At 41.6% G+C, this 54,791-nt stretch overlaps 1 protein-coding gene across 7 annotated transcripts; it reads right to left on the bottom strand.

Annotated features, from left to right (window-relative positions):
* Positions 1 to 14,574: 14,574 nt before the first annotated feature.
* On the bottom strand, positions 14,575 to 54,367 carry LOC105921476 (transducin-like enhancer protein 1). Of its 7 annotated transcripts, none has more exons than XM_036143835.1 (20): positions 53,566 to 54,366; positions 50,968 to 51,068; positions 49,688 to 49,751; positions 47,351 to 47,395; positions 38,711 to 38,773; positions 38,493 to 38,567; positions 30,513 to 30,732; positions 29,616 to 29,632; positions 27,220 to 27,333; positions 27,075 to 27,128; positions 26,065 to 26,214; positions 25,827 to 25,965; positions 25,342 to 25,541; positions 23,364 to 23,440; positions 22,205 to 22,454; positions 19,728 to 19,975; positions 18,469 to 18,616; positions 18,145 to 18,295; positions 17,972 to 18,048; positions 14,575 to 16,291 (listed from the first exon to the last, which is right to left on the bottom strand). In XM_036143835.1, exons 1-20 carry the CDS (start codon positions 53,587 to 53,589, stop codon positions 16,184 to 16,186), a joined length of 2,325 nt encoding a protein of 774 aa, XP_035999728.1. In that variant the 5' UTR covers positions 53,590 to 54,366; the 3' UTR covers positions 14,575 to 16,183. The 7 variants fall into 7 exon arrangements, with proteins under 7 accessions (XP_035999728.1, XP_012712689.3, XP_035999725.1 ...); XM_012857235.3 differs by having other exon boundaries at positions 38,463 to 38,567; XM_036143832.1 differs by having other exon boundaries at positions 25,827 to 26,214; positions 30,513 to 30,729; positions 53,566 to 54,367.
* Positions 54,368 to 54,791: the final 424 nt, after the last annotated feature.

Here is a 54,791-nt window from a genome sequence, read left to right on the forward strand (position 1 = left end):
TATGCAGTTCCTATATTGTCCACGAGGGGCGCTGTGTTTTAATTAGCAGATTAAGCTTCAGGTGTGGAAAAATTCAAATAATTTCTTAATTTTTATCTGTTTGATGTATTTTGTCATGCAGGACAGTGTTTTTAAGTTCCAAAAAATGTGAATAAATGTTTTTCAACATTGTATAATCACTGTGATCAGTTCTTATACATAATGCACAAGTAAATGTTTAACTGAGTAAAAGTATTGTTGAAATTGCACATACTTTTCTTAAAAACACTGAGGTTATTCATAATATATTGTGTAAAAGTGAAATTAACTTAATATAAAAATCAATAACAAGTCCACTTTTATTAGTTCTATTTAATCTTGCAATTAATTGACTCGTGTGGTCCTCTTGAGATCAGATTAAGCTGAATGCGGCCCCTCAACCAAAATGAGTTTGACACCCCTGCTTTAGATGTTTGTCAGTGCTCCAGGATTCCTTTAAATCCAGCTGTAAAACTCCACTGACACACTAACAACAGTGACAGTTTTCACGCAATCCAAGGAAGCAATGATCAATACCTCTCACAGTGGAAAAAGAACCCAGATTTAGTAAAAAGATTTTAAAAAAAATAAATAAATAAAGTGAGAAAATCTGGGAAACACTAACAGACAAAGACAAGAGGAAAGCCAGGGAGAGACAGAGTGACACATGAAGCCGGGGAGACGGTGTGATGGAGTAATATGGCACACAGCAGAGATGGAGTGTGAAACAGATGCCGCTCAGTGGAGAGCGAGAGGCCAATGGAGCTTGTAGAACGCTTAGAAAGGGCAGAGGCTGAATCGATTCGCACACAAACACACACACACACACACACACACACACATTAATCTCTACTACATGCGCCTGTGTGTGTGTGTGTGTGTGTTGGCTGTGCGAAGTGGGAGGAACGGGTGCAAGGGAGAGTGAAAAATGGAGGAGAGAGGGGCAGTGGGGAGAGATACGGCAGGGAAGGAATAAAGGAGGAGATGGATCAGGAGAGAGATAGAGACTGATTATCGCTGAGCATTGACAGAGTAAAAGCCCTGTGGGGGTTTTACAGACACACACACACACACACACACACACACACACACACACAACTAGCCTTTCAAGTAAACTTACACATTCACCCACAAAGCGATGGAGATGGAGCTGCCAGGCTGTAATACAGTTAGATCCTTTTTTCAACCAGCATCATAACCGAACGCCCTGCTCCCATCCCAGTTGATCTCCTCCATCTTTCTCCTCCTAAAAGCTTTTCTGCTGTCCACCACCACACCCAACTCTCCATCTGTATTCTTCACCCCCCCCCCCTGAAGTCACCTCACCTCCTCACACTCCCACCCACACCTCTCCCCTTTTTTTTCCCCCCCCGCCGTGTCCTGTCCCTCCTTATCCTCCACCTCCTTTGCTTACTTTATTCCTTACACATGAGGGGATGCTCTGGACCCTCGGAGCAGAAAATGGAGCCTAGTGGAGGGAGACTCCGAGAGATAAAGGAGAAAATCACACTGCCAAATGTGTTGCGAACACAAACACACACTCACATGTACACAGAGACACAAACCTCCCAGCTAACTGTGAAAACTGTCACCCGTCAGCCGTTAATGTCTGATATCTCCGAGTTTAGCCTGACATTAGCTAATAGCCCTTAGCATCTGATTTAACTGTTCGAGTCAAAGAAAGAGAGACAGCAGTCACTTTGCAGAATGAGGCAAATTACTGTGAGATTGCACGAATGCATCAGGCGAACATTCCCCGAAGATTTTAAAGAATGTGCAATCAGTCATTGGTAAAAGTTGAGATGTTCAGGTTAAGTTTAGTAACTTTCTTTGAGTTCTTTGCATATGTGAATCATTTTCTGTGCTTGAAAATAAGAAATATCTAAATCCTGCACAAGTTTACACTTAGAAACATTGAATTTATGTCAACTTTTCTTCTGCTGGCTGGACTATTTCACACTGGACCAAAGAAATCAATTTACTTTTTTACAGCTATTTTTTGGGTTCGATTACTTTCAAACAAATTGCTATGTATTGCAGACACGCAGTGGGGGATTTAAAAATTTTTTTAGTTAAACGGCAAGGATAAACCGACATCTTTTCATAAGGCCTTTTTTTTTCTGTGTATTACTGCTCATGGAAAAGTGATTAAAAGAGCGGGAAGAGATTACAATCCCGTTTTTAATATCCATTATGATTACAATTACGATAAACTGTCCACCAAGAAATAACGTTTTTAAAAATGTTGCCCCCTTTTTTTTTTTTTAATCTTAACTTTGAAAACAGAAAACATGGAGCTCCAAAGTCAAATATGTTTAGATAAAACAGAAATTTGCTGAAATAAATACTGGATGTTTCACAGTCTAACAAAAGGGACGAGCTGGGGGACAAACAGAGTTTTTTTTATCAGAAGAGGAGGATTATGGAAATCAGGATGTGATCTGTGATGCAGTAATCCTTGCAGCAGCAAGCAATCCCATAAAAAGTGTTAGTGAGATTAACCGGCAGATTAGACACGTAGCAACGCACATATTTAACTGATTAAAATCCTTGAAAATCCAGACTCTTGGGAGGACCTACACTATTTAGGGTCCGTGTTCCCTGTTAGCGCTCCCCTGTAGTGTAATTATGGAAAGCGTTGTCTGCTCTGGAGCTAGAAGCTTAAAAAAAAAAAAAAAAAAAAAAAAGATGCAGGATTAGTATGACCTGGAGGGCGACGAGAGGCTTTAATTTCCTTTGTGTCTTGACGAGTGATGGGAAAGTTTTTCTTGTTCCTTTTTGCAGTTCATTGTCATCTATAAATGTTAGACATAAAACCGAGCGAGTAGAGGAGACCAGGAAAAACAAAAGGTGCCGCAAAGAGAAGGCGATCAATCCCGCTGCTCCACAGACCTGCTTCATAACTATCGACTGGATGATCAATACGCGATGAGCTTCTAGTCCCCGGGGAAGTGTGGGAGCTGTGGGAGCCAGAAAGGAGCTCTGCAAATTTTCAAACCAATTCCCCTAAAACTGGTAGAGACGGGAGTCGGTGTTGTGAGCGGTTGTTCTCCCAAAACAACAGCTTTGAAAGAGCCCTGAGCTGCTAGACCGTCAGGGACCGTGGTCGGCTTCCGCCATCAGAGTGGCACCAAGCTGCTTACAGCAGAACCCATCAGGTTCTAGGAGGAACCTCTGCAGATCCAACTCATCTGTTGAGCCCAACCAACAACTGGAGGCTTAGTCAATGCTTAGACTTGTTTAGTGTCTTGTTTAACTTGCATAGGGCACTTTATTTGACACAAGCAGGCTGCTGTCATATGGGAATGGTGGCGTACTTGTTCAGCGACAGTGTTATAAGACTGAACTTATGTTTTAAAGGAACCTTCATATATTTTTATTATTTTATTTTATATATCTGTATAATCTGACCCAATCTGTATAATATGATTGAACTTGACTTTGTAACGTGCCTTGAAATGACATGTTTCATGATTTGGCGCAATATAAATAAAATTGAATTGAATTGAATTGAATTATATAAATGACAAGACTAAGGCTTTCCGAGCAGACTGCGACACAAATTGTCACAGACCTCCTGCTGCCTTGCTTTTTCCTCCAAGTGATAACCAGGTAAGTGCTTTTTGTGGGGCGATGCCTTTTAAAAAGCTAAAATTAAAAAAAAAAAAATTATTGGGCTAGGCTACTTTCCTTTACTGCAGCGTGGTCCAGTTTTGATGTTCACTTCTCACTTTCAGTGATGGATGTGGATCTACAAGGACACCTCCTTCATACGACGAGCTGCACATATAAGATCACGCCCACCAGGAAGCCCTAGGTTTCTCAGATAAAAACTAACTGGATGGGTTTGATTATATTCAACCATCCATTATCTGTACCTGCTTATCCTTGCAGGGTCGTGGGGAGCGGGCATTGGGCGAGGGGGGGGGGGGCACACCCTGGACATGTCTCCCGTCCTCTCACAGGCCAACAGATGTTATTCAATTCAATTCAGTTTCGTTTAGTTCTTATCAATTTAGTTTAGCTTTTTTAGGTTTGAATTAATTTGCCTGCATTTGGCTCAGATCAATTAATTCCAGTTCATTTTCATTCCGCATAGCTTATCCAAATAAGCCAAAACCTGAATAAAAGCCATCTTAAGGCTCTTTCCAAGGCAAACAAGATTTGAATCAGGCTGCATTAAAATCCTGCTCAAATAAAGTACATTTCAAACAATTAATTAATTGTAGCACTACTCAAATCAAACTTTTTTCACGACAAACCCTTGTAGTATTATAGCTGAATGCCTCTTTTACAAAGAGCACGGACTTCCTGGATAGAAATTTCTTGAAGCTGCATTTGATTCGTCATACTTTCCCTTAAATAACGATGCTCTATTTAAGGTAAGTAATACATAGCCAACATTAGTAAGGCACCGTCCAACATCTCAACCTTTCCTAACTCTTCACCTGCATGTAGGGAATGCTGTAGATGTTTTTTTTTATTTCCCTAGTGGCTTTAGGCAGTCTCATCTTGGAATCCCTCACTAGTTTTATGATGGAGATTAGCATCTAAATGTGGCAGATAGTTGTTTAGGACTCTGATTTCCCAATCTACTGTTTGTTATATACTATATAAGTAGCTGGTTATACAAACTGTTTCTCACTCAGTGCAGAGTAGGGTTTCCATGATACAAGGAAAACCTGTAATATGCGATAATATTAGTTTATGTTTATGAATTGCAATGAATAAACAACTAATTAAAACATGTTAATGTCTCTCTATTTTGGTTTCATGGCAAACATATACCCCAGACAATAAATCTTCAGCTACTGGAAGAAAAGAAAAACAAAAAGCATTCTTTTGATAACAACAAAAAGATTTTTATTGCGAAACCTCTGCTATTTTCCCACAAAAATCGTAATAACTTTGCCACCTCACCACTAATTTTCTTTGTAATTTATTTATTTATTTTTGTCAGGTGTCACCATTTATGCTAAATGCATAAAGGACCTGAATGCATTGTAATTAATTGTGTATGGTGGTGAAAAAGAACTTTAAGGGGGGAGGGGGGGGACACATTAAAGGTTGGTGTTTACAGCATAACAGGAAACTTTACTTGAAAATAAATCCATCCAGAGTCTCAGAATATTTAAGTTTGGTCAGTCAGGTCTAAATTCCTTTTTCCACTTTTTTCCCTCAACTCAAAGCCGTGTGAATTTATACATGACATGTAAATGTAATGTATTTACATTTAAAATGTAAATATATTACATTTTAAATGTTATTTCCCTCCACTATTGTCTCCTGTCTTGGGGTTATTGTTGTCTGACTCTTCCGTTTCCATTTGTGTGTTTGAGCGACATTTGCGCGCCCACAGCTTAGCTGCCAAGGATGCGACTTTGACTGCGATATATCATGAATTAATCTGACTGGATGAAGAACGGCACAAAAAGGGCTGATTGGCCACGGGTACAGAGAGCCGCGCCCTGAGGAGAATCTTCAAAGTAACCTATTAGAGACCAGCATGAAATCACATGGGCGCCAAAAGGTTACAAACCTGCATACACACTCACCTCTATGGCATCCCACGAAATTAAAATTTTTTACTTATACAAAAAAATTTACCCCAAAATGCTGAAAACTCAAAAGTCAGGTGCATTTTATGAGATCAGATGTGATAGTAACTTTTATTTAGTAATTCAGGTTTACTGCGTCTACACTGTGGGCGGCGGGCGCTGGTTGTAATTAAAGGCTGGACTATTGTAATTCTTTACTATCAGGAATTCCACAAAATGCAGTTCAAAGCCTTCAGCTGATCCAAAATGCTGCAGCAAGAGTTCTGATGAAAATCAACAAGAGGGATCATATTTCTCCAATTTTAGCTTCCCTTCATTGGCTTCCTGTTAAATCAAGAATAGAATTTAAAATTCTTCTTCTAACGTATAAAGCCCTTAATAATCAGACTCCATCATATATCAGAGCTCTGATTACCCCGTATGTTCCTAACAGAGCACTTTGCTCTCAGACTGCAGGTCTGCTGGTGGTTCCTAGAGTCTCTAAAAGTAGAATGGGAGGCAGATCCTTTAGCTATCAGGCTCCTCTCCTGTGGAACCAACTCCCAGTTTTGGTCCGTGAGGCAGACACCCTGTCTACTTTTAAGACTAGGCTTAAAACTTTTCTTTTTGACAAAAATTATAACTAGTGACTCATGTTACTCTCAGCTACCTTTATAGTTTTACTGCTATAGGCTTAGGTTACTGGAGTATATCAGGATCTAATTTTCTCACTATATTGAGTTCTACTGTTCTTCAATTATGCATTATGTGTTGTCATTTCTGCTTTAACTTTCTGTTCTCTCTCTTTTCTCTTCATAGTAGGTACACCTGGTCTGGCGTTCTGTTAACTGTGACATCATCCAGAGAAGACGGCTCACCCGCTACTACCATCTAATGTAGAACAGATTACTAGATCAATGTGTGCTTCTGTGCTTTTTTTGTTTCTCTTGTTGTGTCTCTGTTCTGTCTTCTGTAACCCCAGTCGGTCGAGGCAGATGACCGTTCATACTGAGCCCGGTTCTGCCGGAGTTTTTTTTTCCCGTTAATGGGTGGTTTTTCTTCCCACCGTCGCTTCATGCTTGCTCAGTATGAGGGATTGCAGCAAAGCCATGGACAATGCAGACGATTCTCCCTGTGGCTCTACGCTTCTCCAGGAGTGAATGCTGCTTGTCGGGACTTTGATGCAATCAACTGGTTTCCTTATATAGGAACATTTTTGACCAATCTGTATAATCTGACCCAATCTGTATAATATGATTGAACTTGACTTTGTAAAGTGCCTTGAGATGACATGTTTCATGATTTGGCGCTATATAAATAAAATTGAATTGAATTGAAATAATGAGCTAACACTTATTGCAGTTCTCCGAGATGTGCATGTCACGTACACTGATATTGTGATAATAATTTTTGCAATACATTGTGCAGCCCTAGGGAAGAGCATCTTTCATATTCTTTCAGATACTCGGCAGCGTGTTGCGAGTCATGTCGCTTTCCTAGGAAAAAACAAAGACAGCTTTCTTCTCACCCCGTCTTCTCTTTGAACAGAGAGTTTAGGCCCAAACACCTTGCATCGCTCACCAAGCACCGCAAGTCCACTTTTAATCAGCGCTTCATGAATATTGACATGCTGTAAGAAACAATTGTTCTTTGAGCCTTTCGACAAATGAAAGTCTGATCTTTAACTGTCTTACACGGGAGTCGGATTGTAAAGCTGCTAAAAAACATGAGCTGAAGTTTACCACTCCGGGGAGGGGAGGGGGGGGGGGGGGGGGGGATGCAAGGCAGAGCTGCGTCGGTGCTCTTTTGATTAAATGAGGCTTGTTCAGGATGTAGCTCTTAATTAAGACGCTCCGTCTCCTCCAGCAGGGAACATCATTTCAGCAGCTGGGGACAGAGTTGTGCTGATAGCTGCTGGCGTACATGCATACGTGAGCGATTTTTTTTCTCCCCCCCTTTCTTTTCAATTACCCCAACTGACAGCCAGTTTCAGGTGAAGATGCATAGTGAAGATGGAAAAGCCCCCCCCCCCACACACACACACACACACACACACACACACACACACACATACACCTTTATCTCTGTCCTGTTGAATAACTCTCTGATGCTTTCCATATTCCAATGCGAGGGATTATTACAGCTTACCCACAATCCCCAGCAGCTGATTATCCCGCGTGTTGACAGGAAAGAGTTGTGCTATCGGCCCCGTGCAGCGGTGAGCCGTATTTGTGTCTGCGGACAAAAAGAAGGGAAAACACACACCGAATATAAGACGCGTGCATTTGTAAACTGTGCGTAAGACAGAAATGGGAAAAACCTTATTTATATTTGTTAGGGGGGAGGGAGAAGGGAATTATTTATTTCTGTTGAATGTGTGCGAAGGAAAGGAAATCACCTTTATATATGTGTGTGTGCATGTGTGTGTGTGTGAAAGGGGGAGGGTGCAGGGAGCACATGTGTGTGCAGCGGTGCTCAGCCAGGCAGGTGTTTGTGGTTGATACCTGCAGCTCCAGCAGTGTTGATCACCTCAGCATGATACCTCACCTTGGGAGGGAGACAGCTCTAAGCTCATTAGCACGCTCACTTGCTCGCTCACACACACACACACACACACACACACACACACACACACACACACACACACACACCAACACATGCACAGTGAGCAACCTGAGTAGTGTTGTGTCAGAAAAAGAAAAAAAAAAAAGAAAAAAGTAGAAGAAAGGTTGGGGAGGGAGGGGGAAAAAAAGGTAATAAGCTCAGGGGAAATAGAGAAGTGGAAGGCGGCGTGGATTTCTGAGAGGAGAGAAAATCGGTTTACCACTAAAACACAATGAGAGACTTGTGGAAAGCGCAGAGAAAGGCGCGAGTGAGAGTGGGAAGCAAAGGACCACCAGGGATTAAAAGAAAAAAAAAAAAAAAAAAAAGGAAATGAGATTACATACAAAGGCTTTGGAAGGAAGGAAGGGGAGCAGGAGGAGGAAAGCTTCAATGAGACAGAGGAGGCAAAGAGAAAGGGAAATAGATGGAGGCAACAGCCTGAAAAGAGCGTAACTGGGTGTAATGGTTTTAAAGGCTTGATTTTATTCACTCTGCCAACAGCTGCGCGCTTGTTACCCTCTGCTGAGGTTTGTGGGGAATCAGTGTGATTTAGGTGTGTCGCAGCTTGTCTTTCTACAGCTGCTCTGCTGTGGATTGCTTTTTCCGCCCCCCAAAGATGGATAAAAATGATAAAACTTCTTGATTGTTTTGATTTTGCAGAGATATACAGTCATTACATAGCTCATGTTAAAAGAAATGTCCACACATTGAAATATAATCTGTGATTTAATGACATTTTCACCGCGCCTCGTCTTTCCAGCTGACATTAGAAGTCCAGATTTACTAGAGATTTCAGCCAGGCGATAACAAATATACAATCTGATCATTATTTACAGACACGTTTACAGAAGCGGCTTGAACACAGATGCTACATTAGCACTGAAACGCACTCTTACACTGCAAAAACGGATCTAAAAATAAGTAAAATGTTCTTAAAGTTAGAGTATTTATCCTTGATTTGAGTTGGTAAATAAGATTATCTGCCAACGGAATAAGCATTTTAACCCCTAAAATAAGATATATAGATATCCTGCACTTGAAATAAGATAACGGAGATGAGTTGTTCCTATTTTAAGTGCAGAAGTCTTATTCCATTGGCAAATCATCTCATTTACCTGCTCAAATCAAGGACAAATACATTAATTTTAAAGAACATATTACTTATTTCTAGTTCCGTTTTTGCAGTGTAAGTGCCAAACCAAAGCATGTCCAATGAGCACAGATTAAAATATCACTTTAAACAAGCTATGAAATATATAGAAATGAATTTAGACACACTTTACACCCATACTGTACACATAAGCTGAGCAGTAGGCAGCACCTTTGTGTGTGTGTGTGTGTGTGTGTGTGTGTGTGTGTGTGTGTGTGTGTGTGTGTGTGTGTGTGGCGTCGAGATAAATAGGATTAGGGATTTGGGAGATTTAGGCGGAATAATCCATCTGCGTATCGGAGAGAGGCCGCAGCCGCGATGATCAAAAGAGGAGGCTGGGATTCAGAGCTCAGAAATCTCTGGATGGACCGAGAATCGGAGCGACATTTCTGCCATTTCCTCCCCCCCTACCAAGGATCAGTTTTCATTTTGTCAAAGTGTCTGCTGTAATTGCCACATAATCACCTCGTTTTGTACAACAGCGTGTGTGTGTGTGTGTGCGCATGATGTATCCGTTTGTGTTTTTGTGCGTACGAGCGCCGGGGATAGACAGATTTATATATTTACAGTAATTAATCTGATTTACAGTTTACATGAGGGGAAAGACACTGAGCTAGTCTGTTTGTTGTCGGAGTTAGTATTAAGCGGGGGATTGGATTCACTTATTTAACACACAGTTGATTTGAACAGCTGCTCTGCTTCACAGCCAACTACACAATACCTCCATAAAAATAAAAAAAAAACACAACAACTCTCCACAGTGCTAACTTCTCTTCCCAGCTGCAAGCTGATGAGCCGAGTAGGCTAACTAAACTTTTCATTTATACAAGCATATTCGATGCACAGCGAAGACTTGAGCTGTTTTTTTAGTGTTTTGGGGCCTGGAGACCCATCTTGAGACCATATTTATAAAGTTTTCCTCTTGTTCAGTCCAGACTTTTTGCTGCTTTTTTTTTTACTCAGTCTTGGATGTGCTGGACACTGTTTTTTTTCCTCAAGACCAAAGCTGTAACATCCCCCTTTACTTGAAATGCCGACTTGCATTTAACGGAACTGGAGAAGTCTTTTACTTTGACGTGGCCCCTACCTGCCAGGGTTGAGAAAACGACACGTTTTGTAGTTCCACCTGTTACCTCCTGTCCCTCTGCCTGCTACTGATTTATTATTTGTTAAAACAGGATGTATGGGCTCTTTAGGGTCAGCTATTCAACTTGTTATTGCCTTGACAGATTTTTTGTTTTGGACAAGTGGCATGTAGCTGAGAGTCTAGTTTAGATAAAAGTTCGGGTTCGCCTAAATGTTGTGGCAGTGCATCTAAGGTGAAGTTAGGTGCTGCAGGCAGCTTTTTTTTTTTTTTTTCCCCAGTGTCCTGTCTAGCAATATGGCAATAGGAATTGATATCTCAATGCCAGATAGAGCTCGACAGATTTTGCTTTTACAAGTGGAGCAAACAGCTTTCGCCATAGTGCTCCACACTTGATTTATGCTTGTAAATAGCTTTATTATGATTCCTGCAAGGAGAATTTCAAATTATATGGACATGACAATGGGAGAGTAAAGGAAGAACAAAAAGTGAAAGAAAAGAAAAAAAAAAGAGTAGAGGTGAAAGAGGAGATAAAAGGAAGAGAATGATAAAACGTCCTCTGTCTGCTCCGTCACCTGGAAAGAGACACAAAAAGAACAGCACAACCAACATACATAAAGCAACAGATACAATCGTGTAACACCTTGATACCATTGCTAAATCATATGTATTATTATTTAAGCTGACATGTGTAATGTGATATTTGAAAAAAGAAAGTGAAAAAACATAAATAAATAAATAAATAAATAAATTATAAGATTACTGTATATAAGTGAACACTTAATACCTGGGACCCAGCACCTGTGGGAGATGTGAAAGTGCACTAGTTTAGGTGAAGATTATCCAGAAATAGCTTGATAGTGATTGTGGAGAACCGAAGACCCACCTTCCCCGAGCACAGAGGCAGGCGTCAGGGGACCCGTAACCCCGGACTCCCAAGGGGGCCCCTAAAGCAGGTCGCGCAGGAGGGGCCGACACAGGATATCTGCACCCCCCCCCCCCCCCCCAAGGAAGGAGCAGAGACGACCCCGAGGAAATCCCCCAGCCACCGCAATGCCGACGCCCTCAAGAGCCGCGGAGACGAGCCCGTGGGCTCCGCCGGCAGCTAGCCCCGCTGAAGTGGTCCCGGCCATGGGCCCTGAGGGCCAGAGGCCCCAGGGGCGCCCCGCCCCCGCGACGAGGGCCCCGGCCGCCCCCCGGGGGGCCAGGCCCCGCGAAGAGGCCGCCGGGAGTGGGCCGGCGCACGCCCGGAAACCCGCCCCAAACCCGAAGCCAACCAATGCGCCAGGGGGCCAAGGCGCCCGCCAACGAAGTGGAGGAGGGCAGGACGTGGGGGGATGGGCTCCGCACCTATCGGAGACTTGAGATGTTCTTGGGAGAGGGAGCGGACCACACCCATACCTGGAAAAAAAAAAAAACTCATTCACCCCATCCCTCCCTTGTGCCCCACTCACCACACACAGAGAAAAAAAAAAAAAGACGCTACACATTCCCACATAACACTCACATCCAACACTGACCAAAGGGGGGGGGGTCACCCCAAATCGACTATACGACTGCTTGTGCCCGACCCCCGGCCCCGGCCCCAGACCAGACGCCCCCCGGACCGGGCCCCCCCAAGAGGGCGGGCCAACACGACCCGCACGAGCCACCCGGCCAGAGCCCCCCCCTCCCCCTAAATACCTAATAAACCCCCTCCCTCCCCCCACCTTACCCTTGCCATCCCTGCCCCCCGCCCCCTGGGGGGAGCGGAGGCATCAGCCCCAGACCTGGCAAGCCGCTGACTGCACACCGCAGCCCCCCGCCAAGACCCCGGACTAAGTCAGTCTTCTTGACTACAACACTTCCTGGGAAGAATGGGGCGTTTTTTGTTACTAGGTGGAAAAATATAACTATTGAAATCCTCAGGAAGTCCCTTTGAAACCAGAACTCTTTGTTTTGGGATGTTTTCAAACCTATAGTTAATTTACTTTGCTGCGAAACATATGAAGGGGTCGTTAATGTGCGACCTTTAAGGTGGTTCGGCCTCTTTTCACAGAGAAAGCTGCAAGTGAAGCAAAACATGTTACTACAAACGGCATTAAAAAGGTTTTTTTTGTGTTTATCAAATGTCAAAAATGCAAATACAGGAAGCAGATGTGTAGCTAGTAGAGAAGTTTTTTTCCACAGTACTATTTCATGCATAATTATCTAAGTACTCAGAATGATATCAAGATGATGGATTGAACGTTGCATAGGACTTTATGTTTTATTAAAAAGACATTATTTGTTATTTCTTAGTTTGTTTCCTCTACCGCATCCCACAATGCAACATAAACCTGGCTCAGCGAGGGGTTTGGCTGAAGCTGAAAATGTATGAATTCACACCATAATTGTTGTTTGGTCCGCACTCTAGTGTGACTGCTGAGCTCATATCGACACAAACAAGCCAGAGTTTGCTTTAAAAGCCTAATTCTGAGTTTTGACACTTGAAAAAACCTTTTAAAATACGATCAGAGCACAAATCCTGTGGTTGAATAACAAAGGACACGAAACCGAAATACTAAAAAATCATATTGCTCACCAATAGCTCTATTTTTTTTTGTCGAGATTTTGCCATTGATGTCTTTACAAATACAAGTATGAATGAAAACAACTGGAAGCACATAAAAATTTAAATCTGAGTCTTCGTGCAGTTTAAACAAACATCTAAACAACCAAAAAGCCAATGTTTCCAGCAAGCCCATAAAAAAAGCTGAAACTGGAATACAGATTCATTACACAGTTATATTTCCCAACTGTTTATTTTTGTTTAATCATGGCTTAAAGCTAATAAAAAAAAACTAGTTACCTGCGTGCTTCTGTGGCGCAGTGGTTAGCGCACACGACCCATGTACGGAGGCCGACCTGGGTTCGACTCTGACCTGACCTTTGGGTAAAAAAAACAAAACAAAAAAACTACTTACCATTGCAGAAAAGTTTGACTCATGGTGACACATCCTAATCTATTGGGTCAAAACGGCCTTTGAACGGTCTCAGTCTGTCAGAAAGCTACACAATCATGCGAAAGACTACAGACAGAGTTAACTAGCAGAGTAAAATACAGCTGCACAAGGAGGGTAAGCCATCAAAGGGTAGTGCTAAAGAAGATGGTTGTTCCCAGACTGCTGTATACAAGCATATTATCGGAAAATTGAGTGGAAGAACAAGAAGTGTCTTACCTGGACTAAGGTAAAACGCGGTGTCAAAAGTCCTGTTTTCAGATGAAGGTAAATTTTGCATCTCATCTGGAAATCAAAGTCCCAGAGGAAAAGTGGAGAGGCACAGAATCCATGTTCACTGAGACCCAGTGTGAAGATTATGGGACCCAGTTCAGGTGCTGGGGTTGGCCCACTTGTGTTTTATCATGTCCAAAGCCAGCAGAGCCGTCAACAAAGAAATCCTAAGAGCAATTTATGCTTCACCCGGCTGATGAGCTTTATTAAGTTGCTGTTTTAATTTTCCAGCAGAACTTGGCTCCTACTTTCTACTCTCACTGCCTAAAGTACCAATACCTGCAGTGACTGGCCAGAAAAGAGGCTGATCACCTCCATGCCACAAAACATTGATGCAGTAATTTATCGAAAAAAGGAGGCCTGAAAATACCAATTATAGAAACAGTATATGGAACAGTGAACCAGATTTGTATCCTCATGTTTTTCTGTGGCATAGAAGGCTTATGACAGTGTCTGTGAGCCATTTTCTGGAGGTTCCCTGGTTTATGGGAGGCTTTTAGGCATCATTTGGTCCTTGTCCACATTTTCAGCTCAAGCTTTCCTCCAATGCAGGTTGGACTCACCCTGTGAATGATCCTGTTTGATTGGTGCGTTTACAGGATCTGAACCATGGTTCTCTGGAAAAAGTTAGATGGCACTCTCCGGGTCGGGGATCAGTCCTGGTTTCTTGTTCACGAGTGGCAGGATGGAGCAGGAGATGGACACACCGATGGATTAAAACCACTGAGGTTGCTTAAGGAGATGTCTCTGATCAACGTACACACTTTCAAATAATTTACACACCGGAAGACAATATATATAAATCTCCACTTTTTAAATAAGTATCCCATTTGCAATCCTGGGAAGCCACCTTGACTTATGTGTATTTATATAAAAGCTCCTTGTGTTTTTGACTAGATCTGAAAGTTAAATACTCAATACACAGACTGTTTAAAAAAACACATTTATTGAGACGAGTCGATCATTTGGCTACTTTTAAGACCATTTAGAGTTATTCCTGATTAAAATGTAAAACATGTACAAAAAACAGTTTGTCCTTTCTACAGCATGTCAGGTAGGAAAAAAAAAAAAAAAAAAAAGGATATATACATTTTTACAGAAAAAAGAAAGAGCAACAGGTAATGAGTTCTGTGTAAATGACAAATTCCTCCTTGAACTGAAGTATGACTTCAATAATTTAATCTTCTAGTGTTAAAATATGTTTTGAAACAAGAAAAAAAAAAAAAAACAGCACGGTAGTAATTTATCTCAATATGTTAAAATAAGGGACACCATCTGACCGACGTCGCGTCATTTATTTAACTGTCATGGTCCTTTATTATTATTATTTTTTTAAACCAGAAATTCCCACTAACACAGAAAGATTAACCCAGCTGACTGAATAATCATAGTCGGCTCCAGTTTACAAAGCGTAAACCATTCAAACAATAAGACAGAGAGTGTTTCGCGGATAAAGGCGGGATGGGGATTGAACTGAAAAAAAGAACAGACCTGTGGACTCTTCAGCTCAAACTGGAGGAAGGTTGTGGGAAATAAAAAGACAGCCTTCCTCTCCTCTTACCGAAACACCGCCTTAACCTCAGTAAATATCCTGGAGACATGGGTTTAGGCTAGAAACGAGCCCATAAAAAGGGTAGAAGATGAGACGGGCATTAATGGGATTTGGGAATTAATTAAATCTCTTAAAATCTTATTTCTGGTCTCCACTAATTGTTCTTTCAAAACATGTTTAGAGGAGAAAAACACCCCCAGGCCCCCCCCCTAATAACGAACCTTTTAGTAACAGCGCTGAGAATCCTTCACACGACGGCAACCTTTTACATTTTTATCTACGGCAGAAAGTCGTATGACTTGTGTCGGCGCGGTATCGCTCTGTTAGACCCGCTGTAAGACGGCCCACGTGGGTATTTTTAGCAACAGAAGTACAGTGTGTAGGAGGACAGCTAGCGCTACAGCGCGGTTAGTAAGAGCACGGGTTACTGCTAAGACAAAGAAACGCGTCTTCTCAGACCGAGGGCGCAAGCGCGAGGTTCAAAAGTCATAGAAGTCTATGCTGAGAGATGGACAGGGCCGTGTTTGAAGCACAACACCAAACAGCATTAATCGTACACGCTGTTAAACGTCCGTCTGTCGGTTGGTTGGTTTCCTTCTGGCCGCCGAGGTCTTTTCCACATTTTCCCCTGGAGTCCGGGTTTTAAGCGCGTCTCCCTGTGGCTGTAACAGTGAATTTAGTGGTCATCATCAGAAAGAGTCCCCATGTGTCACCAAACAGCAGCGGGTCCACCGGGGGAAAGGCAGTCGTTGCCAACATCAACGCGGCCGCTTCCTCTTCCTCCACCGGTAACGCGGCGCTGCAACAGAACCTGTCTACGCAGGCAGGCTCACAGGCACAATAAATATCTGCAGATCCAATATCTTCTCTGTCTTTTCAGTGGATGGAAAAATGTGCAAGTCCCTGTCACGAGTCCAGGTGAGCATTATTTATAAAAAAAAACAAAAAAAAAAACAGGAAATGTTTGTGGGAGTTCTTATACTTTCAGTAGATGACTTCGTAAACAGTGGCCTTCTTGTCTCCTGATCCGGTGACGATGTACTTGTCGTCCACAGATATGTCACAGCTTAGCACCGAGGAGGATTCTTTAGACTGAGGAGACACAAGGAGGAAAAGGGAAGAAGTGAGAAACAGAAGCTTCTAGAAAAACTGCACAACCCCTCGCTCCCCCTTTTGTTTGCCTTTGTTTATTTAATTTTGGATTTTTCTTTTTTTTTTTTGATTTAATTTAATTATATTATTTTTTTTCTTTTCTGAGGGGCTTTATTTATATTTAATTATAGCTTATTAAGATCTATTGTTATTTAGTTATTATTACGATGTTTATTATTTTCGTTTTATTTTCTTTTAGTTGCGTGGTGTATTGTTCGTACCACTTAATTTACAAAAACACCCTGGAAGTTTGACTATATCCCTTGTTCTCAAGTCTTCCAGATGCACAGTACCTTTATGGTGCCAATATGTACATATTGTTACTTGCTATGATACCCTATATGAAAAGGCTGTTCATATGGATGCACATCTCTATTGTTGTAATGTGCATTACTTCCTAATAAAAATATGAAAAAAGAAAAAAAACTGCACGTGAAGATGAATTTAGGTTTTATGATAAAATAAAATCAAAAAGCATAATGTGTGGCTCTTCAATTTCTTGTATAAGTGGTTATCATAGCATGCTTGATAAAACTGTGACACTGATGTCATGACACCCTGCGGGACATTTCCACCGCTTGATCCTGCAGGAACCAGAGTCCCATCACCATGCATTAAATATTACAGTGCTTTAAAGAGCTAACACTCAAATAAAGTAATCAAAAAAAATATCAACTAACTTTGGTTAAAAAGAATGAAAAGCAGCGTGGATTTCCACTTTCTGCATCAGCAAACTTTCTCATTAAAGCCATTTTTAAAGATTGTTAGAATATCTTTTTGCATTCTATAAGAATATACACAGAGATTATTATTCTGCTGATTTTTATTACGTTCTGAACTAGGTTGGTGCTGTGGACTGTAATCCTCCCCAGATCACCAAACCTGCACTAAAGGTTGAGTTTGCCTGTTGCGTAGCAATAACACGGGTCTCCCCTTTAAAACTACTATTTAACTTATCACCAGAGTGGTGACTGTATTTCACAGCCAGATTTGATCAGAGCAGCGATCCTTCTTCAGTAGTAGTGAGCCTCGGCAGCCATAATGCACATAAAAGGCACCGTTTAGGGGCGCTAGAGAGAGAAATGCACTCAAATGACACGCGGGTCAAAACGGGTCATTCAGAGGGAACCGCCTCCAGAAACATACGGCCGAAACACACACCCACTCAGCTCACTAAAAATAAGTACATTTTTCTTGAAATGAGTGTATTTTTACTTTATTTGAGCAGGTAAATAAGCTAATCTGCCAATGGAATAAGATTTTTTTGCACTTAAAATAGGAATAACTCATCTCCATCACTTTATTTCAAGTGCATTATATCTAAGTATCTTATTTTAGGGGTAAAAATACTCATTCCATTGGCATATAGTCTTATTTACTTGCTCAAATCAAGGACAAATGCACTAATTTCAAGAAAACTCTACTTATTTTTAGTTCTGTTTTTGCAGTGCTGTGGACAGCATCCTGACATTTTAGTACCTTGACACTAATTGCTAACACAGAGTCACAGTCGGTGCTGAGGTAGCGGAGCGGCACGACCGAGCCGGTGTGCTAAACCCAGCGTTACACTTTTACACGCCACACTTCTGATCAGATATCGTCTCAACTTCTTCTACCAACCTGGAAAATGCTTGCTCCATATGGTGTTCTCCACGCATTCAGTAAGTTGTCCTTTCCCGTGCTCACAAACCACTTCCCTGTGTGAAACGACCCAGAAACGAAGGCGTCGTCAACAACACGCAGTCAAAAGCAAGACGGGAACACCTAAATGACCAGACTCTGAGTTTTCTTACCGCAGTAAGCGAACTGCAGGGACAGGACGCAGCTCTCATGCAGGTGTAGCTGGTATTTGTCGGGCTTGGTGACATGCAGGACCTCCACGTTGCTGCTCTCCATTCCAACGGCGAGCCATTCGCCCGTCGGACAGTAGCCGAGAGAGAAGATCTGCACGGGGGGAGGGAGGCGGATTTCATACACACCATGAGCTCTGAGGTTTTTAAACCAAGTTGTTCCACCTGGGATTTATAACCTGTTGCTTTCTCTCTAATATTTTTCTGGGCAACTTTTATTCTGGCTATAAATAGTACCCTGGTGGTTTTCCCTATCTGAGTGTGCACCTGAGAAGTAAAGTCGTGCTGCTGCAGCTGCCGCCCCTCCCTGAGGTCCCAGGAGCGAACAGTATTGTCCAGACCTCCCGTCCACAGCTTGGTGCCATCGTTAGAGATGTCGATGCAGCTGGCTCCGTCTGTGTGACCCTGAAACTGCCTGCAGAAAACACACACACACACACAGGTTCACGATTAAATAAAGGGCCGAGACACAATATCCTCTGAGTGAAATGAGCGGTAGAGGCTGTAAAAAAGATAACTATTGCATCTTCTGTGTGCGATAGGGCTGGACGATATAGAAAAAAAGCTTATTGATAAAAAAAAAAAAAAAAATGCATATTGATCGATATCGATAATTATTGAAAATACTTAAAACCATATTTTATGTGCAGCTCTGCCTGGACATTTTATGATATAGCTAAATTATTTAATTTTAATAAAGAACACAAACACAGAATTCCAATTAAATTTTTATTTAACCAACTGTTTTTAACCATAATAGCATTTTGTTTTTAAAGAAAAATAACTTAAGAGACCTGAGTTATGTTATTAAATACTGACAAAGAATAAACTAAAGTGACCAGTAAAATGACCAAAATAAATATACCAATACCATTTTATCACAAAGAAGGGAGCCCAGTTTAGCTGCTATACCTGCTTTGTTTTGGAAGAAGCTCTGTAAGATTTCTCCGAAGATGACGCGGAGCGGCGCGGGGCTAAAACGGCTCGCGCTGCTGCGTGTGTGAGCGGCTGAGCGGCTTACGTGATGAAACAAGGTGGTTACGTTACCAGACTTTATTTTTACCGGTTCCTAGCAAGTTTTACAAATCACTGGTTTATTTCTGTCAGGTTGGCGAACTAGTAAAACCCCGTTTTGGGACCGTTTCCTCCGCCGCTCCTTGCTGCGACATATTCACGTGCTCTGTGTTGTGGTTTGAGAGGGCGGCGCTTTGTGACGGCGTGCCTGGGTCCGTGATTACGATTGGTCGAGAGGAAGTAGTGACTGTAGCATCAACTAATATGATAGGCTGAAAGGAAGGAAGGAAAACTATCGAAATTTTATCGACCCTGTTTTTTCCTATCGCGCCACACGTCTATCGATCGATATATATTGTTATTGAACTATCGTCCAGCTCTAGTGTGCGACGACTTGCATTTACAAACATCGTTAAGCCAAGACAGGGAGTAGACATTTAAGGAGACATAAAAACTGTTTTGAGGTCAGATCGTCGGTTCTAGTGGTGGAATCACCAGGTCTGGTTTCTTACCTGACGAGCGTCTGGTTGTGTAAGTCCCAGACTGCGATGTTGCCGTCGCTACAGCAGGAGAAGCAGACCTTGGAGTCGGGACTGATGGCCAGGGCGTAGCACGCGGGTGCGGATGACGTCAGCTCCGCTTTGATCCTGGGAGTGGGCGTGGCCAAATCCCAGATGGACAGCGTGCTCGCCTCACCGCCCACGATCAGCGTCCGACCGTCGGGCAGGAGACGACAAGAGCGGATGTAGTTGTCTCGGTTCTAATGAGACAGAAAAAAAAAATGATTTTTGTTTTGTTGAAATACACATTTAACACTTTTTTTTAATTATTATTTTAAAAGGAAACTGGTTTATTACATAGGAATGTCCCTGAACAGCGTATTCACCCATGTTTCTGAGACCTTTTGTCTGCAAAGTGCCCAGAATGCTTCCAACCAGTTGCATACCGAGCTGCTCATCAGTGTACGAATGTGTGCGACATGGGAGTGTCGCACACCAGATAACTTCTCAATTCCAGAAGACATTTGATGGCAACACAAAAACCAAATAAAAACTGCAACAACGTCAACTATAATATTCCATTGATGCTTTTGGTCAACTTTTTATAATTCAGATCTCTCCCTGGTTGCTTAAATCTTTTGAACAAAACAAGAGAAGCTTATTTTTTGTGGACTTTCTGTAAAGTTTATTTGTTGGACAGAAGAGAAGCACAAGGTATTACAATGTGTGCTTCCCCTTCCCATTGGGTGAGTGTGGCTCTAGTGTACAGCGCTTTGAGAGGTCAGTATGACTGGAAAAGCGATACAAGTTCAGTCTATTTACCGTTCGTTCTTCAATCACCCTGCAGCGATTGGGAAAATAGTTCATTAGTGAGACTCTTGGATCTGGATCTTTCAGTAAAGATTGAGCAAATAACGTCTTTAGTACGTCTCAGGCTTTGCAGAACTTTGTTCCAAAGCTGAGGAGTATAGCAACTAAATGCTGCCTCACCTTGTTAAGTTCTGGTCCTGAGAACAAACGGGTCTCTGCAAACCTGAGGGGTCTAGATTGTTCGCAGTTGATAACTCAAAAATGTTTTTCAGCCTAAGACCATTCACTGTCTTATAGAGCAACAGTTAAAACAGCGAGCCAAAAGCAGTGATTCAACAACGTGTGCAGTCTGATCCATTTCCTGGTCAGATCTCTGGCAGCAGCGTTTTGGGTGAAATGCAATAATCTAACCTACTTAAAAATAGCCAAACGCATCAGTTATTCTGTGTCCTGTTTAGGCAGGAAATGAGTTTATTCTGAAAATGTTTGTAAAATGACTGCAAACTGATTCCATGTCAGACTTTATGTGGTTAAAATGTGTCTTATGCCTTGTGGTCTTTATTAAGTTGGAGGCTGATATTCTGCAATGCTCAAAATCCTTCATTTTTGGAAGCAAAAACGACGACTTTGTCATTTCTGAATTAACCAGGAGGAGATTCTGCCCCATCCACTCAGTGATATTATAAACACACTGACTGAGTTACTGCTGTGGGCGTATTAGGGCTGAACAATTAATCGCATTTTCAATATAATCGCAATTTAAAAAAACGCAATTTCCAAATCGCAGAGTCTGCAATTTTTGGCTATGTAACAATTAGGGAATTAGACATGTCCATTAGGTGTCGGTAAAATGTTTAAAGTGGGTTTGCCTCCACATGGAAGGGAAGACAGTTGCAGCAGTGAGATAATCTAATTTTATTACTTGTTTTAGAGTTTGTATAATCATACAGCATTAAGTACAGGTCAATCAGTTTAATACATATACTTGCTTCTTGGTTGCACTTTATGTTCAACAAGGGTTGATGTCCAAATCAACTAAAAGCTGTTCTCTTGAATAATATTCTGATTAATAGAAACATTAAAAGTTCTTGTTTTAAATAGTCTTTGTTTACAAATGTCTTTTTTTAGACGCCATTTTTGTTGCCTGTGGTTAACGCAGAGAAAAGTCAAAATTGCAATTTAGGTTGAAATATATCGTACGCAGAACGCAATTATTTCTGCTCTGAGTTTAGATGCTGCGGGTCTTTTAGCAACTAATCCGCACGGCGAGAAAACAAATTGATTTGTTGTTTGTATATGTTTAAAAAGACATTATAAATTAAACTGGGGAAAAAAAAAAAAAAAAAAAATCGCATTAAATCGCAATATTAAAAAAAAAAAAATCGCAATTAGATTATTTTCCAAAATCGTTCAGCCCTAGGGCGTATGGTGACAATGAGGGATAAAACTGTGTGCTGTCAGCATAAATATAGTAGCAGATGTTTTTGCATCTTAAAATTAGACAAAGGTGGAGCACACGTTGAATTAAAAGGTCTAATAATTGTCCCCTTGAGGAACCCCAGGATTGATTTTTCTTCATCCAGACTTATAATAACCAAATGACTAAAAGTGGTCGCTTTCTGCTGACCATACAATAAAACAAAATTTAAAATATCAAAACAACTCCAAACATTACTCACCAAGCAATCGAGTTGTGAGACGGGACTTTTATTTCCAGGGTGGCTAATGTCCCAGACTTTGACACATCCCTTTCCTCCTGTGTAAACGTGACGGGTGGGGTTACTGATGGTGACGGCGCACACCACCTCGCCGTGGTTCAGCGTGTTGATCTGCCGGGCGTGACGAGGGATTCCTGGTCCCACCAAAGCGTCTGGGGGAAAAGGGACCGGCTGCATCTGTCCGTCTGCTGCCACGTGAAAGGAGTATGCACTGAATGCGCACACAGAGGAAGGAAATTAGAAAAAAAACCATAGTAAAACACAGAAAAAAAATCTCTGTCCCACAATTTACACACAATATAAGAAATAAATAACAAATAACTGATAAAAAACAACTAATAAATAAAAATAGCACATTCTCACACACGTCATTAATTATCATGGATGATGAGTGTGAGAATGTGCTATTTTTATGCACGGATCGATGGCACTTTTTTAAATTTCGTTGTTCTTGTGACAATGACAATAAAGTTTTCATTCATTCATTCATTCATTCATTCAAAAACAAGTAGGAATAATAATGTGCTTTTTGAAGGGACTTTTTTTAGGCCATAGGCTGAAGCTCAAAATGAGGCTAGAAATAGGATTTCGCTCCACTAACCTGGGGACTACTTTTCGATAGCAGTTTTCCAATCTTAAATATGTACTCGAGCTGGGAAAAAAAAAGTTCTCCATGGTATTCCTGCCAGTATTTGAGAAAATGGGTGCCAAAAGTGGCAGTTTACCCAAAAAAAAGTGACAAATTTGGGTCTTCTACCATTTTCAAACCCTTGTAACTTTTTTATTATTAAGGCGATCGGACTCAAAATGTTGATTCCCACAGACATTCATGCTTACTCAGAGCTTATAAAGCGGCAATGTTCTGTGTGCTTTAAGTAAGGAGTTCTTATAAATGAAAAAATACACTTTTTAACAATTTCACAATCTCCCAAAATATATCTTTATTGCACATGAAAACTGCAATTCTTTGAATTTTCAATTGAAAAACTCTAATAGCAAGATATCCTTTTGTGTCTAGTTAACTAATAACTATGAAAAGTGGTGTGAATTTTAATCACCTTGCAGACCAGTTTACCTATTTCTCTCTCCCTGCACTCGAAGGAGCAGAAATTATACTTACGGCTTTCCGCCTGGAATTCCTGTGAGACTGGGAGCCATTCCAGGTACTCGCATGTGAGGGTGAGGATCAAACCCGACCTTCAAGAGAGGAGACACATTTTAGAGGCACAGTTCAAGTAAATGTCCTTGACAATTGGCAAAAATGACACGGGTCCATATTGACTAAGAAAGAGGAGCACAAACCCTAAAAATCACAAGAAACAGGTTGAAAACTAAGAGCTTTCGATGCTTTTACTGCCCACCTCCCCACACAGGTCCAGCGCAAACACCCAGACTCACGTAGCTGCTAAGTACACGGCCTGAGACAGGCGTTACTTCTAACCCTATTTAAACTACATAATGAACACAGAGTAAATACACCCACAAGTGACGAGCTGATTGATCACAAACACTAGAGCAATGGTGCTCTGCATTTGTCAACGTTTTTACGCGGTTTGAAATTTGCTTTGCTCTCATTTAGTCAATAAAGCCAATAGTATTCTCACCTTCTTGTTGAAATAGCGCTCAACCTCAGAGCAAATTTGTTCTAGCAAATCTACAAATGGAGCCAAAGAAGTACAAAACACACCCTAAAAAGACTCTAATTGATGACATCCATGTTTGGTTAAGATGTGACAAGTGATTTTATTCTTCATGTCAGTAAAGGGCAAATGTTTGAACAACTGTTAAACCTACACTAGGCATACCAACGAGGTTTTCAGGATCACAAACATCGCGGCTAGCTACCCTGGAAACATAATGGATATTTCCTCAAAACGACACTTCACGGTGAAATAAAGCCACAGCTTAAAGGGCTCGTGAGCTAAATTAGGCATTTTAAAACCTAACTGGTTGGTTTACTAGCTTTCACTTGGTGCTGAGAGTTTGCAGAGAATCGGGGGGGGGGGGGGGGGGGGGGGATAAGCAAACATGATGGAATCCAGTCAAGTGTCAGAACTGAAATCCCCATAAAAGAAAACTTTACTTATCCTCACATGAGGAAGATATAAAAACTCGTCACTAATACTGCATTCCTTTGTATTTAAATACATTTGTAAAGAATTAATTTTATGCACTATTCACATACTTGTGTGGATTTTTGAAAAAAAAAAAAAAAAAAAAAAAAAAAAAAAATATATATATATATATATATATATATATATATATATATATATATATATATATATATATATATATATATATATATATATATATATATATATATATATATATATATATATATATAATTTTGGGAGGAATGCTGCAACACCATTTCAATCACCCTTTGGCTTAGTTAATTTTTTTTTCGTTTCCTAAGATCCTAAATATCGCTTATTGGTTCGATTTAGTCTGGGCTTTTTTCTCTATTTTGGATATTAAAGAAGAAAACTTAACATGTTGTTGAATTTTTGCATCAATTGCTGAATTTTCCTAACCTGACCCTAGCCAAATGTATTTCGCTCCGCCTAGCTCCACTCATCCATCTGGGACAGATCCATAGGAATTGCCTTTATTGAAGGCTGGGCCTTATCAAAAATCCTTGCATATGATTGGATAAGCCACTTGTCTGTCATCTTTATCGACGTGCTCTTTCAACCACTCACACCGAAGCTAACCCGTGACGCTGATGAGAGCAACGCAGGAAAAAACAAAACAGAACAGCCAACAAAAGCCTTCAGAGGCGTTCTCTGATGTTCTTTTAATGAAATAATATTAGATAGATTGGACAACACGGAAGAAATAGCAGCATCAATGTAACGCTTGCTTCCTCGATGCGAGCCGCCATTGTTGTCTGAATCAAAACAGTCTCACGTCACGGTCGCTTCTCCACTATGTCACATCTATGAAACTCCAGCCCTGCGTCCTGATTGGCTGGACAATAAAATTGGTTGAAGAAATCACTCTCTATGGGAGAGGTCCCAGATGGATGTGAGTGAAGCTAGGCAGAGCTAAGCGGAACGAAATCCATCTGGCTCGTCAGGTTAGAATATTCCACTCACCATAGGTGAACGGCCGTACGCCGCCACAGCGGCCGCGGCGGCAGCACTCATCTGAGGTGACATGTTGTGCAGTCCTGCAGCATAAGCAGCAGCACCAGCCGCCCCGGCTAGTTCTCCGTTCATTCCTGCTGCATGGGGCAGCATCCCAAAGGCACCGGGATACGGGCCTGGTACCGCCAGAGGAGTCCGCAGTCCTGCAGCTGAACAAATACAACCAGGAGTGAGTTCCACAGGCTAGTTAATGCAGCTTAAGTCACCCTCTATTAAAAGTCTGTTTTGGGACAGATTGCAAAGATAAATTAGAAGAAAAAAAAAAGAAATCAAAAACATTAGTTAAAAATCCAGACCTGTGCCTTTTTAAGAGTACATGTGGACAACACAAAACAAAATCAGCAGGAAAATTCAGGTTAATTAAACAAATCCCTTTACTCCATTTAAGAAGGGTAACGTTTCCTGTTAAAATGTTCTGATTGTGAAAGACCTACTTGGTGGATGGGGTATCTCCATGGAGGAGGGTTTCGATAGGCTTGGTCTGACCCCACTGGTGGAGCTAGGACCAGGGGTAGAGTCGCCTCTAGGTGTGGGAGTGCTCGACTTTAAACCAGGCGTACCCGCCTTATCTCGCTGCCAGACAGAAAGAGGTACAAGACCATAAAGCCACAATGTTTTCACTCCTTTACTGTATCTTTTATGCAATGCAGTGCAACAGAGGGACAACTCTACCATTGCCATCTCTTTGGACTTGAGAGATGAGGAGCTAGCCGACGAAGCAGTGGAGGCCGGGCTACAGGGATCTTTCTTGAGGAGACGTGCCTTATCCAAGCCGTTTTCTCTCGGGGACGGAAGCGGCGTGCCACGAGGGGAGGCTGCATCCTGACGGACAAACAAACAAGAGACGCACATGAAGACAAGGCTGCAGCGCAGCAGCGGAGTAGAGATATTCCTGATTATCAGAAAACTAAGCAGAAAGTCCAAAAAAAGTAAACAATCCACAACATAAGTCTTGCAAAGTGTGCATTTTCATGTTAAACCATGGAAAGGTAATCAAACCAGCAGCTGTACAACATCAAACTTCAAAGTATCCCTTCATGTAACAGACCAACTCAAGTAGTGCATCATTTCCAAGTAGTAAGGCAAGACGAGGCAAATTTATTTGTGTAGCACATTTCAGTACAAAGACAATGCAAAGTGCTTTACATGATTAAAATATAGGAAAATAAAACAGAATAAAAGCAAGCTGGAAGTAGGAAAATGCTCCAGTGTGGAAAAGTGTGTGAAGGATTTTTGTTCAGCCCTCTTTAACTCTGTAGCCCCAAAATACAGTCCAGTGCAACCAGCTGCCCCCAGAAGTCACCTAAGTAGTAAACAGAGTCCATCTGTGAGTAATTTAATCTCAGTATATCGGGGAACATGCAGCCATCCCAGTGGGAAAGTGCCCTGCTCTAACCACTAGACCACCGCTCCCCTTATGACACAGCTTGAAATCTTCGGCCTTTTTAAGTCTACCTCCTCCACCAACGTCACCACTGCCAGCTTACGCGGACTCTTATTAAATGACTGCAGGACTTTCCACCGCAGGTATGTGCAGAAAATACAGGGAAATCCTGAAAGGAAACGTGCTAGAAACTTGAAAGAAAAAAATGTATTCTTTTCTTTCTACGTTACAATTATTACAATTTTACCACATCAAAATTCCATTAAAAGAGATTGAAGAAACTTTTGAAGATACTGACCTCGTTTGACACATCCACGACTAGGTTGTCGTCGCTTTTCTCTCCGTCGCTATCCTAATGGGAGTTCATCAGATCATCAATTAAAAGCCAACATCAAAAAAAACCTCCCTTCAGACAAAAGAGAGACAATTACGATAATTCTTACATAGTGGCTGGAATCCTTATCCTCCACTTTGCGTTTCTTGGTGTCGTTTGGAAAGTCAGGACCGTTGCGCCGCTTATCGGAGTTTCTAAGACTTTCCGGAAGCAGAGAGCTGCTCTGTGGACAGAGGATGGGAAAGAGTATAAAGTTAAAAAAAGGCAGCATAAACAAAACAAATAAAGAGATGAGAGGAAAAAAAAAACAGAGAGCAACCTTTAGTGCGAACATAGTATGTACAGTTAAGGTTTTGCTCGGCAGCGTCTGCATTCTGCATGAACCCGCTAAGCTGCCGGATCCGTCGGCCGCTAATTACAAGTGCTTCTCAGCCAGTGTGTAGAGCAGGTTAGAAAAACAGACTCCTGCTCACAAATAGGTTAACGGTTGGCAGAAGCATGAATTAAGCAGCACTAACACTTTAACAGCAACCTCTTTTCTCACTTGACCAAAGCCAGTCGGAGCCAAACACGAACACATGCCTCTGAAGCTGATGATTACATTAAGTGGCCCTCGAAATCTATCAGTACTCCTACTTCTGACAAACTGCACTGGCTGCAGCGTCTGTGTGTGCGTCTCTGTGTATGTGTGTGTGTGTGTGTGTGTGTGTGTCCTGTGTAATTGCCTGTGAAAGCCTGTGTGCAGAATCAAGTGTGTACCGGACCGTCAGTGTGTGTTAGTTGCGTAATATTCTAGTGTCCCAAGACTAAACAGACACACAAAGACTGAGCCGTCCCCCCCCCCCTCCCCTGGCCTCCTGACCAACGGATCCCATTGTTAATGGATTAAAGCTTCATGTTGAGTCCATTATAGTCTCGGCCTGTCAATGAAATGTGCATCCAACAAACACAAGCGCATGCACACATTCTAGCGAGGGAGCGAGCAGCACTTCGAGAGGGGAAAGGGTAAATGAAGGAGGATCAGGGAAGGGAGATTGTGGGGTGGGGGGGGGGGGGGGCGAGAGGGGAGGAAGAAAGAAAAAAAAAAAAACGGGAAGAGGAGGAGATGAGATTAGAGCAGAAAAGATGGGAGGGTGTGGAGCAAAAGAAAGGTTGATGAGGAAAGGAGCGAGGCATGGGGAGGGGTGTATACTGCCAAAGGCCCTCTCCTCCAGCTGCCCCTCCCTCGCTCTTTTATTGAAAGGTTTTAGTGAGCTGAGCAGATTCACTGACCCGCAAAACATAAGCAACCCCCCCCCCCCCACCGTCTTTCCCCCCCCCTCGTTCGCTTTTAGCACGGTGTCTCTCACTCGCACACAAGCTCAGTGTCATATGACTGCTGCTCCCTCGCTCCCACCCTTTCCCAAGCCCTTCCCTGTCAGCGGCGGTGATATTAAACACAATGAGAGTCTTTAAGGGCGGGATCAGGGGATGCAAGAGGAGGGGAAGGGGGTAATCTGCTCACTGAGGTGTTAAATAGGCACAACAATGCAGGCTAGGAATAAGAAGCGTGCGTGTGCGTGCGTGAGACCGTGCTATAAAGCTTATTTGGAGTAGAAACAGTTCAGAGCAGCTCTGGGCCAAAACTTAACAGGCGGACCAATATCCTCACACTCATAATCTGAGATTGAAAAGATACAAATGCAGGATGAAAGTCTTTTCGGTGGAAAGCAAACAACGTGGTACTTTCATCCATAATGACTCGATAAGACGAAACTCATTTTCTGTAAGGTGAAACTGGCTCATTGATAGAGCAGAGAATTAGGATTCCTACACCTTTTTCACGTCAAATTCCCATACTTTCATAGAGTCGGCTTTCTCTTGTCCTTTTTATATGTATTTAGGTATAAATACAAAACTTTATGGACTTTATGCTACTGTGGCTTGGCTTTAAATATGAAACCTGCAAAAACTTTACTTAGGACAGACAGACAGATGGATGGATGGAAGAACAGATGGATCACTAGAGCAGCAAATATCCGGATGGAAGAACGAATGGATAGACTGATGAACAATGGTAGAGCTAATAAAGTCTGAAAATAGAAATATATTTTTCTGTACGCCATACTTAACCCGTGAAATGTTTGACTTCAAAACTTTATTCCAGGCTGCATAGAACCCCTGGCAATGTCTTAAAAAAAAAAAAAACAATCAAAGAATTTGTCAATGAAAGGCCAACTATGTATCGTTTTGCTTGAACGCAACTCCAAACCAAAGAATGACTTCAAACTGGTTCATGTGGTGCAAACTCAATTTACTGGGAGGGGACTGTTTAAACTTGTTTCTGGCCGACGTTCAGTAGAGTTTACTGAACCAAAAGGTGCACATCTACCAAGCTGAGACAGGTTACATTTTACTCTCACAACACCTGACAACAAGCTCAAATTCCCCAAAACCAAACTATCCCTTAAAGACAAACAGGAGCTGTTAAAACAAAGAGCTGGTGCAGAAACAGGATGTACTTACTGTGCCAGGTTCTCGCTCTGTTGCCATTGGAATAAGCAAGCAAGCACATGAGATCACGGGGTCAGGCGTTCACCGGAGCAGGAAAAAAGAGAAAAAAAAAGAGAATATGTTGAACGCATCTTTCTAAATACTAATTTAAAGTGCGGGGATATTTAGACATAACATTAGGATCACTGTTAGCTAAAGCAAACACTTTCAGTGCAAACAACCACCTTCTTAACTGGTTCCACCCACTGAGCTATATAATACAGTGGAGTGCTGATTTTGCCGAAAAACTGAAGTCACTGGCTGCCATCTTGCTACTCCCTACTCTCACAGAATCCCATAGGATTTGGTTGCAACAACAAGCAGTTTTCTGGCTGAGTGAAAATGTTTCACAGGTAATTCTACAGTCAGTGGATGTACTAACACTATCAACTACTAGGAAATTAGGTGCTGAAATATTTTACATATTATTCATATTAAATATATATATATATATATATATATATATATATATATATATATATATATATATATATATATATATATATATATATATATATGTGTAAATATATGTTTTTGCATATTGTTATTTATATATTTATAAATGTTAAACATATATATTTAAATTAATAAAATGAAAAATATTTCAGCACATGATTTTCTCAGTACTTGATATTTTTAGAACATAACATAAAACTATATGGCATTTGACATTTTAAACGTCTTAAGCCCCCCCTGATCATGAGAAAATCCTCGTTATTCGATGCTGTAGCGCACATATTCCCTAGTTACTGGGGGGAATTAGGGAGTACCAATATGGCGGCTGGTGGCTTCAAACCGACTCGTTCAAACAGACGGCGATTAGCACTCCAGTGTATTATATAGCTCAGTGGTCCCACCGCATCTTCTTACCTCTGAGGTGATCAGGTCCTGCCGCGTGAGAGTCCGGTCCACCAAGGTGTGGTTTTTTGTCACCACCATCCTTTCCTGCCAGATGGGGGGGAACAGCACCAAGGGCTCCTGACAGCGCCAGGAGACTTGCCGAGCCGCCTAGCTGAGAGGGATGGAGGCCGGCGGGATGAGGTGTGAGGGGAACTGGGGCACCGCCGTGATTGTGGGATAGATGCTGCTGCTGGGGACAAACGGAAAAAAATAAAGAACGATGATGAGCTGAGAGAACAGACCTGGCGCTCTCAACGATGCTGCAAGACAGAGTTGGGAGTTTAAGGGGTTGAAGTTGTGTCAAGTCTGCAAAGAATCTGGAAACAGCAGCGCTTAGGAACTCATTTAATTTAGGCTGTTTGTCAACCAGAAACATGGTTTGAATACTTTGTTGCATCTTTAAGCAAAACACAAATTATTGACCGAAAAAAAATAAGAATGATTGAAATATATATTTTTTTTAGTTTTAGTTGTCACAAGGGTCAGTTGGGCTCTCGACAGACATATTTAAATTAGCGATGCAAACAAATAATCCACTTACGCTTAATTGTTGATTAATGGTTACTTAAATTAAAGTTTGTTCCGTGAGATTAACTGATAACGTCCGCTTAGACGGACCTTCTTTCAGTGTTGTAGTATGGCCACCATCCAGAAGAGGGCGCTGCCAGTTGTTCTGAAGTGGAGCCAGAGCGCATCAGTTGAGAAAAAGTTATGGCGGAGGCGACAAGAACCGGTCCAAACGGGGTCTGGTGTGGGATCATTTTTGCACTGTTTAATGACGACAAGGACGCAAAATGCTCTTTAACTTAAGGAGAGTTTATATTTAAAAACAGAACCGCATAAACAGCTCCTTAAGTTGCCCGCTAAATAGCTCCCATTGAGCCAGACTGCATGGCGGAGCAGCATCAACTTCTTAACCAAAACTCACTGATGTGTTCAGAAGGCAAGGGTGTGATGACTGAAAAGCAGAGGGGATTACACGGGGGAAAAAAAATAGTATTATGATGAAAAAAGACATGATGCCAACAGCACAGTTAATGGTGAGGAATTTTTTGGGAATTATTAGTGTTTCATATATTTTATTCTATTCAACTTGTTTTTAGTCACCAAACAGGTTTCGGTTTAGTTATATTTTATAAATGTCCAAGTTTAATTTGTAACAATGTGTGAGAAAACTTCAAAAAAAATTTAAATTCAGTCAGTATTTAATACAGGTGGCACAATAAACTTAAAATATAATGATGTGCCTCTTTTAAAATTCAGCATATGGTAATACAAATTAGCCCTTCATGTTATAGAAAGACCCTCTTGATACAACAGAAAACTAGGGGTTTTAAGAAAATGGCCACTTATCAGTTAATCGTAAGTCGTCGATAAGATCAATCAACTTTAGATTAACTAATCGGGTAACTAGTATCCCTAACTTATATGATCAGTCCTCAACTCAATTCGACTCTCGATACCTACTGGTTTACTAGCTGTGACGTCTACCATGTCAGAAGTGAGTTGAGCTGCCACAATCTGTGCACCATATGTTTCAAAATCACAACTTATTTGGTGTCTAGAACTTGCAAAGGTCTATTATAGACAATGTGCAAGTGTTTTTTTAAATCTTCACACTGAAAGAGGGATTGTATAAGCTGCTGCAACTTCCAGCAGAGCACAGCTGAGATATTGTACGTTCTCAGGAAAGTGCCAAGTTTAAGAACCAGAAGAACCACTTTGCCTTAGGTTTTGCCCTTGCGCGTTTAACTGGAACCAAGTTTACATTTGTTACGAGCTGAATTATCTATAAGTCGCATTAAAACAGAGAGTAAGACCCAATTCATGTATTCCCGTCCTCTCTACTTTCCATTTGACTGTGACGCCTGGATGGCATGTAATATATAATCATTTGTATCTACCCGCTCCATTTGGATAAACACATCCATCAGTTAGCACAAAGACACAAATAAATGCTTTGATATGAAAAAAAATGTGTTTATTCTTTACATTGTTTAATTCTCTATTGTTCTATTCTGAACAGAAAAGAAAGAAACCAGAGCATTATCAGTCTTTTGAGGCTAAAATAAAAAGTGCACATCTAAGTGGAGCGCTGCTGTTCAACTCAGCTAAAAATTACGGGAATTAATGTTCCTTGCTTGCCTGTAAGACCCAAGAGGCTATATTTGATGTATTGAAAAGGTGTGTTAAGACCTTAAACACCACAGCTAGCCTACCGCTTCAGAAAAATGCTCTGCCGGAGACCATCAGCAGGAGAAAGACAAGAATTTACCGTGTCAAGTTAGATCCTAAATGTTATTTGTGAGGGAGACCACACAAACTACATTTATTAATTCCATACTTTTCCAGATACCAAGTTCTGGTTTAATTTTTGTGTTCTTTTAATAAATAAATATTATGAATCAACAGCAGCTTTGAGCAACTGGCATAAGGATGGATGATATGCAGCTCATAATCAACAACAATCACAGGAAATAAAGACTTGAAATATTTCCCTCTACATGTAATAAATCTACAAGTTTCACTGTCATGTGTGACAAAAACACTGAACCTTTTCCCAATATTCTAATTATTTGAGATGTACTTGTGCTCTTACATGAATCATTCTACATAAATATACACTAGAGACAATAGAATACATCCTTGTCATTAGGGATACACAATATATCGGCATTAACATCGGTATCGGCCAGTGTTAGTCATTTCTTTACGTATCGGTATCGGTCCGATAAGTAAAATGGGCCGATATTAACAGCCGATGTTTATTTCCATCTAATTGCCCTTTATCTATAGTCCTGGAAGTGGAGAGGATGGGGTTGGTCATGTAGCCTGTTTGGTATTTTTTGGCCAAAAGACAGTGACAGTAATACATTGCAGCTAAGATTGTGTTTTTTTTTTGTTTTTTGGGGATTTTTTATGAAGCAGAGAAGCAATATAAACAGTGTGGTTGTTCTATGCGTTGACGAAAGAAGACACACTAAAAGCAGCGTGCAAGTCTAAAAATTCAGTTAGCATAGTTTTCATTCAGTAAACAAAATTGTGCAAAATTTGATCCCAGAAACGTAAATGCTAAACATCATTTATCGGGCATAAGAGCAATATTAATAAGGGATATTGATATATTGACAATTTTTAATCAGTGCATCCCTACTTATTCAACCCCATGGCAAAAAATGGTAACTGATTATGATTAAAATAAAGCACAAATCTTTCAATTAGTTGGTCCTAAAGAGAACAACGATAACTGTAGTGACACTAAACTTTAGCAGTGAAAGCAGATGCACATTAGTAATTACCAGTTAAAACTCACGCTGGAATTTATCGCTGAACTAGTTTACATTTTTGCAGTATTGAGCTGAATATGTGAAAAGGTAGTTCATTTTTTTTATTCCTTACAACATTTAGGCAAAACAATTCCAGTCAGCATAGATGGTTCCATTTAAGCATTTAAAACTGAAAGGCCTAACCTCAATTAGGAAGAAACCGCTAACTTATTAACTCCAGAGCTTCAATAGTCATGTGGACAAGCAGAAAACAACAACAGCTTTTGGAAATATGACGTCTAAACCACAACAATGGCATAAACGCTGAAAAGTAAATGAGCAACATGGTGCACTGCGTGTTTGCTAAAATACGACTCAACAGCTGCCAAAAATGTGTGAATCATTGACACCTAAAGCCCAAAACCTCAAAAAGTCTCCAAAATTGAAATATAGCCACTAATAGGTAAAAAAAAAAAAAAAAAATCAATAGCACTTTGTAACCTAATCAATCAACACTATGGCCCAATTAAAGTCTTCAACAGATGGGATCCTTAGTGTCTGGGGTTTACATCAGCTCAACAAGCTGCAGCTTTCTTCAAGAGGGTGAACACATCATCTCCCCCTGCACACTGTCCCCCCCCCCCCCCCCCACCCCACACACATACACACACCTCCCTCTGAGGTCAAACACTGAACAATACTGACAGCTGGGATCACAGCCCAAAGCCTGAGGATGTGGACGAGGAGAGGAGAGGAGGGGGAGGGGGGGAGGGAGACCGGGAAGGAAAGGGGAGGAATGACGAAAGAGGAGAGGGAGGAGAGCCCCAGCTGCTGCTTTGCACTGTCAGGTCTTGTGAGCGAGCGAGGCTGCTGAGGAGAGAGGGGAGAGGAGAGAAGGAGACAAGAGGGTCAAAAACAGAAAGGCAGGGCAAGTTTGGCTGGCAGCCCTGCTCTCTCTTTCACACCAAATCAGGCGCTCGTCTGAGCGTGAAATGTCTTTGTGTTCCAAAACATCATTATTGCCTCCTCAGACAGCAGCCGCGGGAATCCAAGCTCGCTGATTTGCCGCGAGGAGGGGAGGAGGAAGATGGGGGGGGCACAGGAGGCGAACTCAGCGGGGGTGGGAGGAGTGCTGAAGGTCAAACCGACTTTTATCTCACCTAATTGACTAACCCACCCCACCCTCTGAGCTTCCACCTTCTTCTTTCCGCTCCATCCATCTCTGCCTCCACCTCACAATGAGTGAAAGCTAAACTGCTAAACATTCTTCTGGCCTCCTTGCATGCCTGACACACAAGTTTCACAGCTAGCCTGCAATGCAACCTCCCCCCACCCCATAAAAAAAAAAAAAAAAAGAACAGAGAAACATGTCACACTAGATCACGCAAACACGTCTACGGTCTAAATAAACAAGGCATGCGCAAACACCTTCGCTCAACCATCCTACTGCTGCCTGTTGTTTTGTGAGGTTAACAGAAATGCACGCTATGCTGCGCTAAACACACACACAGAGAAATAAGACGCACAAACACTCACACGGATACACAAAAAGGCACCCCTGATGGGAGTAAATGGAGGGGAAGTATTGGTGCAGGCGAGGGGAGCCCAGTTTGTCATGGGATGTTAGTGTGAGTGGGTGTGCACAAATATATTTGGCGTGTGTGTGTGTGTGTGTGTGTGTGTGTGTGTGTGTGTGTGTGTGTGTGTGTGTAGGGGCAGCATGCTTCATTACACTCATTTAACTCACAAACGGGGTGAATGACAGGCCGGCGTGGGAGACAGGAGATTGTAGGGGGGGGGGGTTGGGTGTAAGGACAACGTTGTGACCCCCCCCCCTCTGCTTCCACCCCCTTTACAAACACCAAAATCCCGCAATTAAGACTCAAAAAGCAACTGCCAAATCCACCTCTCACCCCATCACAGAAAAAAAACAGAAGCCCCCATCAGTCCACGCCAGCTAACAAGCCCTCCCCACATTTAACCAAACCCAGTGGGATCAAACCCTCTGATCCCCCCCCCCTGCCCACTCTTAGCAAAAACAAAAGCTACATAACACCCCCCTTCTTTCCCACAATTCCCTTAAACTCAGACTCATAATCCCCCCCCCCCCCTGCCCCTGCCCCTGTGGCTAAAAAGGCTGAGTTTTTTTTTTTTTTCCTTCAAAATTCCTACTTAAGGATCATCTCATTCTCCAAGCGGAAACTTTGTTTCATCCTAAAGCTTAGCCTCTCTCCAACAGCCATCTAGTCTTAAAGAAACAACTCGTAAACCTCCTCTCCACTTACTCATCTTTAAAATGATAATATTTAACAATACACTGCAGACTTAAAAAAAAGAAAAAATAACATATTGCGCTACTGGTGTCTAGTGAGCGCCCTCAGCCTGATTTAGTTATTAAAGGGAGATTATCTGCTGATACAGTCTGGGTAAAACCCAAACCTGTTCCTACTACACAGTTACACACTGCTGACTAAAGAGATCAAACTTTTCAAAGGTAATAAAAGGAAGCTTTATGGGTAGGTTAGCAACTTTGCAACATAATAAAGAAAGCATCTTCTGCTCAAACTGTTCCATTAATTTATTTTAATAGAGAAAATAACTGAAATTTGCCTACAACTCCTTTGGTACTGTACGGAGCATGTTAGAAAAACATAAATAATGTTTTTTATAGGACTCCCTAAGACTCCACTCTATTACTACAAACATGACACTGGCATTATATTGTTGAATACTGCCATGGCGATACTGATTGTGATTAACTTTTCTCACAACTCTTTCTTTTCCATTACGTCGATACTCCCACTGCTCTCTATGGGCTCTCTGATCTGGGCCACTAAGATCTATATCAGGCGTGGGTATAAAGAGCAGTGAAAGTCGAGCAAATATGTCAAATATATTACCGGCAAGCCCTTCGCCCATTCGAATCTTGCATTCGAGGATTCCTTTGTGACTGTTGTTGCTCACACTGATTACGCGTTGACGGCTGCTATTCGATAAATTGTGCAGCCCTGGACACAAATAATTTTTATTAAGTGCTAAATGAATGTTGATTTAAACTAAACAAAATGAAAGCTGTTTTTTACTAGACCTAACGGCTCACTGTAAAATGCTAAACTTGGCCGTCATAATAAAAAACGAATGCGGTAGTACCCGACCCAGTATTTAGTTAAAGAAACACTGAAACAGCAATCTGGTGTTACATTTCTTATCTAAAAGGATTGTCTGTCTCGCTAAAGGACCATCCACACTCTGTCTTGATCAGCGCCACAGAAGTGCCCTCCCCTCTTTCATATAATAGTTTGTGTGGCAGTACTTTGGATACCCACAGAAATAAATGTTGACCGTCACAGTCGAGGCATAAACGTTTTGAAAGCACTGCAAGAAAATAACTCTGATCATCCCTGCTGGGCAGTAAACCTAAAGATGGCGTCCCATTTTTAGCTTAAAAACTGAAAGTAGTAGTACTGGTCTGACCCGAATTATTTTATGTTGCTTAGAATCTTTAAAGACACTGTTTTGATTCATTTAACCTTGGCTTCATTCGTGAGACCCACAGCTTCAGATTAGGGGCTAAACTAAACGGTTATTTCACAGGTTTCCTTTTAATAGATGATCTAAGCTGAATTTTATTCCTGTCCTTCAAAATCTAAAATACTTAGATTGAGAGAACTTGAAACGGGTAAACCCATTAATATACAACAGTTTTCTGATAAACTTGATGTTTAAATTCTTAATTTAAAAACACTGTTAAAATCTCCCATCTCATTATTGGAAACACCTACCTGCAGATGAATTATTAGTGGCAAACATAATTAGCTACAGCAGTTAATAAAGAGGTTGTGTAATACACATGTATACACATATTATTAGGCCTGTTCAGATACTACAAAGAAACAAACTGGGAATTTACATGACAATTTAAAATTGGAGATTCACCAAACAGGTTTTTTTCTGGCCAACACCAAACCTTTCCGTTTTAGTTAAGGTTTGACCTGCAAACTCTAAATTTTGACCAGCTCTGAATTTTGTTTGAGGACTATAACAAAGAGAAAAATGTTCTGCAGGTCCTGCAGAACATGAAGTTTTGAACATGAAGGAATTACAGAAGTATCCATGTTTATGCATCAAAAAATAAATAAATAAATAAAAAAAATCAGTGCCCAAGCTTCATTGGATTTGTGTCAAAAGAACTGCATCAAAGTTGCTTAATGCGTTAGGGGTTCAAAACTGTGGGATCTTCAATGTATTGAATGCCTAAAACATTTTGATTTTTTTGTTTTGTTTGTTTTATTTTACATTTGACCAGTTAAACCAGGGAAAATTGGGCACTTTAATACAGATTTAGCTCCAAGGGTAATCAGGTAAATAATACGCTTAATCTAAGCGTAACATTAAAGTCAAATAAATAGCTGTATTTGCATAATGACTATTTAAAGAGTTTTTTACTCAAATAAAGTAATCATCCTAAACACAACACAAGCCATACTGACTATTAACGCCACACAAAGACAAGAGAAAAAAAACATTTTCCCAACCTAGGGTCCTCGCCATGACAGACCTATAGCTTTACCACATCATTACAACAAAACACATGATTTAGAACATAAAACAATCAGAACTGGTGTAAGTGAAGAGAAATTAGAGGAATACACACTGTAGGTGGAAGACCTGGCAGTCCACGTACCCCGATGACGGCATTCAGCTCTCCCATGGTCACCTGTTTGGCCCGCTCCACAGCTTGGACCACCTGCTGCTGGTGCTGTAACACGTGCAGACAGACAGACATGTTTATGTCTGAGGAGCAGATTTGTATAACCAAGAAAAAAAAAAAAAAAAAGAAATCTGTGTATAAATGGCAAAAACAAAACACAGTCTGTTGCTGAAAGTCGCACACATACTTACCTCCTGTGAGAGGAAGGGAATGACTTGTGCACAGATGGTGTTTAGTCTCTTGGCAATCTCAGTCTGATGACAGAGGAGGCACACAGAGATAAAAAGAGACTCAATTGTTAATAGCATAATTGCAGCCATTTAGAAATGACAGCTGTTCAGTTACACCAATAAAGCTGTACAAGTGGCTCGCACACACACACACACACACATACAGACACGCGCGCAAAAGAGAGCCTCATCTGACTACCACAAAATGAGAAAACAAGACTTTTATCTGCACACAAATTCAGTCTGGGCCCAGCCTTTTTGGCACAACACAATAAGACTTTCCTCTAATTACTACCGGGGATCTCAGGTTTCTCTATAGTTTTTTTTTTTTATTCATTAGCTCTGTCTCTGTCCCGTGTGTTCTTGTCCCCCCCCCCCCCCCCCCCCCCCTTTCCCATCAGCACTTCAACATAATCGAATCACCTTCTAACTCGGTTTTCCTTCCCCCCCTGTATCCATGCCAACACATCCGCCTGCCCCCCCCTAAACCCCCTCCGGAGGTGGCTGCACTGGCTGTAACCAGAAACCCCCTCAGTAGCTCCAAATCAGATAAAGTCTCCCGTATTATCCATCATCCAATCAAACAGATACAACAACGTCCTGCGCGAGGAGAGGGTTCGGGAGGAGCCGTCGCGTATTTAGCAGTAATGGCTCAACGGAGAAAACGTCCCGGCCCAAATGAACGGAAACGCAAAGGACAGAGGCGTACGGAAATATACGGAGAATTACACCGCCTCGCAAAAGCATTCACGTTTTGTCACGATAATAAAAATCACATTTCATCTGTTGTGCCGGGATTTTGTTTGACAAACAAAAGGACAGGGTTCCTACAGCGTAAGGCAAGTTAAATTCAAGACTTTTTAAGACTTTTTAATGCCACTTGAAATAAAAAGTTAGGACCAACTTCACGATAAACAAGATAAACCTGGTTGCGACAACTTCACCCAAATGTTTATTTTAACATAAACCATTACTTTCTGGCTCAGTAGACATGTTAAAGATTTTGAAAAACATTCCATATAGGAAGAAAGCTAAAAAAAAAAAACACACAAATTACAGATATATTTTTAACAACTACTGAACTGAATTCACAAACTTTGTTTTGTTCCCTACTAAAATAAACTATAAATCCGTGCCAACTCTTTTTCACAGCTACGGTCCGGCCGCAACAGTTTTTATTGGTTCCGCTATCGGGACGAAACCAATAATGGTTACATTGAGCTGTTCGGTAAATTAAAAAATATATAATTGTATCAATTATTTTACTGTTTGGTAAGGATTACAAAAATAAAATCCTATTTATGACCTGGTAACAATTTTAAGACCTAAGACTGATTTAAGACATTGTAATGCCAATTAAGGCCTTAGTTTATATTACAGAATTCAATGCCTTTTAAGACTTTTTAAGGATCCGCAGGAACCCTGAAAGGAGCGGATAATTGTAACGTCGAGGGAAAATTACGCTCCTTTCTTTGCAAACGGGGAATCAGAAAAGCGCGGCATCCGACTGCATCCTGCTCCCTTCACCCTGGTATGTTCAGATAGAAATCCCATGCAACGAGCCGGCTCCAGAAAGGGAGTTTCATTTCATGAGTCCAGCTGTTCTGTGAAGGCCTCGGAGAGTTGTTAAAGAACATCAGTGACAAAGAGCCTCGTGAGGCCCGAGCAGCACAGCAGACAGGTCAGAGGTAAGGTTGTGGAAAAGTTTAAAAGTCGGGTTAGGTTCTAAAACAACGTCCCACGCTTCGGACATCCCACGGCGCGCCGCTCAATCCAATGTTCCTGGAGTAAACATCTGCTTTCTCTGGGGAGGTTTAGGACATTGTTAATGGGATGAGAGAAAAGTTCACTTGGTCAGTGTGTGACTGTTTTCCGATGCTGCTCTGTTTCGCTTGTGGCTCCGCTCCTCATTTGTTTATGCTGAGAATCAGCTGCCATTGTTCTGTAATAGATTTGGTTAGGGGTTTTTTTTTCCCCCCCTCCATTGTATGAGGTTAGGGGTTACCTTCATGTCAAATCCTCTGCCTGAAAAGAGAGTTTCATTTCCACGAGACATGTTTTCACCCCAATAAATGGTTTAGAAAAAGACATTATCCAGAAAATGAAGAGCATCTGGCAAGCCCAGGAAAGAAAGCAGCTGCTGCAGAGCTCTGTCAGGCACACACTCCTGCATCCTTGGTGCACTAAACAGCGTTATCGCACATCCTTCCTCCCAGCAGCTGTTCAACTTTATAAGCCTCACAGCTCCCCAAAAAAAAAAAACTAAACTAAATAAGTGTTCATCATTTCTAATGTTTTTACAGTTTTTTTTCCACTATTGTAATTGGTATTTTGTTGTTTTATGCATAAACACGCATCCATGCATGTACATTTTCTAAATCATGCTAATCAGTTGCACTTTTCTTTAATCTGAGGACACTATTTTTACTTACTGGACAGCATTTTTTTTCCCCTTATTTTGAAAATTTTACAGTCTCTTATTCTTTTTTCTATGGTTTGACCTTTGTGTGTATCAGTGTGCTTCCATTTGCCTTTCACTTTACTGCTGGTGCACCTGAATCTCCCCACTGTTGGACAATAAAGGATATTTCTTTTCTATTCTATTCAATTGAGAGATATGGCCAAGAGGTCCTGGTAACTCTGGACCAGTACGAGAGCCTCAGCTCAGCTGGGAGAACCTATTGAGAAGGCAACTAGTCAAGCTCTACAGAAATCAGAATTTTCATAGGTTTGTTAAAAATAAACCTGTAACAAGTCTAGTTTGCACTTTGCCACAAGTCATAGAGGTGACACAGCTATCTAAGCAATCACTTATCAGATAAGTAAGTGAAACTGATGTTTTAAATCTATTTCAGTCCCATGCTTTATGGAAATAATGTTTGGTTATCAAATAATATACCACTACCCACTATACTGTGTGTCAGTATGAGTTGCTATTCAAGACACGGATTATTTTAGCTCAAACAAAAGTTGCTGAGATATTTTTAACCATACCTACTATTTAAGGCATTCCTTTGAAAGTGAGGAAAAGATTTCCCCTTAAGCTTAAGTATACTTGCTCTAATCAGAAAGCGCCAACACACACACACTTGGCAGCTCACTAAACTACCGACCCTGCCACAGTTCAGCCAATCATGTCCCAGAATGACCTTAAGCAGGAAGCGGTGCATTCTAAACGAGCCCTAAACCAAGTAACTCCTTAACCGATAAAATATAAATCCCAGATGAAGGTAAATAAGGTCAAAGCAAACTGAGTCTTAGGTAATAAACAAAGCTAAGTCATTATTTGGGCTACAGACTGTTGTTCCAGTTTAAACATCGCTATGTCCACAGTTACATAACGACCAATGTCAACGAGGACAATCTAACGTCAACCGTTTTAGAATACAACATGAAACTATGGCTGGATAATGCAAAGAAAAGGGAATGGAAGGGGAAAATTCAGCGACAAAATTAAATAGGAATACAAGTAACATCAGGCGGTCAAGACTGTTTTCATGGAGATAAAAATACAACTCTGTACAGTTTCCCGCCACTATAATACAACTAGAAAGTGACAAATGTATTAATATACTTGATACTTAAAGAAACTATATAGAGAAAACGAATTGAGAAACCTTCGTTAATTTAAATATGTACATGCCTGCAGCAGAAGACAACAGAAAATTAAGCCATCACGACAAGTCAGTTCTTCATTGATTTGAAAAACAAAGAGAACGAAAAAGCAAAAAAAGTGATCCACCAGTGTAATGTTTACTGAGGAACTATGAACAGAAACACAAATGCTTTTCATACAAGATCATGAATATTAAGAAAATAATTTCATATGTGATCAAATTCATCTCAAATAATTGTGAGTATACCACTGATTGACTTTGACAAAGCCATTTAAAGATCAAAGTCATTTTTCAACTCGTCCTGTAAACAGACATTTCATTGGGTTACATACTCAAGCAAGTATTCTGACATAAGTTAAAAAAGAGTGTGTATTCAAACTATAAATACATTATTTATCCATAGCAAATGAACAGGAGATCAAAGGTGGTTGTGATACCTCAGACTGTTTGTTTTTATTCCATACTGCATGCATCTTTGCACCTTTTGTGCCCACTGTAGAGTATGTGTTATGCTGCAGGTTTAAAACTGCTTTTTGACTCTTCGGTGTTGTGTAACATTAGAGAACGAAACGTTTTGATTCACCTGCACTTAAAACGCCCTCTTTGTAAAATGATCCATCTCACAGCATCTGTCTCTTAAAAAAAGGTTTAATCATTTAAACAGTCCCACAATCTTAATTTATGCATTTAAACACACAAAAGAACATCCAAGATGGATCATGTAGAGTTTTAACAACTATACAACAGTCTTATATTATGCTAAATCCAGATGTAGCATGTTATGAGGCGAAAACCGATCTAAGGCCAACTAGATACCCCCATGCATGAACATGTCGCTGGTAACTTGTGCATCCCTAATGTATCTTTTGCTACGCTTTCCCACAGCAAACTGAAATGTAGGACCTTAAAAACAAGGACAGTCAGGTAAACTGTCTCACCTACGTCCCCAAAGAATCAACGTCATTCCAGCCAGCGATGCTTAAAGAGCTTGAAATAAAAGATCTATTTCAGGCAGACTACACGTCCCTCCATTTACAGAATCCCGTTGTAAGCCTATAATTAGCTTTGTAGAAAAGGTTAAGCGATTAGGCAGGTAGAATAGTTTGACCAAAGCTGGTATCGGTTTATCCCAACTAATCTAACCCACTAAACACTAAACCCCATTCCATGTTTCGCATTAAAAAAAAATATTAAAATTTCAGACAAAAACGACCCAAAAAATACAAATGTTAATTTTAAAACGACAAAGTTCTTTTTTAAAAGATGAAACCTATCCAAACTAAGTAAGTGCCAAAACCAAACCTGATATCTGCCAGACCTGCAGCAACGACAAATCACTTAAGCAGAACACGGGTGTAAATTGCAAGTCAATTCATTATTTTTTGGAAAAGGGGACTGAATATTGATCACGAGCCATTTAAGCTCAGTCTTTTGTTCAAAGATCTAAATGTTCTTCACTCCTTGTCATCAACTAGAAGGTCCTGACATGGCAACCCACCACTATTAAGCCATTGATCCATTTCAGGACAGTAACAAACCGACCATACATCTTACATATTGCTCAGGAGAAAGCTGCAACTTCTAAGCATTGCCCTTTTGGTTCAAAAATCCCAGGTTACGTCTTTAGTCTTACGATCTCAGCAGATCAATTTTTATACTGCCAGCACAAAATGATCCATACGTGTGATATTTACTGGTAAACTAGGGTCAGAAACAGCCCTTAGTTTTATAAAAAATTTTAAAAGTGTATGACAATTATCCAGACGTGAAATAATCCACCTCAATTAATTGTGAGTACACCCTTCTTGATTTTGGCAAACCTAAAATTAAAGATTAATGCTATTATTCAACTAGTCCTGCAAAGAGACATTTCATTGGGGTAACTTATTCAAGCAAGTAAAGTATTTTAAAACACTGCAAAGCTAAATCAATGTGGAGCTGCTTTGACATATGAGCAATAAGACTGTCTGCATTCGAAATATAAATACACTGCTTATCCATAATAAAAGAACAGGAGATCAAAGGTGGTTCAGATACCGCTGTGTAGAGTATGTGTTATGCTGCAGTTGTAAAATTGTCCTTTGTCTTTTCTGGGTTGTGTAACAGATTATAGAAAGAAACTTCCTGCTTCACCTGAACTTAAAAATCCTCTGTAGAGCGATCCATCTCACATCATGTGTCTTAAAAAGGTTCAATCATTTGAAAGTCCCAGAATCTTCATTTAAACACACAAAAGCTCAGCCCACGTTCATGTTGGCGGTTTTTAAATAAACCAAACTGTAACGTCAACTTTCTGCAGTGCCCTGCTATTTTTAAAATCAGAAAATGTTGTCTAGATGTAGCATATTAGACTGTTTAGAGATGAAAACCAACCTTAGGCCGACTAGACCCCCCTGTCTCAACTCGTCACTGGTAACTTTTGATCTTAAAAACAAAGACACTCGTCAGTCAGGTAAACTATCTCACCTACGTCCCCATGGAATCAACATCATTCCAGCCAGCGATGCTTAAAAGAGCTTAAAAAAAAAAAAATCTATTTTAGGCAGTCTACACGTCCCTCCAATTGCAGAATCCCGTTGTAAGCCTATAATTAGCTTTGTAGAAAAGGTTAAGCGGTTAGGAAGGTAGAATAGTTTGACCAAAGCTAGTATTGTTTTTTTCCCAACTAATCTAACCCACTAAACAAAACTTAATCAAAATCGTAGCACACGTTTGTGGCTTCATAATTGAACAAAATAACACAGAAAACTTACTGGTATTGAGCAGCAACTAGATCAGGGGTCAGCAACCTTTACAACCCGCAGAGCCATTTTTGCCATCGGTCCAGCTGAACAAGTTTTGCTTAGAGCCACAAAAGTTACACATCTCTTTGAAACAAGAGCTTGTTTCAATAGTATACTATGGGAAATTTGTTCAATTTCTTTTAAATAAAAAGATATTATTTAAACCAACAGTATTTTTATATTTAGGTTTAATGCGTTTTCTTCAATTGGACATTTGACTTATTATAGCAAATGGCATCAAAATGATGAAAAAGCAAGTCGTCTGCAACCTATTGACAAAAAGATACTTCATTTTCATCGCTCTAAGTTTTTAAGAGCCAAAGCTGAAGGTGGAAAGAGCCACATGCTAGATGCTGGGAAAAAGCTTTTTATTCCCTTTTAGATTTATTTTGTTCTGCTCTCTGTCACACTGGCAGACATTGTGGTGGCAGTATGATGGCGAGGGGATGCTAGGGCCTGCCATAACTAATGCAACCATGACTTCTACCCTCTGCATGAACGCCTCAGGTGGCCTTCAGCTTGTGATCTTCGACTCAAGCAACAGGACGACGAGCCAAAGGCCACGCCGCCTTCTGCAACAAAAACCTCGTTTGAGATTTGCTCGGGTCATCGTTGATATTAAAACTCGCTCGATCTGAAATAAGTTAAGCGGGACAAAGCAGCGACAACCCAAGGCAGCGGTAAGCGATGCCACGTTTTAAGAAACTACACGACGGCCTTCGATTCGAGATAGCGGCTTTAACTGTTGGAGGACAGACAAAAGTTTAGAGGTTTCCCACATGCACGCAGGACGTCTTCAAAAAAAAAAAAAAGAAAAAGAACAGGCTTTTCATTACGTGCATAATTGGAGCATTACTGCCACACAACCACCACCGCCGCCCCTGTACATCCCCAGCAGGAGGTGGGTTGTTAGTCTGTATCCCCGTACCACCCGCCCACAGAAGCCTGTTGCTCTGACAACTGCAGCCCCAAGCTAATGACCTCCCCTGGAGTTTGTGTGTGTGTGTGAGTGTGTGTTTGTGTGAGTGTGTGTGTTTAACGTGTGTGCGTGAACAATAGGAAGAGATGCATCTCCCTCACAAAGAGTGAATGGCAGCTTCACATGGATGTAAAACGAAAAAGGAGCAGAGTTTAAAAAAAAAAAAAAAAAGACGAGCAGGGGGATGGGGTGCAAATGGTGGGGGTCCGGGTGAAAGAAGAACAAGATCCCATAACAGTTTTTTTTTTGGGGGGGAGAGTAAGGAAGTGATGAGAAAAGGAGAGAGGTTCTTAAAAAAAGGAGAGCAATAGAGGAGACGGGGGGCCAAAAAGAAAACGAGAAAGAGCGCTAAAGAAGCAGGAGAGAATCACCTATTTTCAGTGAAGCACCCAAGCCAATCCACCTCCAATTTCCTCTGGTGTGACTGGTCGATAGCTGAGGTAATTACTGGTAAAACGCTCTCAGCTCCGCAACGCTCCGCTGGGAAATGTTGGGCTGGGTGTAGAAAGGGCGAGAGGGTTCCCACGTCCACCCGAGTTCTCGTGTTTATACGCTAAAAAACGCAAGAACGTCTGTGCGAACGCTTAATTGTCTAAACCACATTTAATTGTTCATGATTTAATTTGCATTCGTTATACACGGTTGAGAGACAAGCGCCCTCTCCAGTCAGTACCAATGTGTATATTTCCGCAGATAAAGTTGTATTTATTTATTTATTGCCGTTTGTATTCAAGGTTTTCACCGACTTTAACCTCCCAGCTCTTCCAAAAAAATAAATAAAATAAATAAACACAAAAGCAGAGAGCAAGCAACACTGTATCTCCTCGGTTGGCCTCACGTTGATCGATTCCTCTGCCCTCCCCGGCCCTGCCCATCTAATGTAATAAAGCAGGCCGCTCCCCCAGACAGCACCAATCAATCTACAGAGCCATTCATTCTGCCTTCGGGCTCAGCCGGCCGGCCCTAACTGGGGAAATGGAGACAGAGCCCCATCGATCACAAATAAACACACATCCACACATGCGGCGGGGGATACAGTGTAACGCACATAAACACGAAGCATTAACGCACAAACGCATCTGGGGGCCCGCACACACACACACACACACACAAGGACACGTCAATAGGCCCACACACTAAATACATCAAAACCCCCGCCACAAGGAAGTGGGAGAGAAATAGGGGAAGAGACACGAGCGAGCAGACGGACAGGCGGCCGTACCTGTTTGTGCATCTCGATGTTGAGGCCGTACGACATCTCGTAGTACTGGGGAGGACAGAGAGTCAGGGGGTTAGCTTCAGCTCCAGCAATGCCACAACACCAATGTGTGTAAACCACTTTTCAGATGTTGAACCTCATCAACTAACCGGCTCACCTGGTCTTTTTTTGTTCCGGTTGCTTTACATAAAAACAGCTTAACAGGGTTCGAGTCAACAGTTGAAAAGTGGTTGTGATTTTCCCTCAAAGGTAAGGGTTTGACGACCGCTGTGTTTCCGTACGTCTCAACTAGTGTTGCACCGGTACCGATACCAGTATCGGACGGGCCGCCGATCCAGCACTAAAATGGTGGTATCAGTATCGGCGAGTACCAACAAATAGGGCAACAATACCATTTTGATGATTGTATGTCACTTGAACGCAGCCTTCTCTCTCCTGACTAGTATTATACATGTTATATAAGTTCATGAAAGTTGCACTATTTTGGCATTTGAGAGCCAAAACTCAGGGTTTAAAAGAGATCGTTCAATTTTTAATGTGATTTTACTGTCTTACTGTTGTACTACTATTATACATGTTATAATTTCACAAATGTTGCACTATTTTGGCCTTTGAGAGCCAAATATTTATTCAACTATTGTCACCCATTCCAGGCAGGCGATAAAAAGTTCTACTACCCTAAGTAGTATGCAGTTCTTCATATATACACACACACATCAATTTCAAACACATGGTATCGGTCAATACTGCACAGCCAGGTATCGGGGCCAAAAAATGGCATCAGCGCAACACTAGTCTGAACACGTTTCCACATTCCAACATTTGATTTCATAAACAACTTACAAATGGACAAGAACAAGTCTGAATTTAGTTGTGAAGCCTTCTAAACTATGCAAACTTATTACAGTTGACACTGCCTGGTCATTTAGCCTTCTAAGCTAGCACCCAAATCCTGCCTTGTTCCTGGTGTGAAAATATCAAGCGCAGACCTTAAATTTGTATATTGTAGATTATTGATTGCATGATTAGGTGCTGCCAGAGTAACAAACAAAATGGCATCATGAGGTACTTTGAAAACGTAGAAGTGAAAAGTGAGATTTTTTTTAAATCTAGCATCAAGTAATAAACGCGGTTCATTTGACTTCAAAAAGGAGTCTAAGGCTACGTTCACACTGCAGGTCTTAATGCTCAATTCCGATTTTTTTGTGAAATCGGATTTTTTTGCGTGTCTTTGTTTTTTCGTTCACATTTCCGAATATATGCGACTTGTATGTGATCTCCTGTGTGAACTGAATGTGTTCAACCCAAGTGTCCCGCATGCGCACTCGAGGACGTGATGACGTCACACGTAGCAAGCGTCCTCAGTGTTTGCGGAAGTAAACATGGATTATAATGCTGGCGCGCATTTTGCGGTCATTAATTTATTTTCTAACCGGAGCTTTCCCTCCATTGACTGCTCTTCTCATTGTAGTCCGCTATGGGTGTCGTCTTTCTTCCTGCTTCTGCATAGCAGGACGCAGAATAGTGACGTTTGTCGAGTATCAATGACGTACAGCTCGGATAAATGCGATCCGGCCGTACAGACACAGGTCACATTTGAAAAGATCAGATACGTATCGGATTCAGGACCACATATCCAAGTGGCCTGGGTCGCATTTGAAAAAATACGATCTGTGTTGTTCAGACTGTCATAAAAAGATCAGATACAGTTCGCATATGGGCAAAAAAAAAAAAAAAAAAAAAAAAAAAAAAAAAAAAAAAAAAATCGGAATTGGGGCAATTAAGGCTGCATTGTGAACGTAGCCTAAAGCTTCCCTGAAGGGCGATATAAAAGCAAGTGCATTGTAAACAGCGACACCTATTGTCTAGTAAGAAAGGCTACCAGTTGTATTTTATGTTTTTTTAAAAAAAGGTCATAGTTTGCTCCTGTAATATTGAAATGTGTGTACGCTTTCTTTAAAGCTGATGTTTTTATTTTGCCGTTGTGTTCTTGGGTATTTTTGCAGAGTTTATTAGTTTTTAGAAGATGCAAAACCAATCTAACATTCTACGGGCATTCCCGAGTGTGGAGAGAACAGACGTTTATAAGCAATTAAAACAAAACTTACTTCAGGTTGCTGTGCTTTTTAAAATAAATAAATAAATATATATATATGCTCTCTCTATTTGGGTAATAAAGTATCCACATTAGTCACTTCCCTTTCTTTGCAAAGATTAAGGTTCACTTTTACATCTGGTCAGGGAACAGCACGATCTACCCCAAGGACACTTCTGTGAGCCCCGCTGCAGTTTGTCATGTGGAACGCTGCAGAGCCGATAAATCGAAAGCCAGGGTCTTACCATGACATAGTGCCTCTGCATCTCTGTTTTCTCGCTGGCCAGCTTCTCACACTCCAGTTTAAGGCTGCAAAAGGAAACGACAGACAGACAGACATGACTTTTACATTCGCACATCCGGGGCCACAAAACAACCGGTCTCCTCCATCCAGTCGCAAAAAAAGCAAACGTGCGCTGCCGCTGTGAGATGTTGAAAATCAAAGTGTTGTGATGTGGGAGGTTCGCCTCAGTCCCGCTTTATCAAGACGTGAAGTTAAAAAAAAAACACAATGCGGTTCAGCAGCCGACCCACACCAAAAGCACAAACAAATGCCTGCGTAACGTATAGGCAGCACAAGGGAGGACGACTGCACACAAGCAGCCCTGGACCAACTACTACTACCACACACACACATAGAGGGCGAAAAAAAAAAAAGGAAAATCAGGGGTGATTTATGAAACTCTGAGCCCACAGGCCACCCTTTTGGCTCTCGCCCATCACTAAGGCTTAGACCTACCGCAGTCTGAGCACCGACAGTGATGCGTGCTGCGAAATGTGCGCGCTTTCATGTTCATGTATGTGAACCTAATCCAGGTTTATGGGTAGGGCTGAGACCAGATTTGGTGTTTTCTTTGTGGTGAAGGAGGGGAAATGGCTGTGGGCAGGGTGAGGTTTAGAGTTAAAAAGTAAACTAGAACGATGGAGGGGAGAGGAGGGGAGGGGTGGGGGGGTTTCCCCGTGAAGGCAGCCCGGCTCCGCCGCTCGTCTGCTTTTAGGCCGGGCGTAAAAACTTTCGTTCAGGACGAAGCCCAGCGTTAGACAGGCGGAGGGTAAATCCAGAGCCGTCGCCGCTGCTGCAGGCCTGGGCTGCTGGGGACGCACTGACCGCTCCTCTTCCCTCTGCTGTTTTCTGACATGACAACAATACACATTTTTTCTATCGTTTGAAATAGTCTCTGGATTCTGCCTGTTTTGTCTTTGAATGAAATGACATCAGCTATATATCTCTCCTGTTGTTGATGCCGGTCTTTCGTGTCTACCGTCACCGCGTGCTTGCAGAGGACGAAGGGGTTAGCTGCAAATTCAACATCCAGCTGCAACTTGTGCCACCCCTTTTTTTTTTTTTTTTTTTTTACAAACGGGCATCACGTTGGCTCTTTTGCGTTGTGATCAGGATGGGATTGTCCCGCGCGCAGTTCTACCCGAGCGGACGTTAACCTGCTTGACCGGTAAGGTGACCAGAGACGACATCTGTTGTGAAACGCCACAGTACAAACGAAGCGAATCCAAATGCGTTATCCACCTGTGGTATTGTGCTTGGAGAAACTGGAACTCCTCCTTTATCCGGTCCAGCGACTCTGGAATGGTGAACTTGAAGGGCTGGCCTGGAGCCTGATGGGGCGTCTAAGCGCAAAAAAAACAAAAACAAAAGACAAAAATCAGAACCGTCAACAACATCATTACGTCACCTAGGGCGTCTTTCTGATCTTCATGGGACGGCGGGGGTCGCCACACCTGGGGGAGACGGTGGGATAAAGGAGGTTATGGCAGGTGAATCCTATATGAATTATATTTCTGTGCATAAATCTGAAGAAAGGACAAGGTTTGATGACTGGCAACGTTTGTTGATAGGCTTTGTTGTTGTTCATAGGACCTGCCACCCCCTCTGGATGACACCGAAATCACATATTTAGGTCAGAAATTAGGAGACGCGCCACAGTTTAAAACATCAAAGAAGAACATCCAACGCAGAACCAGACATGTTATGGCCCACAGGCCACATCTGGGCCTCCAGATGTTCCGGACAGGTCGCGTCGATAGAAAATTGTTGACTTTTAGTTTTTTTTCACAAGGAAATCCAGATGCCATGTTGAGGTTTTTTAGAAAAGAAAGAAAATACCTGGATGTTAAAGCTAACCGTGTTTTTTTTAACAATAAGTAGTCTTCTAAGGGCCGTACAAATATTAAAAAGACTCTTAAGAATGCAATGTAGCTGATTGTTATTTCTCATCGCTTTCAGCTTTTTCATGATATGACAGCTGATGTGATCGCTGATTGTTGTTTCCAATTACTGAAGAGCGATTAGGACGCGCAGAGTGCTGGATGCTGGAGTCTCACTAGCGGTGGATGTCCACAGCTCGCGTTGGACACTAAAGGTCAAACAGCGCGTGAAGCAATAAGGACTCCATTTACACAGTACGCACTCCTACTCTTGAACTATTTATTCAAATAAGTGACAGGCTGGCGTCCTCAGGGATTTTCTACTTGAACTCCATTAGCAGAATAAACACAGATTCAAACACGACAACCTTATTTGTTATTTGTTTTGATAAATGTTTTTCTTAAACTTAATCATTAGGAGTAAGGCAATATAATGTTTCGGCAGAGCGGCACGATATTGGGAGAACGTATAACCGCGATAGGGTAAGATGGCAATAGACTACATTGATTAGGATTGAGCAACGTTTTCCCAGATTGTTTTCTTTATTTTCCTTCCCAGCAGTGTCTCCACCGCTCTTCCTAAGCTTCAGCATCTCACCCACTTAAAAACATCAAGCGTGGACACCAAGGGCAGAATAGTCTGTCCAACAGTATCTATCCAGAAATCCTCCCAAATATTGCAACCAACACTCGCATAATGCATTTTATTATCCATTTGCAATGCCGGATTAATAAAAATCTCTCCTTTTCAGCTACTGATAATCACAATTAGAAGCCCACACTTGTTCCAACATCACAAATCAGCGGACAGTTGTCACATGAACTTAAACAGCTAAAACAAACGTAAATATCAAGTACTACCGTAAACTCCCGACATTCTGCTATGCCGTGGGTTTTGTTGTGCCACAGAGAGAGAGATGGGCAACCATAGTATAGATTCTCCCCATTAGGAAGCACACATACAGCGATTTATTGCGACAAAGAAAACCTGTAGTCAATGATGATGATGATGCAAACCCTACAAAAATATTTAAAAAATAATGTAGTCGGGAGAGTCACTTTAACAACTTTTGCATTCAGTAAGATAATAAATTTGTGATTGGTGTTGACACGTCTGGCAGTAGTTAATGATGGAAACGTTTATGCTAGCTGGCACTTTCATCCTTTTTGACTGTAAATATAAAAAAAAATGCAATTCACATCAGAATTAACATCTGCATTTTTGACAAGCTGATGCAATTCCATATATATATATATATATATATATATATATATATATATATATATATATATATAATAGCAAGTATAAATGTGCAAAAAAAAAACAGATATAAATACATAAAGCTAAACATATATGTTGAATGTTTCATTTTTAGTACACTGCTTGCTTTTATCTCAGCTGCAATAAATACCAGAAAACATTATCTATGTATATATATATATATATATATATATATATATATATATATATATATATATATAAGTATGTATATATGTCTATATACATATAGATCACTATGTATGTAAATAAGACAGCATATGCCCATCCCTATTTCTTTTTGTATCTTTTGTATCCTTTTTGATCCATTGTATATATGAAGATTCACTGTATATAACTGAATGCACCTTTCCTACTCTGCACCTTCTTGTATGAACCGATGTGGCAAGTGAATTTCTCCATTGTGAGATCAATAAAGCCTATCTTATCTTATGATCAAAATTGGGCGTTAATCGGTGAACCCTAAGCCCCCATACCCCCCCCCCCCCCCCCTCTCTCTGCAGACGCCCCTGTCAACGGAGAGCATCTTTAACTTTTAACTTATCTGCCGTCCATCCACTCTTCTCCGAGCTAACATGGGACGATCTAAGCACAGGAAATGCTAACAACGAGGTGAGAGGAGAGGCGTAAACACTCGTTTTCTCTGCCAGGTGAAGCATCGCTGGAGGGGAAGTAACTTACCGGGTGTCGCCCCTGGGGAAACATCTTCTCTCTTCAGGGGGGAGGGAGGGAGAGAGAGAGAGGGGAATGGGGTGCTTCAAACCCCGCTAACGAGGAATCAAACCAACAACGGTGCGTGTGTGTGTGTCCAAAGCTCCCGATCAAGGAAACAAATCCATCCGCCTTGCTTATGATGGCCAACTATCGCCGACACCGAAACACCCCCCCTTTGCTTGTTGCTCTGGGTGGATTTACAGACCGCTTCCTCGCCGTCTGCAGATCCTTGTTTCTCGGTGCGCTCCAGCGACAGTAAATCAACCGCGAAGGCACGGCGGACGTCTCATTAGCCAGGAGGGAGGAAGAGGAGGAGGAGGAGAAAGGTAAGAGCCAGGTGAGAAAGAAAAGGGGGAACCACCGAATCCGCCTCTTGTCGCCCCGGCGTTTTTTGTCGTCGGGGTAATTCACAGCATCCCAGGTACCAAAAAAAAAAAAAAAAGAAGAAGAACAAGAACAAGCCGCGGAGCCGCAGACCGTCGGTTCTCGGTCAGAGCATCAGAAACATATCCACACAAGTTAATTGCTGTGAAGAGTTCCCACTTGACTCGCCGAGGTCGCTACTTGGCGGTTAAACAGTCAAAACAACTGGAATATGTATTTCCTCGTCGGGTTTCCTTGGAAAAATAGAGCCCATCTGGATCTTACGGGGGGTTAAAAAAAAAAAAGGAGGGCATATATCGTTGGTTTTGATAGCGAAAATCCCCACAGCGACGCAAACGCTCCTATATCAAACCTCCGCTTTACCTCAATGGCAACTTTCTCACGCGGTTTCACGCTCCAAGTCTAACCGAAATTACAGCCCGGCCTCCAAAATGGCTCCCGACCAATCACAGGCGCCGCTCCACGTGGGTCCCGAGGACCTGGTTTGGAGAGTCAGCCAATAGCCGCAGCGCCAACCTCCTCGGGTCCGTTGACCTCGCGGAGCTACGCGGGCGCCGGCCAATCAGCGCGCAGGGAGAAGGTGCCACTTCAGGAGGCGGAGGGGCGGGGTTCGTGCGGCGGTTTGGAGGCAAGTCTCGGCTGTCAGTCAAAGTAACGTGGGGGGCTCAGCAGGAGGAGAGCAAACGTACACACATGCACGTAAACACGCATCGGCAAATCATCCCAGACACAAACAAAAACCACAAATATTGTTTTTTTTTAGCGAGTGTAAACCTTACCAAGTGTTGTGGCAGTCTATCAGAAGTCCC

This window comes from Fundulus heteroclitus, chromosome 12, assembly GCF_011125445.2.
Source record: "Fundulus heteroclitus isolate FHET01 chromosome 12, MU-UCD_Fhet_4.1, whole genome shotgun sequence".
Lineage (NCBI taxonomy): Eukaryota > Metazoa > Chordata > Actinopteri > Cyprinodontiformes > Fundulidae > Fundulus > Fundulus heteroclitus.

Excerpts from the sequence above, each read along its gene's own strand:
- LOC105921476 (XM_036143829.1), bottom strand. The coding sequence starts at position 53,589 with ATGTTTCCCCAGGGGCGACACCCG. Across the intron at positions 26,215-27,074 it reads TCGTGGATGTGTCAAACGAG|GATGCAGCCTCCCCTCGTGG; the intron begins GTCAGTATCTTC and ends TTTGTCCGTCAG. Across the intron at positions 19,976-22,204 it reads TCTCACAACTCGATTGCTTG|AACCGAGACAACTACATCCG; the intron begins GTGAGTAATGTT and ends CTGTCTCATTAG.